Source organism: Prosopis cineraria, unplaced genomic scaffold, assembly GCF_029017545.1.
Source record: "Prosopis cineraria cultivar Desert tree isolate PC_DT_omini unplaced genomic scaffold, ASM2901754v1 PC2, whole genome shotgun sequence".
Lineage (NCBI taxonomy): Eukaryota > Viridiplantae > Streptophyta > Magnoliopsida > Fabales > Fabaceae > Prosopis > Prosopis cineraria.
Window position 1 is genome coordinate 17074726 of NW_026555333.1, and position 72089 is coordinate 17146814.

Genomic DNA, 72089 nt, shown 5'->3' on the forward strand with positions numbered 1-72089 from the left:
TAGCTAGATGGATAATACCATCCAAGGTCTAATACTGGTAAATCTAGATTGGACATCTGATGTAGTGTTTAAGCTTGTAAGGTATCAGGCTATAGTTTGCTCCTCCTTCTCTTGAATGTCACACTTCATCATGAGTTTTTCAAACTCTTTGGTATACTCTTTTATAAACAAGGACCTTTGTCAAAGATTTTACAATTGGAGAAAGTTATCCTAGTGGTAATGGTTTGGTAGAAATTTTCTGATGAGTTGGCCTCTCATTTTTTCTTAGGTCTCAATCTTACGCTTCCCTTCTTGTTCTCACTTTTACCTAATGTTTTCCTACCAAATGGAGGCATGCTTCTTGAGTTTGAGGGCAACAATCTTGATTTTTGATGCATCTAAAATCTCCTTATATTCAAATACATGTTTAACAGTTTGAAGCCAGTCTACAAACTGGTCTGGCTGGAATCTTCCCTTAAATTTAGGAATGTCTATCTTGATATCATTAGGATGGAATTGTTGTTGTTAAGGATGGCAGTGATTGTTAGTGGATGACAAACTGCTGCTTCCCAAATCTTCTTTTAAGTTTTCTTTGTTATTGTCTAACAAAACTTGCTGCATATCTATAATAGCTTTCAACTCTTGTATCCTATGTCTCATCTCTCCCATCTCATCCTCATGCACATTCTTATATCTTAGAGGCATTTTGTTAGGTGTCAAGGCTAGGATAGGGAATTTTTTTAAAAAAAGGGTTAAATGGGGATTTTGGTGAATTTGAGGGCAAATGGGAATATTGGAAAGGTTTGGGAGTAAAATAGTTGAAAGGAAATAAGGGCAGAATGAGAATTTCAAAAAGTATAGGGGTGAAATGGGAATTTCAAAAAGTATAGGGCAAAATAGGAATTTCAAAAAGCATAGGGGTCAAAGTGTAATTTTGAAAAAATATGATGTCAAAATGGAATTTATGTAAAGTTACAGAGTTGTAATTTTGGAAAATTATAGGGTTAAAATGAAATTTATGTAAAGTTACAAGGTCAAATTATAATTTATGGCAATATTTGGGGCCAGAATAGAATTATAGAAAGTTATGGTTGATGGGGTAGGATGACGTGGCGAATTAGACATATGGCTGAATATGGTCGGTTTCAGCTATCGTTGACTAGTCAAAATGGTGACATGATAGGTGACACTAGCGTCTTCAACCTCCAGCAGGAGCGTGCGGTGCACGAATTGGTGGCAACGGCGTGTGGGATTCTGGCAATAGCGATTGATGGCACGTGGAGGAGTTTTTGAAACTTCACCCAAGAGGGGGTAAATTGGGCTTTATAAAAATTTTACAAATAATAACTGAAATTAGAAGATGAGTTTAGAGGGATATTACTAAACATTGAGAAGATAAAGGAAGATAAACTTGCATAGATATTTATCTTGCTTTAGCTCCAACCACTTGAGCCTATGTCCAGTCCTCAAGTTCTGTTTGAGATTTCTCCACTAACTTTACCAAGATTAATTCGGGCTCATGGTAGCCACAATATAATCTCAAACTTAAACTAAAGCCTAAAACCTTCTCCTTATAAGGGTAATGATACAACCCTCTTAAACTCCTTAAGTTTAAGTTGCTTTGTTATGAGTTAGACAAACATAGGCTTTAAAGATAAACAACTACTGATAAATACTCTCACTTAGAGTTGATATATGATCAATGAAGCTTATTCGTAATAAATATAAATTCAGAAAGTTGGTAAACAATAAATATGAATGACTTGTATATATTTATGTTCATTCACTTGTTCATCATCTTCATAAATGCTTTTATTTATAGTTGGAGTTTGTAAAAGCTCCATTACACTCATGGATATAAATGTTATAGTCATCATCTTCTTTTCTTTGAGTTATTTAAGCGATCGCTGAACTGAGATAATGGAACAGTGCTTTTTGGTGAATCTTTCTCTGTTATAGCAAATAAGGAAAATAACAGCACTTTTTCATTAAATGTTTTGACAAGGTAGATGAGAGGTTATTTCAGAAGAACGAAGCTATTTAGGAATAAGTAGCTTCTAAATAAACTCGAGCTACGTTCAGAAGAACTCGAAAGTGTGTTTATAAAGACTCTATATAGATTAGATAACACGTATTACTCTCATAAAAAGGAAATAGAATGAATCAATAATGCTTCGATCAACCCCTATTTTACTCACGTGAAATAGAGCGCAACACGTTAGGCTTATTTCAAAATGATGACATTTATTTTGAAATAGAGTAAATGAAAATATGAAAGAAGCATATACATATTTTGAAGTAAGACTCTTATATTGAAATAGAGTTACGTAAGCATTGATTTGAAAATCATTATTTAGGAATAAGGAGTACTATTCCCAAATAGTCTATTCCTGAATAAGAAAATTTAAAAGGATGCAATGCGAATAAGCTTTGAAGAATACTACTCTGAAATAAGAACAACTATTCCCAATTAAGTTGTATTTGAGAAGACATGGGAGTTGATACTTGGGAATAAGAGAGTTCACTTAGGAATATGCTATTCCGAAGTAAAGGAGCTATTCCAAAACAAGGACCATTAAATTGAAAAAATGATAAAGGCACTTAAATTTTGAATTTTTTGTTCTAATTCCACTTGAGACAATTTCAAGCAATACAAGAGGTCTTTAAGAAATTAAGATTAAGTCAAATACTAAATTTTTAAAGAAAAACACAAATGTATAGGTTCAAGAAGAGCTCTCCTATTTCTTGGCTATTTGGGAATAAGACATGTATTTAGGAATACGAAAATATATGGGAATAAGATGTGAGATTTAGAAACTTAATTCAAAGTTGATCAATTTCCTTACAAGACATTATTTCTTGATTATTAAACCTGCCAAACACAAACTTCTCTTATTTTATAATCATCAACATTTCTCCCCTTTTTTGATGATGACAAAACTAGATGTACTTTGTTAGTCCCAAAAAGGTTTTAGCTCCCCCTTAAACAAATAATAAGCAGAGAGGTTAAAATAAACTAAGTCATGAACTGAATAAGCACATGTATTGATACGAAGTATGAGCAATGCAAAGTTATAACTAAGATGACAAAAGGCTACTAAATATAAGTTTAGTTCAAACAAAAGAAGGCTAAGGATTGGTGTTTTTGGATTTTGAGAGGACAAGACCCTTCTTGATCTTTACTGCATCAACTTTGGCCATAAAATCCTTCACCAGTCATTTGTGAGTATATCAATGTGAGGCATTGAGGACAAAGGCTTAGTCATAGGGTCTTCTTCCTTGACAACCTTAGGTCTGAACTTCCTTGTACTTCTCTTCTTTCTAAGCACAGGGAATCCCTTATTCTTATTTGACCCTGAATCCATAACTTCTTTTTATTTTGCACTTTACATACCACAATCTCCAAGACCAAACCTAATTTTCAAACTCTCTGACTTGTCTAACTTGTTCTGCCCTTTTTTGTCAGCATCAAGGGGCTGAGAAGTCAAGGTAATAGGTGTGAAGAATCAAGAGGGTAAAGTGATAGGAGTTATTAAACCAGTTGCCTTGACTTTTTCTTCCAACTCTTCCCAAGTAGGCTGAGGAGAATATTTAGGAGAGTTTGACAATCTCACCAGAGGCCAGTAAGATAGTCAAAGGCTTATGATTTAGAAATACTTGGGAGTTCTACTTCATTAGGTCCTAAAAGAGAACTGTTGTAGGGACACTTAAAGACTCAGTAGGAGATTTTTATGTAACAGTGGGCTAGGGTGTCACTTCTTCTACGTCAGAATCCTCATTTCCATAGGTATGGGCAATGGCAATAACAACATCTAGAGCTTTATCTATTGAGCCCTCTTTCTTCTTAGGTGATTGATCTTCATGAATGTGAGCTTTTGGAATACTAAAGTCTCAATGACCCTCTAGATCTTTAAGGTTCTATTTCTCTATTCCTTGAGAGGATGTGGCAATGGTGTGCACAAAAACATATTTAGGAGTAGGAATCTAAGCATAGGTTCCCTTAAGCATACTCTTTAGCTCTTTAAGTGAATCTCCAAGACTACTAACTTGAGCCTTATATAATTATACATCCAACTTGAGATTTTACAGTTCAAGCTTGTATCCTTCATTATGCCTTTCCAAGCATAGTGTGAACACTTCAGATAAGGTCTTGAATCTCCTATCTAGCCATGTCATAGTGTGCGCATTAATATTAAGCAAAGGCTCATCTTCCTAAATAGGCTATGAAGAACCAAGCAAAGAAGGATCAACTCTTCTCTTCTCGCTAGCAGATAAGTGCATAAATGAGCTAAGTGCAGTTTGAGGAGCAGAAGAAGAAGCTTCACCTTGTCCTTCTTTCTCTGTAAGAAGTTGCATCTTCTTTAGAGTAGTGTGCTCCATAATATCAACATGAATCACTTTCTTGCCATCCTCTAAGTATTTTCTCTTTTGATCATCCAGGATCTTAGAGATAAGAGAACCAAATGGAAGAAATTTCCCAAATCTCTTGTGATATAGAGAGACAAGTAATCTCATTTTCTCCATGATAATTGCAGCTACATTGATTTTCATCCCTTTGATCATAGCAGTTAGATATATAAAATCCTCCTGAGTTGGAGCATTGAACTCAGTTTGTTTTCCCAAAATAACCAGCCCTTCATTCTATGTGTATTGGTCATGGCATAAGGCTAACACCTCTTATAAGCACCTTGCTAGTAAGGTGTGGCATGGCGCGCCGGCATTCTAATCTCAATCCCTCTAATAAAAACCCATCGTGCATAAAACAAGAAAGAAATTTCAAAGTTTCCATTTTCAACCATTCTATTCAACCATTAATTTTGAGTGCCCAAATTCATTTTCATATTAAACATGGAATTAAATAGTTAAGTTGCAATTACATAAATTATTAGTAAAATCAAGATACAATCATTATTAAAATAATTATTATTAAAATTGAATTGAAAAAGATATTAAGATAATTTATAAAGGAATGATAATAAAATTTAAATAAAAAAATTTTTATAAACATTTTACTAAAAATATATTTGGAATGCTACCTACTCACCTGAGTTTTTAAAAATCTTATAGTTAGACTTCCCCAATTTCTTGCTTTCTTCAATGATGTCCCAAATGAATCTAACATGTAAACTAACATATTTTACGTCATTATGATTTTCCTTCTTAATATAAGCAAGCAAAATTAATGCCCAAGCTTCTCAATTATTCATTAAATTTTTTCAATAACCCCTTAAATTCCCACTAAACCCTTCAACAATTTCTATCAAATAGTCAATAACATTGGGAAAAATTCAACCACAACCATTAACACAACTCTTATTCCAAGCTGAACAAAATTTTACTTATTATATAGTCTAATAGTTTCCTTTTATGTGCTACCCAATTTCAATGAGTAATTAAACTTTACAACTTGTGTGTAAAACGTATACTCTTTCAATTAATATTTATAATTCTTCCATACTCTATTATAAAAAATTAACAATCTTATGTCTACCGACATATCTTTTAAGCATATTTTCCAACTTTAAGAGAATATTCACCATCAAAGAATCTATGAGGCAAACATCTAAGCAAAGTTCAACAATTTTTAACATTTAATTTCTTCATTAATTTTTGACTCAGCATTAGTAAAATACCACACAATATTATCTAAACAACATCTAAATTCTCATTCAAACTTTTCTACAAACATGTTGAGGGCTTTCTCTATTGGCTAAGTCACGTGACCACAACTACACTCAAACATCTCCCTCCTAAAACCTTACAGCACCAGCAAGGAAAGGGTAGAAAGGTCGGCCAACCAAAGAAAAAAGTGAACCAACTTTCATACATATGTATGCACTACCAGCAATTGAAGAGGAAGAGAATGTACATGTTGAATACGAGAACACTCATGACTGTCAACCTAGAACAGAGTAGCAACAGGAAACAACAAGCCAAAGAATTTCCAGCAACTCCACGCTCTCACAGTAATAGAAATGCAGCAGCTATTACGTACCTCACAGATTGCATAAGGAAAAGGAAAGGAGTTTTAAACACCGAACAACCTTGTGACAGAAAGAGCAATAGAAATAACAATTTCCTTCTTCCACCATGGCAGATGAACTAGGACAGGAAGGAGGAAGAAGGTGACAGCGAAAATAACAGACTGATAGCAAGAAAATGAGTAGAGCACTGCTCACCTCTTATTGACGCATATAAGCATGATGACAAGGAAAGAAAAATTAGGAACCCAACTTCAACATGGCTGGCAACGTGAACGAGAGGGATACATCAAACAAAGCAATGACAACGAAAGCAATACTTAGTCAATAGTGAGCTAAGAAAGTTGATAAGAGTCAGGGAAATGAACCTAACTAGGATAGTCTAGAGGAGTGTATAATGGTGGTGAAGAACAGAAAAGGAATGCTCTTTTTTCATTTCGCATGAAGAAATAAATTTGATCAAAAAAGAGTTTTTGGAAAAATTACAAAAAAGAGCACAAGAAAATCACAAAAAGAGGCACAATAAAATTACAAGAAGGGGAACTATAATTTCTTATAATTTTAAAACTAAACTTTTGCTCAAAAAAATTTAGACCCTGAAACCTTGAGAAATTTTCTAGCATAAATTCCCATAATTGCTATAAAACTTGTTTAAATAAAATATCTATTGGGAGAAAAAATTTTGCTCAATTTAAAATTTAGGATCATTACATTTCAATTGTAAAACATAATCACGGGGTGAGTCAAGGACTCAATAACTAAATAGTCTAATCAAACTACTCGTGTGTAAGAATAGATAGTGAGTATGTGAAGTGGCACTTAAAACACATAACAAGTTACATATCTACACATATGGTTATAGAAATGATATGCATCATTAACACACTGCCTTATACCTTAATTATATCTTCCGACTGAATCTATGGACTAACAACTCAATAGGACCAAATTCATGTAACCGGATGGGCTTAAGCTCACCATTAGCAGGAGGCAGCTTTGGCTAAGAGCGCCTTCACCTAATATAGATGACAAATTTCGCTTTTTACGAATACTTGGGGTGTTGATGCCCAATCTATATTATATAGTATTGGGACTTCCAAACAAATATAAAACTGTGCATTGGGGCCTCCATAATACTAGTGTACTATATAGATTTTCAAACAATGTCTCTAAAACCATACTAGGGTGAACTCTCACCCTCTCATAATGATCATGCCAAACATATGCTCAATGATTCCACACATAACCATAACATATAATTTTTCACTAAAATGATCATTTCTACTTAAATAATAGAATTTCGCAAGTAATTATACTTGAATTTAGGATTTAGTCTTCAAAATCATAATGTTAAAAACATAATCATTCCACTTTACATAAAGTTTCCAAATTATAATCATTTTATATTAATACTATACTAATACAAAATAAAGGTATTACCTTTAACAACTACTACACAACTATCAAAACACACAAAAGAGAGTTTAGACAATCTGGTTGACCCTTTTATCACTAAAAGTGTTACCATAGTCAAACAATGACCCTACATGTGTCCACTAGTGTAACAATGCTTGATCAATATTTAATTTACAATATTAAACATTTAACAATCAATCCATACACTAATTAACCCCCTTTTAACACAATTTTGGGTACCTATTATATCCAAAACCTTAATTTAACAACATCAGTCTCCTCACACATTCCATTAATCTCATTTAATACCCAAACACACTAATAATCCTAAATCTCTACTCACATTGCTCTTAATATCTCAATTTCTACTTGGGGTTTATCCAAACATTACCCAAAAACTCCATATCACTATAGAATCTATAAACCTAGGTTTATATGCTTAGTTTAATCTCTAAGACTTTAACTAAGGCAATAGGTTTGGTCACAACCCAAGAAAAATCAAATTCAAGCCCCACATTACCCTAAACCTTTAGAAGTTCACATAAAGGAAAAGGGAGAGATGTGGGAAACTTATCCAAGGATGAATCTTACTTTAAATGCTTCTAAGTTACTCCTAATGTCAAGCCCTAGTACCCACGAGTTGCTTACCATCACCTTCTCATGTTTCCTCTTTCCCTTTCTATTTTTCAATCTAGCTCATGAATCTGATAAGTGTAAATTTTTGTACATTCGTCGTGACGGACGACATAGAGATTCTCAAACATGTTATGGGCCTCTCTTCATGCCATGATTCACATGAACTCTGATCTAGTCCTCTTCTAAGGTTGTCCAATAATCCAATAACTACATTAATCCTCCAAAAACATCATTAATTAAAAATTCACTTAAATTTACCAATCTATCCTCTCAAACACTTAAAATTTCAAGATTTGAAATATATAATGTTATAATGAGGCTCAAGGGATGTGTTGTTAAGTACACATCCTGTGCCAGTTCCTCCCATATTTTGAGTTGTGACATTAAGAGTAGGTTTGACATTTTTATTAAATTATTAGGTTATGCTTACATGAGTCACAAGCACAAAAACACATGGATTTGAATTGAAAAAATAAGGGACAAATGACAAAGGACCTTGTAAGAATATTAATGTCAAATTAGGATTTTTTAATACTAACGTTCCTAAATTTTAGTACTCCTTCTACCATATTTTTGTACTAAAGTTTCTAATTTAACATTAATATTCTTACAAGGTCCTTACTTGTCATTCTCCCTTGAAAAAGTAGCACATGGCCATACAATGCATGACTCTTAATTGAAATATAAAGGAATAGAAGAGGCATACGTGCGTGGATTGTGGACTTCTTTATCCTCTTTAATTTTCATTTAGTCTATCATGGCGACGCTGATTTCATTTTTGGTTATTGTGATTTACAAGTCTTAAGCCATAGATAACTAATTTTCTTAGTGTGATCAGTCACAAATTTTGACCCCTTAACTGTAATTAGAATCTTTGATACATAGGAAATATTTTTTTTAGCTTTATTATAATGTTCTCTTCTTCTCTTTATCTCTAAATTTTATGCTTTACTTATTATTGCTAATTAGAATAACTTTATTACATGATTTTTTAGGTTATATATTTTATCTGACATTTTGTCTGCTATAATAGATTGATATAATAACATAAGAACAGTTTGACCTAATTTAGGTGATTCCTCATGCTTTCTTTCTAGTATGGCTAGTATAGAATAGTTGTTAAGTTATAAGTTAAGAGAGATTGCAATTAATCTATAACTTAATTTCATGTTTAATCCTTGAATGATAATTTAGGAAATATATATTAAAACTAGAATAATAAAGTTAAATAAATTCAATTTATTCTATATATGAAGAAGACTAAGTTTAGGTGATTGGATTGTGATTGATTAACTGCCTGTGTTTGGTGATTTTTTCAATTGAACTTGCTTTATTTTATTTAATTTTAATTTATTTTTTAAAATTAATTTTGTAAAAAAAATTTCCCCTAATATTTAGCTATTCATAATTCAAGTAATTAATCTATTGACTCTTAGAGAGACAATCTAGGTTGCATTTTGTTACAAATTTTTAGTTTTTATTAATTTTAGTGCTGTTTGATAGTAGTGTCAAACATCCACATTTAGCAACATCTAGAAAGTACTTCTCCAAAGTTGATTTGGGGTCAACTGTATTACTCAAACAACATCCCACATCTCAAAAGTGGAAATTACTTTTAGGTCATCTTTCAAACTTTTGAACAAACAAGAGCAATCACATTTAATGGGCTCTTTTAATTGTCACTACTCCAGACGCTTTGTTTGCTTTGAACTTGCTCCTAGTTCTATTCGCAATTGGCATTCTATGTTTAGTTTTTCCATCAACCTACTTAGCCATTAGGATTATTATAGTATTCAACTCTAACAAAATTCTCATTAGCTATGGGTTGAGTAAAAATATTACTTACATCAATTATATAGCTAGTATAAGAAGCAACTTTAATAGATGTAGAAAGTATGAAAATGAATAAATACATCCAGTGGAAAAATCTAAGTCACACCATTCATCCTTGTTTTATAAATAGGATAAAATGCTAAATGTAAAAAAAATCATAATATTTTCAATATATAAAGGGTTAAGGGTAAAAAATGTTTCTAAAAGTGTACATGAAAGGTCACAAATGACTCGAAACTCAATTAAGGGTCAATTTTATCCCTTAACTTTAGAGTTTTGATTTCTCCATACCCCTGATGTTAATTATCTATTAATGAGGCCCACCCCATATTTTTTTTATTATTTTTTACTCCTTACCCCTCCCACTCTCATTTACCTCCTTCCTATCTCTAATCCGTTCCCTTCACTAACACCATTCTCAATAATATCAGCTACTTCCTTCATCATGCTCATGCTCTCATTCTCACCATCATCCTTGGCCAAGTTAAACCCAACTAACAGCATCTTCTCATGTGCATTGGAAGAAGCTTGCCCCTACCATGCAACTAAACTTGAGATGTATGAGCTGTCCCTCTCGATTATGGGCTTTTGGGCATGAGAGAGAGAGAGAGAGAGAGAGACATTAAACACATCAAGGTAGGTTAAGGAGGAAATTAGGTGAAGCCTAATTTCATAGAAGTATAGTGCAGTGTCACAGTTGGCGTTGACTAAAGAAATTCAAATGTTGTCTCTTAGACGCACATTGTGGATCGAGTTCACACACTTCTATAAGTCGTTTAGCATCATCAAAAGATCATCACTAGTCATAGTCAAAGATGAAACCTTTAGAGTCGAATGCGTATAAATTGTGAAGAGCCAGGCTACCAACACTAGGCAGTACTTGCTACGGTCAAGATCCTTGTCGCAAGCATGGTTGACACCACTGAATAACTCTTTAGACAGCTTAAGGTGACAATTTTGGCTTATTGTTTGAACCGACACTGCTTGGATAGTGCTGAGGCACTTGTCCTCACAATGGATTGGTTGTAAGAGGAGGCTGGCTAAGGAAAAGCTTAATATGGAGAGGAAGCAAGTAAGGAAGGTGAGAATGAACATAAATGATTGCACCCGCCATATCACCCTTGTTTGAACATTCTCTTTATGGTGCAATCATGTCTCTCATCTCCTCTCATTTGATAATGGAGGTGGTGACTGAGTCAGAGATGGAGAGAGAAAGTAGGGAAGAAAGGGATGGGGAGAGAGTGGAGAAGGAGAGAGGAGTGAGGTGAGGTAACAAATATAATAAAAAAAATATAAAGTAGGTCCCACAATTATATTTTATCATTAAAAATATTTAAAAATTCACATGGATCCTACTAATAGATAATTAATGCTAGGGATATGGAAGAATCAAAATTCTGAAGTTGAATGATAAAATTAACTCTTAGTTGAATTTATGGTCATTTGTGATCTTTCGTGTGCACTTCAGGGATATTTTTGACCCTTAGCCTATTTATAAATAACATAATAGTGTACTTCATGGAAGTCATTGGCATGACATTTGCTTACATATAAGGTAAACTATGGTGTCTTGTACCCTATAGTAAATAGCCCCTAAAATATATTACTCTATTTGATTTTAAACATATGAGCTAGATTATAAATTCACACAAAATAAAGAAATTAGTTGGTTGTTCATAAAAAGTGTATGGCTAACCTAAAATTAAATACCCTTTATTTTGTAGACTTAGGCTGGCACTCAATAGGGGGATGATGTAATGTCCTCCTCCTTCTAATCCTATAATTAAATCTAAGTCCCAAATAATTAGGAAATAGGATTATAATAATCATCAAAATACAAAACTTTCATTGGTTAACAAAATTGAGACTCCAATATAAAACTAAAATCATTTTCAAGTCTTGCAATTAGAAAAATTAAAGTTCATAATTACACGAAAGCAAGGGATTATTGCATAAGTGAGTGCATTTGTTTAAGAATTTGAAACAAAAGAAATTTTGAAAAATTTTAAGGCGTGCACCATGGCTCGTTGAACATGCACTGTGGCGTGTTCACCTTTGTGACACGTGCTACGGCTCGTGAGACCATGCGCCGCAGCGTAATTGCATGAATTTTGATAGTGAATTCTACTGTCAATTTTGACAATATTAGAGCCAACTTCCGACATGCTCCAAATCTCCGTCCGACATCCAAATGATGCAAACTAAGTGTTTACAGAAAGCTCTTTTTGGACACTAACTAATGGCATTGGTCTTAAACTCAAATTCTTCTTAAAACAAAAATTGGACACCCTTTTTAAAACTTACACTTTTACAATATATTTCACAATTTCAAGTGTCCAAACTAAATAACAAGGATCAATAGCCACTAACACCAATATGATCACATACAAATCATTAAGACCAAATCGTACAATGCATCATAACACAAGGAATATTTTCAAATCAAATTTTTACTACTTAACCCCTTAAACTCAGAAACATAAAAAAGGGGAGTTTACTATAATTTTCATCAAGTTCTCCCAAATCATCACATAATATTCTCTATCTTTACTTGCATTAGTATTTTGGACCTATCACTATAACACATAATTATCAACTCTCTCCCTAGGACCCAAAATACAATTTTAATTTACATTTCATATAATGCAAGTTATAAAAGAGAAATCCTAGTTGGTAATTGAAATTGTCAAACACATAAGTTTACCCAAAATAAGGAGGCTTATTACAAATGGATCACGATCTTAAGCCTCTGGGTGTTTTTCTCTATCCACATCTCTTGATCTATTCCTTATAATATTGAAGATAATAGGGTGAGTACAACTACTTAGTAGCCAAGGTCCGACTAACCCATACTAATGCATATCAATTAGTTTAAATGCAAGTTGTAGTCAATATTATTACTTTAACCCATATGAAACAACTGAAATCAGATAGTCACAATTTTGCTTACATAATAGCATTTACTTGAGAAACAATACTTTATAGCACTTTTTAAATAAAGAGAGTTGGTCACATAAATCATTGACAAAATATATTAGCAGAAAAATAATACTTAACTCAAGATATCATCATTATGAACTCAAAATAGACATCAAGTGCCTTTACTCACTATATGTATGATCATACCTCTCTTATATCCTCCTTATTCTTATGACACGAAATTGTAGGCTATAACCCAATAGAATAGTCTACATTCCTTGACTTTCATAGCCTAAATACTTGTGAGGGGATTACCCGACCAAGGCATACCTAACTCACTTATGGATCATGGTTTCCCTTATTTCTCACACCATGGGGTGTTATACACCTTAAACTAGCCTCCTCATTGAACTGGTAAATAGCTAGCTAGATTTGAGTCCCCCGTTGAACAAGTAGGACAATATAGATAGAATTAATTCAGGCAAACCATCACACAGATGGGCCTTACTACATGGATTTTATCATCTACTCCACTTCTTAGGCGAACTCTCACCTCTCAAGACCATGCCATGCATATTCATGCCATAACTCACACATATATAGTTCATAAAACTTCATATATCAATTTTCATTGAATTTCATCATTACACAATCATTGGACTTCTCAATTACATTTTATGGAACTTCAAGCCAAATAAGTCGTTAAACTCCAACTTCACAATTATTGTACTTTACACTTTCAAAATCATTGAACTCCACTATTTTAAAATATCATTGAACTTCTCTTAAACAAAGATTCATGTTACTTCTCAATTTTCAAAATCATTGAACTCCCAATAAACATTAATATGAAAATCCACCACTATTGTTCTCAAGGAAATTTTACATCACAAGGCATAAAACTCACAAATTTGATCTAGTGGATTTCCTAACAAATTAAGCCACAATTGCATTTCTTTTTATTTTACACATTTCAATAATAAATCATAAATCAATAAACTAATAAACACACACAAGCATAAGATAAAATTCTCTTGGTTACCTCAAACCTTTGAGAGGTCAAAAGTTTCAATCCTCAACTACTCACTTTCAAAGCTTCCAAGAAGCTTGAATGGTGCTAATGGTAGTTACACTACAAGCATATACCATGCAAAACATCAATATCCATTTTGAGCTATTTTTCACTAACATTTCATCATTTCTTAATACTCAAGATTTATTCTTGACTCACGTAAAAGTACTCATAAGGCTTCTTAGTTTCTGTTAACTCTCATTAATAATGTTGAGCTCTTAAATGGGGATTGATGAGACCACATTGTTCCTAAACACCAAATTTATGAGAATTTCGGACATTTAATGTCCTCCAAACACCAATCATCATAAAACTATAAATACAAAGTTTACTTAGCTCAATCTACTCCCATTAACTCTATTTAAGTTAATGGATTCAGACCCATAACTTCTATGGACCAAAAATCACCATTAACAATCAAATCCTAACCTTTACTATCAAGAAAATGGAAGAAGAGAGGAAGATTTAAGCAAGAAAGGTTACCTTTGGTGTTTATGAGATATAATTTACTCTTAATAATCAGTTTCTTCAAGCCTTAGCTTAGCTCTTTTGTTGCTCTCTCGGTTCCCTTTGTTTTCTCTTCTCTTCTACTTTAGGTTCGCGACTTAATACTGCAAAATTTTGACCATGTATTGCAGCAGACGCACAATATGCCACAGTGTATGGCACAGAGAGCCTCTTTTAGGTGTGTTGTCATGCATGCGCTGTGACGGACCAACCACAAGCTGTAGCGCGTGGCACAAAATCACTTCCTTTAGAAAGTCCTCCTCTTCCATTCCCGGGTGACTTGATTCTCCTTCGAACCCACATTTAGAACTAAAATCAAGACCAAACACACCTGTTAGGCCTCTCTAGTCACACACCTCACAAATCTACTTAATTATTCTATCTAAACTTAATTAATCTTGATCTAAAGTTGAGGATGTTACAAATGAATTGGGTGTTCTTAAAAATTTTCAAAAAAGTTTTCCTAACTAAAAGATGAAGCAAAGTATAGCACAACTTGAACACAAATTTGTAAGTAAGAAATGAGTTTTTGATTGAGAAGAGAAGTGGACATAGATGATTTATCTTGGCTTAGCCTCCCACCAAGCCTATATCTAGTTCTCAAGATCACACTTGAGATTTTTCACTATAAACACAAGCTTCAGTGGGTTCTTGCTATTATAGTACAACCACATAAAGACATAAACTATCTTGATTTTCAACATCACACTTACTTAGACAAGTAAGTTGTTACAGTCCTTTCTAATATTTTCAAAGACAAAGTAAAAACAATTTTTCCTAACTCAAACTTAATTTCAAAGCTTTTGACTTATATTTTTAGAAATATCTTAAGTCGTCGGTAATGATGTGTTTACGGCAAAAATCGTCGATGACCAATAAAGACATTCTTCCTACAATGTTCCAATCGCACTGAACAAGTGTGCTCCTCACATACTGGACATGCATCTCGTCCTTTGATACTGTATCCTGATAAATGTAAATTCAATGAATTCATCCATACCGTCCCAATATTCTCTTGATAGTTGATTAGCTGACATCCACTTATGATCTATATCACTAATATGATTATAAAAATTTAATAAACAAAAGACTTAGATTTCGATAAAAAAAATTCAATAGCATCTACCTTAAAAGAAGAACCTCCCAAATGATCAAACAATCAAATTCCACAACACAATACATTTAAACTAAAAACAATCAATTCATCAAAATAAAAATTAGAAGTATATTTCATAAATAAAATAAAAATATTCAAGTAGTTTCCTCAACTTTAATCTAAATTATCAACTACAAATACTCTATCTAATATAAATAACTTTAATTCATATATTATCTATAATATTGATTATTAAAAAAATATATATGAAATTTATTCTCAAATAGATATCAATATATCAATATATTACATATTAATTATTAAAAAAATACCTTCACAGTGTAGTCTTCACAGCAGAAAATGGCAGTCTTCACGGCAGCAGCAATACATGGCAGCAACAGAGGTCTTCACGACGTCGCTTCCTCCAGTGTACAGCAACGATGCAGATCTGGAATAGCAATGCAGATTTAGAATAGAGATGCAGATTTGGAACAGTGACGACGACAGATGACTTTCTAGAATAGAGAACAGCGGCGACGGCATAGAAACTGTGAACAGTGATGGTGCAAACAGCAAACAGTGGCGGTGGTACAGAAACATGGAACAGCGACGGCGCGATGAACGAAACAGCGAGGCACGACGGATGAGAACAATGACAGACGAAACAGGAGGCCTCAGCAAATGAGAGAGAGGTTTTGAAAGAAACTCATGAATGAGGAAAAGAAAACTGACGGGGATGGAAAAATAAAAATGTGAGACTATTCTTCCGGAGCACTCTTTAGTGAGCGCTCTGGAAGAAGGCACTCTTCCGGAGTGTTCGTTCTTCCAGAGTGCTCCTTGGGCGAGCGCTCCAAAAGAGCGCCTTCTTCCGAAGTACTTACCTACAAGCGCTCCCACAGGTCTTTTTAAATTTTTGATATTTTATTTATATTAATTAGGAGCGTTATCTTATTGAGAAGCCCTGACATACAGGAGCACTTATTTAGAAAAGTGCTTTGGTAAATTCTGTAATAGCGCATTCAGGGTTCAAATGTGTATAATGTGTATGAAGCGCCAAGCTTCTTTATGAGTTCAAACACGCATGGGTAATTTGAGTACCAAGCTTGAATGAGTATATATATAGAGGCACCTTGCCTCTCTGTGATGTGCATCATGCTTCGACAATCTATAAACCAAGCTTAAATAGCTTGTTTAGCGCTAAGGCTAACTCTAAGTCAGGCTTGAAGATTAACAATTGATTCATTCATTCAAGCATGGATTTGACAAAATCCAAGCATGGATTACTTCTTAGGTATACATCAAGTTAATACTCAGATCAATCAAGTGTGATAAAAATAACATCTAAACTTGAATTAGATCATGGAAGTTTAACCAAGACATTTCTTCACACTGTCTTGCTAACTAAGTGAGGACACAAGGATGTCCAAGTGTGAACTAGCATATAGTGCAATGTCTTCACTGCTAATTCACTAATTCAAGCAAGGTCACATTATAGTTCAAGCTTGACAAAGATTCTTTAAGTTCTATATGCATAAAAAATTATCAATCACAAGTGGGAGACTTACACAGTCTAAGCTGAATGATACAATGTAAAAAATAAGTGCATCTAGATGTGTGTCAAACATGTGTGGACATTTCTTGTCCTTGCGTGGATAATACTTTTTAACCTTAAAAACTTATGAGCTTATGACTTTGTACACGATGCATTCTTACTTGAATTCATGTTTATGTTCTCAATTAGTTTTTCATAAGTTTGTCTAGAAAAGTAAAATAAATACAACTTATGAAAGTTTCTTTTTTTTTCTCCCTCGATTCTTTATTCTCTAGCATGCATATGATGATTCTTCATTCTTCTTTTTCTTCATGCTCGCTTATCTTTGAGTGCAGCATATTTATGATGATTCCTTTTATGACTTCTTCATGCTCATTCTTCCTTCTTGATGTTTTGTTACCTGATTCATGATATTTATTTTGCAAAAGTAAAGAATACATTTCTCTTGGTTTTGTTATCATCAAAACACTTAGTTCAACATATTTTAATAGTTTATATTTGATAAGCTAAAAGTATACTTAAATTATATATAAAGTTTTTAACTTTCAAATTTATTGATTATGGCATAAAATGAGTTATTTTATGTAAATTAAATTTCAAAGAAAGGATGCCAAAAAGAATAAAAATAGGCCAAATATTATTGGGCATGGATTCTTTCTTGGTGAGAGTGTCCCAGTCCCAGTCCCTATCTTGCCCTCACAAGGGCAAGCCCAGGACTCTCACTAGGAGAGAGTGCATGTTTGATATTGTAAATTAAATTTATCTTTATGTACATGCTTCACTTCTGCAACTGGATACACACAACCCTCAGCATTCACTTGTTGGTGGATGAAGAAATGGACAAGAGAGCCTTCGACGTTCATCGTGCATGTATGTAGACATCTGTCCGCAAACGTGTATTAGATTCATGTGTCTTATGTGGATTTGTATTTAAATTTATATTTTAAATGATTTTAAAAGATAGAGACGTAAGAAGAGTAGATTTGGGAAATTATGTGTGAGAAAACCTATAAAAGAAGCCTTAGGAGTCATTCAAAGGCATCTAATCTCATTCTCCAGAGCTAAAAGGCACAACACTAAGTCCAGAGCATCTTATTTGATCTAGGAGTTGATTCATCTCTCTCCCTTTCTCTCTCTTTTTTTTCTTATATATGTTCTTATCCAAAAATTGATAGAGTTGTTATTTATATTTTTTTAAGTTCCCAATTAAGGTAGAAAATAGTTTGGTTGTGATGAACTTGCTTTTGCTTTATTTTCTTTAAAATTCCTATTGAACACTATTGTGATCTTTGTAAGTGCATGGGTTGTGACAAGTAATATAATGTGAGTAAAAATAATGATCAAATAAAAGATTAAATAAATTCGATTAAGTTGAGCAAAACACAATCAGGTAAAGTTAATTTTGTGAATTAAATTAAAAGTTAAAAATAAGGAAAAACAAATTATTCACAAGTTTCAAGCACAAATTAATACCTAGGATTATTTATCCCCATTGCACTCATAACATTAAAATTACCTTCTCTTATAAATGCTTTTAATGAAGATAAGTGTTAACATAAGGTTTTAAAAATAATTGAACAAACTCTCTTAATTCATGAACAAATGTTTAACTAAATTAGTTGCCCAATCTCTTATTACAATTAATAAAATCTAATTTTAAGCATAACCCTAATGTGGCTATGCAAGGTTAGCTAGTAAGTATATGTCTATTTCATTAGCAAAACCATCCATTAATCTTGTAAAGTTTAAGTTCTTGCACTGTTTTACCCAAAATTTTACACTTAATCTAATCCTTTCAAGCATTAATCAAATGAGCCTAACAACTAAATGGTAGCCAAATACTTAGAAACATTAAGATAAGAGTATTAAAATAAACACAGACACATATATATCATTAATCACAAAAAAGAGGAGAAAATTAGTGTTAATCCATATAAGGGTTTTGAATAATCCTAAAGTAAAGTGTTTAACTACTCATAATCATCCACAAACTATAAATACACAAAAAATTCAAACTCATTTCAGATTATAAGGGAGGAAAGGAAAGAGGAATAGAAAAACAAAAGAAAATGAGCTCCAAATATCTTCAAAGCGTTAATCTCTTAATCCTAACTCTTTCAATGCCTAAACCTTATCACAACCAAGCTCCAAATGTGTCTTAAGGTGTGAATCATTTGTTCTGGGTCGAGCAAATAGCATATATGTATCCTACCCAAATATTTTAGATAAATAAAATGGTATGTTTTGCTGACAGAGGTGAAAGTCACAAATAAAGTCGAGACTTTGGTTACGACTTAAGCTAGTTTTTCACACTTCTTCCAATTAATGAAATTTATCATCTTTGCACTTGATTTCTTCACTTAAAAGCCTCTCAAAAGTATCATTGAAGGTCCAAAATTGCTTCCATTCTAACTTTACACCAAAATAACACTACTTTAGCTCAAAGGTGACAAAGTAAAGCTAAATGTACAAACTCTATATAAGATGCCCATTTTCCTAATTTAGACAAGCAAAATATATAAATAGAGCCAAAATATATCAAAATCTAAGGAAAATGTGCTCAAATGATATGAAATCCTAGGGGTTAACAAACACATACTTTTATAATTTATGGTGAAGAAGTAACTATTCATCAACACGAATAATTCACAATTATGCACTCATCACTCTCTTCATTTTATGACTCGTTTGATTCAATATCCCATTGCAGCTCTACTAGCATAATTAATGATAATCTATATCTCATAACTATAAAAGCATGTGTTTGGTTGATATTCGACACCGGGAATGATAATGATGATTATCAAATAATGGTAACAAGGATTCACAGGTGCAGGGCTATGAATAGTTGTTACCATGCAATACCACCCGTTTTATCCTTAAAAAAATCCTCATGCTTCCCGTTGTCCAGTTCCTTCTTCCTTATCTGAATCGACCCTTTGTTGGTGACACCATTGAACAATCTAGGCAGTAGCATTGGACGTAGAAGCATTATAAGTAGAAGTGTATTATATTCCCCAATACCTTTAATTAGTTTCAATCAAGATAGGCATAGTGGGCTTCATATTCTCTAAAAAGTCCTCATATTGGAGCAAAGTAACTACTTCAGACATCATTAGTCTTCCTTCAGTAGATGCTTGAGTGCAAAGCAAACCAATCTCTATGATTTTCATCACTTCTTCTGTGTCATACTCATTAGGGTCCAAGGTATTATCCACCAACTCTAGGTGCATGCCTCTCTCGTATAATTTCCAAGCCTAACAATTTGACAATTAAAGAGAAATGGAATGAGAAGGCTTATATATAATAGGCAGAGCAAAACCTAGGATAATGTTTTCTTAAATATTTATTTTTGGATTCTCTAATAAAGTACTAGCGGGATTTACTAAAAGAGTTAAATTAAGTTGTCAAAGAAGTCTTGAATCTAAATTATATAAAAATGGCCCTTTCAAAAATCCTTGAGAATTTTCTCACTTTTTGGAGGAGAAATTCACCCTTAGCATCATTGACGGTTAATTCTTTGCTTTGTTGACCACTGATGATTTCTAAGACAATAACACCATAACTATAAATATCAGCTTTCTCTAATAATTGACCATAAATTACATACTCAGGTGCTGTATATCCCCTGACAAATGCAAAATATTATTTTAATTGTAATTATTAGAGCAATTGTCTCAATCATAATCACATAAATATTAAGAAACAAATCCATCATTATTTATTTGAGCGATTTTTTTTCAATATTATTAAACCACAAAAGTATGAAATAGGGGTAAGCAACAAAAAGGATTGCATCATGTTCCAGATCAATACAAGTTCCTTCGAGGTATTCACAGTAACATAAAGGCTGAACGGGATAAAATGGCAAAACTAATTAGAGGTGTAATGGGAGTGTTCCATTGATTTATACATAGATTTTATCAATATCTTCAATAATATAATTCATGCACCATATATGAGAAGTTCAGAAAATAAAACAAATACATCATACTTATAATGTTTCTGCAAATTTTGTGCTAAGATGAGATTTGTCCTCAGGCAAAAGCCTTGCCAACCCAAAATCAGTAATTTTAGGTTGTAGATCACCATCTAAGAGGATGTTATGAGTCTTTATATCTCTATGTATGATACAAACATGAAGCTCCTCATGTAAATAAGCCAAACCTCTTGCCATTCCTAAAATTATAGCATATCATTGTCTCCAATTAAGAGAACCTTTCTTTTCACCTACTTGCCAAGTTTACACAATTTCAAGGATATGATTAACATGTAGGGACGTACATGAAAGTCATACTCAAAGTGTTGCATTTATAGAAAATTGATAAAGAAGTTTACTGCAAATTCTTAAATAAGATTATGACGTGAATATATATATATATATATATATATATTTTGGTTGAGGCGTCAATCGCATGTGGTCAAGTTAAAAAAAAAAAAAACAGGAAAAATCACAATCAAGAACCTACTTCTGTTCTGAAAAGATAAAAATACCCTTCATGTGTATATTATATACTTTTTTAACAACTCCTCATTCAAAAAAAAAAAAGTCCCATTTACATTTTAATAACAATTAAATCCCTTATTAAGAACTCTAAAAAATTAACTTGGTGGTGACGAGGAATAAATATTGTGATTTGGTGAACAAATCTGCATTCAAGAAAAAATAGGTTTCATATTCATTCTAACAATAACCAATTACATTATTAACACCTTCAAAAAATTAACTTGGTAATGGAGCAGAACAAGCTTTGTGATTCGATAAATAAGTCCCTATTCGAGAAAAACCAGCTCCCATTGTTATTCTAACAACAATTACTTCCTTCATTAACAACTACAAATATTAATTTGGTTGATGAATTGTTATGATCTGGTGACCAAGTCTCCATTTCAGAAAAAAAAAAATCTCATTTCCATTTTAACAACACTTAATTCCCCTGTCACAACAAAAAAATATCAGGGATAGCTTTGTCTTTTCACAACAAATTTTAATTATATTTAGGTACTTTGGTTTTGCAGAGTAATATCATAATTCTTTGGTCCTGCAGGGTAATTAATTGTCTCTAGGAGTCCTTGATTATGATTTCCGAAAAAAAATAAAATATCTACGCCATGATGTTATGAATATTATAATAACTACTACTTAATGACCGAGATAGAGACATTGTCTGAAGATAGAAGCTTACCAAATAAGAATTTGTCAAGACTGTTGTTTTTCATGTATTCATAAACAAGTAGTTTGTTCTGCCCTTCATTGCAACATCCTAAAAGTCGAACAAGATTTAGATGATGAACATTACTTATCAGCTTCACTTCACTTTCAAAATCTTCCTCCATCTTTGTGAATTGTTGAAAAGTTAATTTGTTGATTGCAACTACTTTCCCATTTTTAAGAGCACCCTATTCATGATTATTAAGAATTTCAATTATGAAAGTATTTTTTGAATATATAAATATGCTGAAAATAGAAATAAATTTTATTACCTTGTATACAACACCAAAGCCTCCTTGTCCAAGTTTATTTTTTTCACTAAAATTATTGGTTGCAAACTTTAAATCCCTATAACTGTAAGTAACTAGGCCGCCTAACTTGCTTGCTCCATATATCTCTTCTGTTCAGCATGACATTAATTAGTCAACACACGCACACACACACACCCCCTTCATTTTATAATGTAGGACATATTCTACAAGCTATTATTGGTCTAAAGTGTAGGACATTTTGTAATTTTAATAAATATCTTTCATTCTTATCCTTGCGTTGATTAATATGTGCTTGGAGTAATTATGTGTGAGAAATTATGGATGTTAGTTGTGAATAAGTGCAACATTGAAAAAATAATTATGTTTTTCATGAGATTAAAAAATAAATTTCTTTAATATGTGTGACACATGTTGGAAGTGTCCTAATTTATATTCTGAACTAGAAGGAGTGTTTGTAATTAAAAAAAATAATAGGAATTGATCGCTAAGTGGAGATGAAATTCTATATATTTTTTCCATGCAAAAAGTGAAAAACCAATGTATCTCCTTAATTATATAATTAAATGTGTATAATAGTTGAAAACTATCCAAGTAATTTACCTCTGGAAAATTTCTTAGGAGTGTTTGGTCGTCTAATCCTCCAGGCAAATAATACAAAGAGGACTAAAAAACAAGCTACACTTCCAACTACTCCACCAATAATGTCCACTTTCTTGCTTGAACCTTGAAGGAAGGAAATAGGGAACTGATCATTTTCAAATCAGTCATAGCTCTTGTTGATTAAATATAACTTTAAAATTTATATCAGGTTATACATATGCAAATTCATATTTAGTGTCTATGTTAAATTTAAACCTTTGAAAAAAATGTACCTTTTTGTTTCAAGGGAGTGATATTGATGGTCTGATTATCAGAAAAAATGAAGTGATGGATTATCTCATGATGCACCCATTATCGATCATAATGTGTAGAAGAATATCGGATGAGTAAAAAATGTTGTGTGGAGCCCTAATAGAATGTGTTGAAAGAAGTTGAAAAATAAAACAATTACGCAAACCCATATAAGAATTGTAATATTCATAACTTATAAATAGCATGGTTAATTCCCTATAGATTTTCACTTCTACATTAATTACACAGACCCTTATTTTCACTTCTATTAAGTTAATCATGTGTTCTGTTTAATCCAAAAAAAAAAAATTCATGTGGTACGTTGTTGAATAGTTAAAAACTTTTGTGTGTCTCTGTGTGTGTATTGATTTATTTTCACAAAATCTAGTAAACAAATAAATAGAAAACACCTAAACTATCCCACACCATTCAAGAAAACATATTTCCTTGCATGTCTAGTCATGCACTCACAAATTAAGGAATATGTAACATGAGTTTTAAAATTACACATGACGAGAAAAAATCAAATTGTGATGGCTAAATATTGAAAGCAAAGGACACCATATTTTAACTTAAAACCTGAATTCAAGCAAACTCATGAACAAATAGGCAAATAGCAGCTAAATAACACCACATTTTAATTCAAAACCTCAAAAAATTGAATTTAATTATGCATCTTTTTTTATTATATATTAATTATTAAATCCAGTTTTATCCGATATGTGATCTCTTACATCAGCTTAAGTCTACCCATAATTGGACAATCTAATAGTGATATTGGAATATTTGTGTTATATTTAAATCTTTGAATTAACCGTACCTTGTTTGTCTATTAAGGGAGTAACATCAACGCCCCGGAAATTATCAGGAAAGAAGGAAGTGAAAGATTATCTCATGAAGCATCCAGCAGCAAAAGCCTTACCATCAGAATTGGGAAAACAAGTGAGAATATTGTTGTACCCAGTGTTCAAGCAATTGAGGCACCCATTTTGTGTGATAGTTTCAGTACATTGAGCAAACGCATAAATAGTTGAACCATTCTCAGGCAATTGTGCTTTTGTGGCTGCAAAAAGCCCACGTCTTTTGGGTGGTGTTGTTTGCAGATTCATTAGAACTTGTTGCACAAGTGAGGTAAATTCTGTGGATTCTCTTGTAGTTTGATTACCACACGACACGGCATTGAAATTCTTAGTTGTCTGGTCAAAGAAAGCACTGGTCTCATACCTCTACACAAAGTATACCACTTATCATTTCTAATTCCAAGTTCAATACACAAGTTTTGCTCTGCACTGATCAAAATAGAAGCTGTCTTACCTCTATATGTACGGAACTATATTCGGTGCTCATCACCCCATGGGATGACCTAGGCCCTTCATTTCTCTCAAATGATCTCTGCTGTTGATTTAAAATTATTTTTTTAAAATATTTTTATATTATATTTATCAAAATAAAAATATATAAAATTATAAAAAATAATATTAAATATGGACTGTTTTTTTATACTTGTTAGAGGATAAATATCATAGTATTCATCATCCCTAAGAATATTTGAACAATCCAAATTTAAGTTTTTTTATTTTTATTTTATATTTATTAAAATAAAAATATGTAAAAAATATAGAAATCTTTAATAAATTTGTTTATCACCAATTCAGCCAGTAAAGATATAGTATAAACGATCCAATTTAATATTAATTTCTTAATATTTTTATAAATTAACTATTCAGACATACTCTAGATAGTATAAATATAGTCTAGAAGATCCAATTTAATACTAAAAGTTTTATAATTTAAATGATCCATCATTTAGATATATTTTGCATCACCCATATTTAATATTATAATTTTTTATAATCATTATTTCAATAAATATAATATAAATATATTAAATATAATTTTAAATCACCAGTAGAGATTATTTGGGAGGAAATGAAGGGCTTAGATCACCTCATAGGGTGGTGAGCACCAAATGCATTCCCTATATGTACCTATTGGCCGGTTAGCACAAAAAATAGAAGTACAGCTTCAATAAAATAAAAATTTGCAAATATATGATTATCAATTTTGTTTTTATATTATTTTATATATTAATTATAGTACCATACATCTATAAAAATAAACCAAATTTTATTTAGTTTCTGGATTGTTCCTACCTTTTACCCCCGGACCCCACTCACCAGTAAGCAAGATTAGGTGGCTTTGTTTTTTGTTTTTGTTTTTGTTTGCGCACTTCTGCTACAGTTTAATCAAAGGCGTAAACCACAAAAGCTACTACATAATAAAGCAATAAAATATTCAGGAAAGAAGAGGGCAGACTTCAACTTTCCTGGCGGCTGGGAAAAATGAAAAAAAGAAAAGGAGGAAAATGAACTGGTGGACTAGTTGTACCTGAGGAAGCAGCCGTCGTAGACGGCACGGCCACCTTGTGCTCCGGCAGGGCAGTTCCGGATCTGTTTGGCGGCGGCGTCGAAGCAGGCAACACAGTCATGAATGGAGAGGTAATTCTGCATTGAAAAAGACTGAAAACTGGGTTTTCTGCGTTGCCTTGCGGCGCCGTCGCGAAGTGCTTTTTTTGATTATTGACGAGCTTCTTTCTGATCTCGCCAAACGTTTTGTTGACGTTGTCGCTGAAGATGGAGAAGTTGGACAGGACGAAAAAGGCGTTCGAAGGGGTGCACCCTTGGCTTAGAAGATTGATCTGGGGGTCCGAAACGACGCCGTTAAGCATCCAGCATGACCAGAATATGAAGGTGATTAAAGGAAGGGATAAATTAGGTGGAAGCATCTTTTGATGAGATCTATTTGATGGGATTATATCTTTGTTTCAGTTTATTTGCATGTCAAGTGGGTGAAGTTTTATTAAGAAGGAAAGAGAGGTCAAGTCGTTCATGTTGACGGAGTAATTTGGAGTATAGCCATTGACCAAACGATAGTAGTTGATTGGTGTTTGAAAAACGACGTCGAAGGAGGAACGAGAATTTCATCAAAAAATAAGGAGGCCGGAAGAAACCGGTAAATACTACGTGGGATCTGATTGGATTCAGGTTCTCTAATGTACGTCTCATCTAAAATGCCTCTTATAATACTTCGTCCTCAAATTAACACTTAGGTTAAAGCTTTATATGTTACTTGATCTAGTGAAAGGAATTATACCCTCTCAACATGACAAACCAATATTTAAATCATCATTTTAAAAAGTGTTCATATCCGCTATTAATTTAATACCTAACTTTGTCTTGAACATATACATATATGCACATGAAAAAAAAAATTATAAGTGACATTAGATAGTGCGGCGTTAAATTTAGTGGTATCAAGCCGTAGATGGAATTGCTTCTCATTTCCTCAGTTTTCAAATTGTTGAAGGATTCAACGGCAATATGTTAAAAGGAATGATACGGCACAAGGCTGTTTGGTGGAAGACTTGGAAATCTCCAAACAGTGATCCTCCCCAGTAAGAAAAAAGACACCATGTTGAATTCAGCAGCCCATAGATAAGCATCAAGAATAAAAAAATAATTATGTACTCTTAGAGTCATGTATCTTCTCTTTTCTATTTATTTTAATATAATTAATAAAAAGACATTAATGTATTTAATTCATACTATTCTTTTAAATATAACATAAATGACATAAGATTCCGTGTGTCTTTTAAAAATTTTCTTTTTGTAAGTATTACCAGTAGGCACCGCTGGTCAAAATACATATTTCATAATCTCTTGGTCTCACTGACCTTGAGAAAGAAATTTAAAAAATATTGACCAAGAGATAAATAAGCTTTTAGTAAACGAGAGAAGCTTCATATCGAGAAGCGGAAATTCCTCAGCCAGGATCGGAAGACTTCAAAAAGGAGGACAACGTGTTAGATGCGGCCACAAACACCAAATATGAGTCACGGACGAGACTGAGTCTGAAGCAAGAAGAAGCCGTGAGAGATGAGAGGTCTCGGCTTCAGAGATGAATGACGTCGGACACGCTGCTGAAGGAGGAGCTTTCGAATTCTGCCGTAAATACTTATTTAATATTTAAATATTTATTTATAATTAAAACTCTTAAATTTGCAATTATTTAGATCAATATTTTTAACTTTTTTTTAAAAAAATTTAACTATCATTGTCCCTTTATCTTTTCCAAACTTGATCATAATTTTAATAATTGAGATTTAATTATTATAAAATAATTATTATAATATTAAAAAGTTAAAATTTGATTTGAACCGCTCAAAGTTGTAATAAAAATATTTTTAATAATTTTTACTACAGATCTAAATTTTTCATAATATTATAATAATCTTATAATATATTAAATATCAATCATTGAAGTATTGAAGTTAAGATCCAAAAAGTAGGGAAGATAGGAGTATGGAAGCCAACGGATCCGGTGCTCATCGCGTCGAAGGGAAAATCAATTTATGAAAAAATTTAACCTATAAAAACATCAATTTATACTGATAGATTAAAGCTATATTAAATTTAACCTATTCAAAGTATATATGGATAATCAATTTATAAAATTATAAAAAAATTACTATTAAATTGAACTGTCCAGATTATATTTGTAATATTCATGATATATCTAGATAATCAATTTATAAAATATGTAAAAAATTAATATTAAATTGAATTGTACAGATTAAATCTATACTGACCAAGTTGGTGGTGAACATATTTATTAAATTTATTATAGTTTTTATAAATTTTTATTTTGATAAATATAAAATAAAAATGAATTATTTTAAATATCAACTGTCCTAATCTTATCAGGGATAAACCATAGCAAGCACAAAAGACAGTCCAGATTTAATTTTATAAATTTTTATTTTAATATATATAATTTTAAAAATATCTAAAAAAATCAATTTATAAGATGAACAGAAAGGATCATTTCAAAATCTAATTCAAAGGCCAAGATGAACATTTGCCCTGATGAGCAACGCAGTGCTCATCAATGAGGATCCGAAGCCAACTCCAAGAGAAGCCAGATGGATGAAGAGTTCTGAGTTTACAAAGGAGGGAAAGAGAAGGAAGGGAAAATATAAAATTTAAGATAGTAAAAAAAAAAAAACATAATGTTTTGGGTATGAAGGGATTAATCTAAAGATGATTCAAATTTCTAAAAGCATGCCATCACTTGGTCCGACTTTGAAGGAAGTACCCATGGAGATTGCATCTTCCGAATTTTTGAACGTCCAAGAGCAATTGCATTTAATGGGCTCTTTTAGTCGTCAATAATTCCTCGGACCCTTTGTTTTCTTTGAATCTGGGCTCTGTCTTTGCATTGTGAAAATTGTGGGTTTCATGTTTGGGAGTTACTGACTCAGTATAATTACCAGCAATGGGCGTTCTATGTTCAGTCCTTCCACCAACGTTCTTGGTCATCTATGTAATTATTGTGCCATTCAACTCTAACAAAATTTTCTCATAAGTAGGTCAGCATGGATTCAGTAAAAATGTTCTCGAACCGATTATATAACTAGTGTAAAAAGCAACTTTAACAGGTGTAGAAAGCAAGAAAATGAATAAATCTGGGGGGAAATCTAAGTCAAAAACATTCATCCTTGTTTCATTAATAGGTTAAAATGCTAAAAGTAAAATCATATTCTTTATATAAATGACATGATAGTGTAATTCATGAAATTAATTGGCATGATATTCAAAGGCCTTGGTACTCCACATGCAGATACATCAATCAAAGAAGGGTCTTTTTCTCAAGCAATTAATTCTCCTGGGGGCAACTAGGTGGATGTTTTCGTGGTTGATGTTTCCGCTGTTGTCGTTTTTCTGGTTGAGTTTTGTTGTTTTTTGTTTCTTCAATTTGGACCAATTTTTGTTTGTAATTTTTTTGACTTAGCTCCAAATATGTCTCAAAGTGTGAAGAATACATTCTGAGTTGAACAAGTAGCATATATGTTTCCTACCTACTCATTTTCAATTAAGCAAAACACAATGGTTCTATTGACAATGGTAAAAGTTACGACTTTTTGTGATAACTATGAAAGTTTTGCAATATTCTTCCAATTTGCGTGGTAGCTTATTTTTGCATTTGATTTCATCAGCTAAAAGCTTTCCAAAAATACCAACAATGTCTAGAAGTACATCTAACAAAATTTTAAACCAAAATAATACAAAATTAACTCACAAGTATTAAATTATAGACCAAGTGTGCAAACCCAAAGTGCACGTTTATTTTTTAATTTGGACAATCAAAATATACACAATTGAGCCAAAATATATTAAAATATAAGGAAAATAATGTACTCAAATGACATGAATTCTAGATTTTAGCAATAATAAATTGACATAGACTAAGAAAATTAGTACTTGTAAAAAAAATTAAGTTTTTTAATACCTTTATTTTAATAATTTACATTGAAAACTACTATTAATGGCACATGTTAATGTGTTCAATCAATATTTGAGAAAATAATAATAAATATATATAAGACATAGCAGATTGTGGTGTTACATCTAGGATGAATACAAATCCCTTAACTATCTACATTTGTATATGTCAGACAATCTACGTAACGTGTGGTTCAAAAGTGTGGGCATGTATGTATTTTGGTTTCCTTTTCGTAGTATAAAGTGTTCGCAACAACTTTTTCTATGAAGTTTTTTTTAACCCTCGTAATGACATGCATGTAATTGTGTTGTTTTTAAATTCGTTCTTATGTAATTGTGTTGTTTTATTCTCAATATGTTCGAAAGGGAAAAATAATTAATTTCATTTAAAAATTCATGCTTTGTAAAAACTAACTTGACTATAAATAATTAGAAAACAAAACTGGATATTGTATTCTTAATGTTACTTTGAATATAAAATAAATAAAAATAATAATTTACTTAAATTTTAAACGATATTAGTATATTTCCTCAAAATTGCAACTCGTGAGAATCAATTCAAATAATATTTTCCAGCCTTGATGTGTAATCACACTCAAAGATTGAAGAATGAAATGAAGGATAATCATTTTTGGGTTCCAAACTCGAAAGTCACTCATATGTGCCCATTCCTGTAAAATACATCATCTGGCTGGTTTAGTATATATATGAAGAGGTAAAGATGAATATTAGCCCCTAATTAGTTACAATTAAGACAGGCATAGTGGGAATCATATGCTCTAGCAAGCCCTTGCTTTGGAGCAAACCAATTATTTCAGACATTGTTGGCCTTAAGTCAGCAAATCCTTGGGTGCAAAGCAAAGCAATCTCTATGATTTTCTTCACTTCTTCTGCATCATAGTCATTTGGGTCTAAGGTTTTGTCCACCAAATCCAAGTGCATGCCTCTCTCATATAGTTTCCAAGCCTGGGATTAAAGTGAAATGGAATAAGAGGGGTAGAAAAGACAAAGCAAAACTTATGTTAATTTTTATAAATATGTATTAATTATTAGATTCTCTGATTGAAAGACAAAATTGAGATTTTTATAAAAAGACTTAAGTTGAGTTCTTAAGAAAGTCCAATATATGTGAATTTTATCAAATTAATGTATTTTGAATAAGCACAGGAATTTCTCACATTTAGAGGGAGGAACTCGTTTTCATTGTCGCCATCATCCTCTAATGCTTTGGTTTTTTGGCCACTAATAATTTCAAGGACTACAATACCATAGCTATAGACATCGGCCTTCTCTGATAATTGACCATGGATTATATACTCTGGTGCTGTGTATCCCCTAACAAATGCATAAAAATTATATGATACAATTAACTGTATTGATTGCTAGCTCAAATAAAAGGAAATAATTATTATCCAACTAAATTTGATACAGAGATGTGAAAACTGAAGTATTAGATCAGATCATGTTTGACAGAGCTATGAATTCTTTCTTCAAGCATTCATGGTATATACAGACAAAATTGGAAAGGTATAGAACTTTTTTGCAAGTGTGATAGGAGTGTTCTTACGTATGCATAGATTCAGATTCTATTGATATGTTAGATAATCCATGTACCATAACACAAGTTAAGATAAATCAAAGAAACTTCAATATCTGGACTTACAATGTTCTTGCAAATTTTGTACTAAGATGAGATTTGTCTTCAGGTAAAAGTCTTGCCAATCCAAAATCAGCAATTCTAGATTGTAGATCATCATCTAAGAGAATGTTATTAGTTTTTATATCTCTATGTATAATACGAAGATGAGATTCCTCGTGGAGATAAGTCAAACCTCTTGCTATTCCCAAAATTATATCATATCGTTGCTTCCAGTCGAGATAACCTTTCCTTTCACCTAGTTGCCAAGTTCACAAACATTGAAACATTCAAAGAAAAGAAGAGTGAAACAAAAATTGTTCTCTTAATGTTACTGCAAGTAATTCGTGTGTGTATGTGTGAATTAAGTCCTTCATTAAAATATGGCATAAAGATTTTGTTTAGTGAGTCAATGATATTACTAAGTTGAAATCAAAACTTTAAGAAACATAACAAACTAAAGCTTAAAAAACTATACAAGTTCTTTCAGTTGACGTAAGATACCAAATAAAAATCTGTCCAGACTGTTGTTTTTCATGTATTCATATACAAGGATTCTGACATGGCCTTCACAACACCATCCCAAAAGTTGAACGAGATTCGGATGGTGAACGTCGCTTAGAAGCATCACTTCACTGAAAAAATCTTCCTCCGTCTTTCTGGAATGTTGTAAAGTTAACTTCTTGACTGCAACTACTTTCCCATCTCCTAGAGTGCCCTATTCATGTTGATTTAGAGCATCAACCAGAACTTATTGTTAGAAGTTTTGCCTCTACCTCATTGCAAATCTAACTTTACATTATATAAATCTCACTTGAAAACATCATTATTTCATAACATGGTTTATATTAAACTATGTGAAAAGAAAATAAATTTACCTTGTATACGGCACCAAATCCTCCTTCTCCTAGTTTAGTTTCTTCACTAAAATTCTGAGTTGCAAACTTCAAATCCTTATAACAGTAAGAAACTAGGCCTTTCAGCATAGTTGCTGTAATTACGTCCCCTATTAAGGAAAACATTTGTCAAAGTCTCTTCATAAACTTAAAGAATCAATTAGGGATTCATAGATCTTTTCATAGAGATGAAAATATGCTTACCTCTGTGAATTCTCTTAGAGCTTTTTGATCGTCTAATAAAACAGGTAATAATAAAAGGAGGATCAAAATAAGAGTAACCCCTCCAACAACTCCACCGATAACAGCCCCTTTTTTCCTTGAACCTACAAGACAAGGCTAGAGTAAGAGAACTCATTTTCAAATAACATTTTTACGCACACGCACACCAGTAGATTACATGAAGAATACATTCTAAAATTCGTCATGTTTTATAACACATATCGATATCGTTGTATTTAAAAAAAAAACATATATATCAAAATCAATATTGATATTTATATCATTTTCTATGAAGAAGACAGTTTAAAGGATAAATTTAGATAAATTTTATAACTAGCTAGATATCTTCGCGATGCACATATATAATAGATATTAACTATAAAATTTTCAATAATTGTACTAATTTTTTCCAATATTTATACCCTGCCATAAATGTGCAGAGAACATTGGATGAATTAAAAAAAAATCACAGGGAACCTAATACAATATACAAGGGATAAGATTGAAGGAGTAAAAAAAAAAAAAAGCCCGAACCCATTTAGAATTCCAATGATCATAACTTATGAATAGTGAAATTCTCTGTAAAATTTTATATTCCATATTGGTTATTTGTAATAAAATCTTTCTGATCGATACATATAACTGAAGTTTTAATAAGCATAAGAAAATCAAATAGTCATGTCGCAATATTTGAGTTATATTAAAATCTTTGAACAAAACATACCTTGTTTGCCTGCAGACGAATTAGTGATGATTTCAATCATCTGGTAATTATCAGGAAAGAAGGAAGAGTTGGAGTATCTGATGAAGCAGCCATCAGCATAAGCCCTGCCATCCGAATTGGGAAGACAAGTTGGCATATTGTAATAGCCAGTCTTCAAGCATTCGAAGCATCCATTCTGAGTGATAGTTTCAATGCATTGAGCAAAGGCGTAAATAGTTGTACCATTATTAGGCAATTCTATCTTTGTGGCTGCAAAAAACCCTTGTTTTTTGGGTGTTGTTGTCTGCAGATTCATTAGCACTTGTAGCACAGCTGAGTTAAATGTTGCGGATTCTCCAACAGCTTGATTACCACAAGAGACGGCATTGAAATCCTCCGTCGTATGGTCAAAGAATGAACTACTGGTCTCGTACCTCAATATACAAAGTATACCACATCATTTTCCCAAGTTCAGTGATAAGGGTTTAACTTATTTACATATCAATCTTATTGGATGATATATATTGTGTAAATAGATTAGGGTTCTAAAAGGTAAACTCTTCATAAATTTATTGAAGGATGAGAATCAACTCACAATTTTATCATATGTTCACGAAGAGACCTAAAATCATAATTCATGTCAATTAAGCTAGTTATCCTGTTTATAATAGCTAAGGTTCAGGCCTGGTTAAGAGACTCATAATTTAGTTGCATGAATGACCATCATGTGCTAGAGAAGGTAGACTAATTGAAGCTGGCTACGTCTTTCTAATATTTGTGTGGACTATGGATTTTCAAACAATGTAAGGAACCTTTTTTTTTTTTAAGTCCTTTAGTGGATTATTTTGACTAACCTCCCCGGCTGGAACCTGATGTAATGTAGAATTTTATCCATCAAAAGGTAGTGGTAAACTTATCATAATAAAGTTGTAAGTTCTAATCTGATAATTGTAAAATAGAATTGTTCACTTGATAGATATATTTTTTTCCTTTGCATTAAAAAAAAGCTAAAATAATTTTCTTATACAAGAAAATTCTCATTAGAATAAACATATAACTTCATAAAATAAAATTTGCCAATCAATTTATTATCAATTGTACCTTTACATCAATACATCAATATATATATATATATATATAGTGTGTGTGTGTGTGTGTAAGACTCAATTTCTAGAGTTGTGGTGACATTGATAATAAGTGTCTATGGCCCATTACTACCCAAAAAAAAAAAAGAGTACAAGACCCATTGCAAAGTTGTAGGAGTAATTAATTTTTTTGTTCCTGAAATGGCCCTTGCAAATAATGACATTTATGATTGAGAGCAAAATTAGAAAGTGCAAAAAAATTGTTACACATCAATTGAATCTCAATATTTTCTCTCTATCTGCGTGTATATAATTTGGATAAAATAATTAGGAACAGAGGGAGGACTATGTAATGATATCAAAATAAATATCTCATCCATATCCCCTAAAATATCTATCCCTACTATCTTCTATTCAAAAGAGAAATGTCAAACTCTAGCTTTGAGGAGTTGTACCTGAGGAAGCAACCGTCATAGACAACAGCGGCACCTTGTGCCGCCGTAGGGCAGTCGCGGATTTGTTTGGCAGCAACGTCGAAGCAGGCAACACAGTCAGGAATGGACATGTAGTTTCTACACTGAAAAAGTGTGGAAACGGCGGGGTTTCCCGCGTTGGCCTCTCGCACCCTCGCGAAGTGGTTTTTTTGAGCCAAGATCTGATCTCTGATGTCTTGAAACGTTGCGTTTACAGTGTCATAGACGACGGATAAGTTGGACGAGACGACTGGGTTGGATGACGGGGTGCACCGTTTGGTTACAGGATTGGTCTGTGGATCCGAAACGACGCCGTTAAGTTTCCACCATGACCAGAACATGAAGATGATGGTGAAAGAAAGGAAATTAGGTTGAAAAAGCATCTTTTTATGCGGAGGGAATGAAGATGAAGAAGGGAAAGAGAAGCCATGACGTATCTACATATATATGCGTGTCGAGGATTATTAAAGATTATTGGCGAGTCAAAAGGAGAATTTATATCAGAAAATTCTTCCTTTCATACCATACAGAGTATCTTCCAGCAGCACCGCTTGTGTTACAAGATAGAGTATTAAGTAATTTTTATAATTATTTTAAGCTGTACTTTCATTTATTTTTTTTAAAAAATGATATATTGAAATTTCAATTATCATGATTAAAACACATGTATAAATTATTTAACAAGCGTGTGTAACCGAAAAGATGTATGATTTTAAAGAGATTAGAGTTTTATCTAATTTTTTTAATAATCCTAAAACAGTTATCAATGTCTGCCAATAGTTCCTTGATTCAATGATACTCCATATCCCCTTGAAAGAAGGAGGTTGTGAGTTCTATAACTCATGTGGTTAACATGTACGTGAGCGTGGTGAAAATGTGTTACTCTTCCCTTCGAGGAAAGGATCACCTTCTTTATGAGAATAAGGGTAAGTATGTAGATGTGTGTAGAGGGTATTTGTTGTATTTGATCCATTTAAAAAAAAAAAAAACTAGTTATCAGTGCCATATAGAAGAAACATACACTATACACACAAAGGAATCCACACTACTAGAAAACACAAAAACAAAAACTATTTTGTAACACTTATTTTTGGCCTACGGAAGTGCTTTCATAGCTAGCATATGAGAACATTTATCTTAAAAGCGCTCCTGTTGGTTGTAATTTTCAAAGCATTTTTTTATAAAAGCCCTTCAAATTAATGTTCCACATCATTTTTTTCAGGGCACTTTTTATTGAAACGCTTTAAAATTGGTGCTCCTATAAACATATTTTGTAGTAGTATGGCCAAGACAGCCATGTGGCGTGGCATCTCAGCTGTTTTCCTTATGTTCAAACTTGTCATGGGCATGACGATATTGCCGTTTTTGAAAGTTCTGTGAGCCAAACGATTTTCAAATTGCGTGGGGCAATTCCCCTGCTTCTTGGGTCAAGTGGGGCCTTCTAGAGACTAGAACACAAAAGACAACATTGAGGTCATCGAAACATTATCTATGTTGCTAATTTCACCAAAGTTATTAAATATGTTTTGACTTTTTTGTTCTTTATGCATCAACGAATTAATCCCAACCTCAACTTATCACTCATTGTTAATAAATTTTTATTCCATATAATATAAATTAGGGAGAATGACAAATAAATTCCTTTAAAATAAAAAAATAATAATTTGGTTAATCCTGCAAAATATGACAATATAATGATAGTGAGGTCGTAAGAAACTTTTTTGAGATTAAATTTATGTGTGAAATTATTTTAATATCTCTATGTGATTTAGAAAATGATGATTTTCTAAATCTTTTTATTAGTTATTGGTGGAATCAAACTTGTAAATATTTATACCAAATTTGTGAACCATATAAAATTAGTTGCAAAGGGATATTAAAGTAATTTCACACATAAATTTAACTTGAAAGAAGCCCCTCGGGATCTTATTGTTATTATCACATTTTTCGAGATTGAATTGTTATTTTCAGATTTCAGCATCCACCTTATAAATTATAATAATGTAAGATCTTGTGAGTATTTACTAATATTTTTGGTGGTAAATTAAAGATGATCACCTTCAGTATGCACGACCAGACACTGGTCATAATGGGCAAATAGGAGGAAAACAAAAGTTTCAATATTCATTATATCTTTTCACTTGCTTGTGTTTTACCCTGCAGTCTTCCAATAAATTGTGAAATCTCAAGTAAATAATTGAGAAATTAAAGGCTTGTTTAGTTTTTATTCTCATTTTTTATTTTTAAAAACTGTTTTGTGATACAGTTTTTAAAATTATTTTTCAAAACAAAATAAAATGAAAATCTATTTGCTTATGTCAATTAAAAAATAGTTTTACAAATAAAAAATGAAACTAATGATGATGGTTATAGGTAGTTAATAGTGGTGATTAATAGTAAAAATTGATCAAGTTAACTATAATTTTTAATATCTTCATCGACAGATACTAGATATTATTAATAAAAAGTGAGTAAGGAGACACCTAGAAATATAAGTGAATTCCTAGAAAGCTCTACTTCCCTTGAACCAGTTTGTCTCTCTTCAGCCCTTTGTTTTTTTTTTTGACAACCTTGCTTCATTTATAAAATGAACCCTTTCTAAAAGATAGAAAACCTTGTAGAATTCTCCTCTATACTAGAAGATGCCTATGTCCTAGCTACAGAACTTCCTTTCTCAATCCCTACAAACTCTATCATAAAGGAAACTCTTTCACACATGAAATCAAATCTTTGATCTACACTTATCGTCCCCATCCAAAAGACGTTATCCAAACTTCTAATCTAAACTAGTCTGGTATTCTTGCTTCAACTGCTAAATAATACATCTCCTTAGAGATTACACAACCCTTGACCGATACATGGATTAATCAAGGTTATACTCACGGCCTTCATGTCGGAGGCATCTGTTTTGTCTTGACCCTTCATAAAAGAGGTATTCCAGTAACTGTTAGAGTTGCTCTACTAGATTCTACCTATAAGTCATATCAGAATGCTTTGATTAGAGTCATATTGACTACTCTCAATAACGAAAGTGTGGTTTTTACCATAGCCCCTAACTTCAATATAAAGCTTACTAATCCAACTCTTTCTTCATGACTAAAAGTTCAAATCCAGATCCATGGAGTAGAATAACAATCAAATGCTATTTGAAACTCTCCACTATAAAATGATCTTTCAGCTTCAAGATCATTCTTTTGATCTTAACTTTCCAATGCAACCAAAGATGCTTTCTACGTGGTTGCAAATAATCTCATAGACCTCATCCATCCTTCAAATACCAAGACATTTGCCTACTGAGCAACTTGCCAATATGATGCCCTTAGAATGGATTAACAACTATGAAAGGAAATTCCATGGTTTCTAGAAGGATGTTCATACTATAGAACCTCCTGAATGCTATCAACTTTAGGATGTATTATTAAATTTGTTTTCAAGAGACCTGGAACACAAGATCCAAATCAAATCTTTGGAACAATAATGTCTATTTCTTTAGCTTTTGTTGTGTTGGAGATAAATGGGATCCTCCTATTGAGTGGTTTATTATAAAACCCAAGCCTGTCTATGTCTCACACATCAATGGTCACTTCATCTGGGATTGCACCCCAGAAATGTGTGATCCAAGTTGTGACTTTTACCTCTAGAATGATTCTAATGATGAAGATTACAGTTGCAAAAGAACAAGAACCAAGAAGCCCAAGCATCCTAGATCTTAATGTAGACATAAGCATCCTCCTAAAGATGATGGCAATGACCATGGCCCTAAACACAGAAAGGACTACTCTCTTTGAACTCCTTAAAAACTTGGCCATAAAGAACTTCTCCTTCTGGAGACAACAAAACTAGTTATTCCACAACGATTGAAACCTGTCATTCCAATAATCTCACCTGTACCAATACAAGCTTTACCTTGTATTGCAATGATGAGACCTTATGAGGAAGAACTTCCTCCTTTTGAACAAAAAATAGACGACAAGATAAAGGTGACTAATAGACCTTTTGTCCTATAAATAAAGTAACTCCTCAAGGTACTCTCAAGCTTGTTACACCAGCTAAAGAAGTTCTCAACTAGCAATCTTAAAGTGCTGTCAGCCAACATAGAGTCCTTTACAGGATAGATTCCAAGCTTGATCATTTGACGACCACAACAGAAAATCTATCTTCATAGGTTAATTAAATTGATGACCAAGTAAAGAACCTGTACCAAAGACTTTATAACCAAGAACAAAAATTAGATGTAGAACTCTAAAGGTTTATTGACCAAGGATATAGTGGACCAGAATACTTTAGAAAAAAAATGAAATTTTTGAAGTAAAGAGACAATTAGAGAAAATAGAAGTAGACCTAATTTAAGACTAGTGTAGGACTATTTAAGAGTCCTATCCAACCTTCCCCATTATGACTAGACAATTCCCAACCTATACCTCCATACATCCAACTTATCTAACTAAGACTGATTATAGTAAGGTGTTTAAGATGTCGTACCTAGTTCATAGGAAATCCTAGAAACAACACTTTAAAAACCAAAAACACCTGTGTCTTATAGCCCACCTTCTTACCAAAAACCTCAAGATTACTAAGCCTCACTATCATTTACTAAAATCCCAAAAAAACCCTTGACCATAAAGATACCACCTCCTCTACATTAAACCAAGCTACCATCTACATTTGACAAACTTAAAGGGATTGAAGATCCCTCAAATGCCTTCAAAAACATGACTTCTATGTGAAATATTGTTTTTAATTAGGTTTTCTCTGAACAAGAAGATACAGACTTTGTAGCTTTAACTGAAGTCTCTATAGAGCACACAGCCTCTGAAACATATCAATACTTAGTTGATTTATCAAAAAGTCACAATGGTCTAGCCCCAAACTCATCAACAACAACCTTAAGATAAAACTAGGATAGAAATAGTCTTAGAAGATCATCTTAATGAATAATCTAGAATTATGGAAGAAATTCCTATTGAACCAATTCATCATGCTTCTAGCTCCAGACTTACTTTTAAACCCTAGTTTATATTTGATGATTTGCCTCCTTATAGATGGAGAGAAAGACTCCAAGAATTTAATGCTTGGATTAACTTACAAATGACTAGACCTTATGTTACTATAGAGAAGTACTTTTAAAATTTCTCTTAAGAATGACTAGAAACTTGAGAGAATAGTTCCAAAGTCTTAGTGAATTGATAAGATCCGAGCTACTTACGTTAATGCTTCCCAACTCCTTAGAGTAATTCATAAAGAATTTCTTGTAGATTTCAATGCCATTGACAAAAGAAGTGGCTAAGAATTCTTTAAAATGAAGTGCTGTTCACTCAATCAAAAAGATCTTTAGAAGCATTTGTAACGAATGTCTAAGAAGTAAATGGTGCCAATTATGTTAATCTCAAGCATACATTTATTGCTTCTTTACTAGAAGTACTTCAACTAGAGCTGCGTAGAACAATCAACGCATTAAGGAGAGATATTTCACAAATCTCTCTTGAAAAAAATCTATCAACTAGCCTTGTCCACTCTGGATAAGTTTTGTGAACAACTATAGTTTCTAAAATCCATGTTAAAAGGAAAGCCAATATTACAATCAACTTGTAAGAAGCCTTATTTGAAAATTAAATGCAAAGAACCTAACCTTTGCTCTTACAAAAAGAAGATTAATTTCCACAAATATAAGCATAAATCATTCAGACTAAAAGGTATCATTTTATGAGATTCTTAAAAAAAAGAACTTCAAAGATTAAGAAATCATATTGATGTTTCATTTGTGGTCAGAAAGGGCACTTTGTAAAAAAATTGCCCCGACAAGTCCAAAAAGGGCATGAAGCTGTTATAGTCTCTTGAGACTATCACTCCTCTCGATGATGATCAAGATGTTGAATTTGTTCTTAAAGAACAATTAGAAAAAGATGAAGATGCTTGTTATGTTCTTCCAATTTTTGATGAAAGTTCATATGATGAACAATATCCTTATCAATATCTACCTCTTTATGCTATTAAGCCTAGCCCAATTCAAAACCTTAATCCATCTCCTTTAAACCTAACCCCCACATACCTTATAAATCTCAACCAACCACCTTATCTACCTTAAGTACCACAGCCCAATGTAAAAATCTAGATCCTACCTTCCAAATATGATGTCCATGTCTTTGTCATTGCCTTTATGGATACTGAATTTTGTAAAATTGTCATGAAACCCTACATCCTCCCTTGAGAAGAATGGGTCCCTTACAATGAGTATTTTGTTACAGGTGATGATAAACTCTTTACGATAGATCTTATTACTAAAAGAAAACTTGGTATAAGATTTTTCCCTAGATGTATATACTGGATAAAATTTCTTGGAAGCCATCTTCCTGCTAAAGACATACTTGTTAGTTTTGACGTGTATCGAGAAACTAAAGATTTGCATCTACTCCTTAGGGGTATTCAGTTTAAATAGTTTTCAAGGACTACACTGATATCTCAAGTAATATGGAGATTTAAAAGGTTACTTCAAGATATGAACACATAAGGGATTAATTTCTTAAGTTTTGCTGTGAAAGTCATTATCAATTTCAGTATCTATCTCCTTTATGGAAAAATAAGGAGTTTTTCATTAAACTCTCTTTTAAGAAAAATAAAGATGTCAACCTAACAAAAGCATCCCATCTTGGGATGAATCTAAAAGACCTTGCCTTGGCTAGAGAAGAATGTGTAGCTTTGCTCAAACAAGGTCTTATTGAGCTCACAAAGTAAGATTAGGCTTGTCAAGCCTTTTATGTAGAGAAAATGAAAAGCAAAGAGAAAAAAAGAGGTTGGTAATTAATTATAAACCTCTTAATGCCTTTCTTCAAGATGACAAGTTTCCTTTACCCAATCAACACCCAAATAGTACTTCTAAAGCGGGCTAAGATATTTTGAAAGTTTGATCTCAAGGCAAGATTTTGTAGACAAATAAAAGATAGCCTTTTACATTCTAAATGCTCAGTGCTAATGGACAATCATTTCCTTTGGACTAAAGATGGCCCTATCATTATTTCAAAAGGTTATGATTAGAATCTTTAAGACCATTATCCACAATGCTCTTATTTATATTGATGACATCTTGCTATTCTCTGAAACTGAACAGGAGCATAAGGACATTTTGGCTCAATTTTACAAGATCATCTAACAATACAGGATTCTACTCTTATCTCAAAAAGGATATATATTGGAACAGCCCAAATAGAATTTTTATGTATGATAATTCAAGATGGATAATACTAGCTCAATTTACACATTGCTGAGGAATTACTAAATTTCCTAGATGAAAACTTATCTAAAACTCAAGTATAATAGTTTTTAGGAATAGTCAATTATATAAGAGACTTTATTCCTTAAGTGTCTTATCATAGCAATCAACTGTCCAGACTTTTAAGAAAAAATCCACCTCCTTAGGATTTCAACCAGACAAAAGCTATCTAATACTTAAAGTAAATTTGTCAGCATCTTCCTCCACTCAAAATCCCTGGCAAAGCACAGCACATCTTACAGACTGATGTTAGTGATGAATTTTGGGGAGCTTTACTTGAAAAAGTATATGGGAAAAGACATTATTGTGGTCATACCAGCGGATAATTTAACCTCTGAAAAACATTACCATATAGCTTATAAAGAAGTCTTAGCTGTGAAAAATGACATTGAAAAATTTAGCTTTTATCTCAGCCCTTATCACTTTGTGATAGAAATGGACAATACGTCATTCTCAGATATCTTAGATTAAAATAAGAAGATGCTTCCTGAAGCCCAACTCCTTTGATGGGAAGATTGGTTTGCTTATTATAAATTCACAGTCTGACATATCAAGGGAAACCATAATACCATTACATACTACTTCACCAGACCTTAAAAGAAAATCAATCTTATTACCCTTCTAAAAAAAGTCACCCCTCTTCATCCTAAACATCATTCCCAACAACTTAGTTTTTCCACCAAGCCATAATCAAACTATTGTCCCAGAAGTCTAAAAGTTAGCTTGAAGTTTGTTTTACTAGCTCTACATCCTCTTTCAAAAAAACTCAAATCTAACCCCAACTTGAATATTTTGAATTCAAACACCTTACCTTGTTATCCCTTTTATTAGAGGCCATATTCCAAATAAACTCATGTGGTACATTCGGTCTTTATCCTCTATTTATATCTGTTATAGTTGTTCCTCCCCCAGAGATTTTTCATTATCTATATAATTCAACTCATGAAGATTCAAATTTATGGAAACTCCTTGAATGGTTCATACCTATTTTCAGATGGCGTAAGAAACTCTCTCGAATAGTTGGAAAAGAGTTGCTATGAAAAATCCTTCTATAAGAACAAAGGGCCTACTCCTTCTTTATGGTTCATCATCCTTATCATCTTGACAATAAAGGAAATCTTTATGTGGCTACCCAAGCATGCCTATGGAAAACCTCCACTAACTAGATAACATATGAAAATTCTACTTTAATTGAATTAAAAGAATTTTTATGTGAAATGAATAATTATTCAATTCCAAATCCTAATATTAAGTGCATATCTCTCAAACCAATACCTTATCTACCCATTCTTCCAAGTGACCCATTTCCATCCATCCAATATGAATTTCCTAAATGGCTCAAAAATCTTGTTGTACAAATAGGATACTCCACCTAAATGGAATCCTATGATGGAACATTATCATCCATAACTCCATCATTTCCACCATACAATCAAGACCTATACTAGATAGAGACCCAGACTTATCAGTTATTCTTATAACTAAAGAACACACCTACCTTAGGACCCACTAAGAACATGGATCAATATTTTGATGATGAACAACTAGAATAACTCATGCATGATAGCCTTATAGTTAGAGGACACTGAAAGGAAGAAAAATATTGGCTCAACCTATCATATGATCAGGAGTGCATCTACAAAAGCATATGCTAATTATAAAAGGAATCTGCTTTTAGTTATATATTCTTTTAAGTGTTTGCCTTGTAGTTATTTTGTCAAAAGTCACTTTTGACTTTTAGACAAAGCAATTTTCTTTTGGTCATGTCAACTTGTTTTTACTTTTACTTTTACTTTATGTCACTTTATTTTATCTAAAGTAACCAGGTATGTGAAAAGAGTTTGTCTACTTGTAATCATGCATTGTTTGTCCTTATCCTCCACACTTTGTCTATATAAGGAGGTTTCAATTTTCTTGTAAGGCAGAACTCATTTGGCAATAAAACTTGTGTGTTCTTTAAGTATGTTTCTCTAAAGTTTTTCCTCTCCTAAAAGCTTGATTCTTTAATAACTTGTGTGAAAAAAGTTTGTCTACTTATAATCATGCATTGTTTGTCCTAATCCTCCAAACTTTGTCTATATAAGGAGGTTTCAATTTTTTTGTAAGGCAAAACTCATTTGGTAATAAAACTTGTATGTTCTTCAAGTATGTTTCTCTAAAGTTTTCTCTCTCCTGAAAGCCTGATTCTTTAATATCTTGTATTTATCATATAAAGATTCAAGTATGTTCTACCTTTGCCTTTCTAAAGAACCTGTGCATCAGAAAAAATTTGACCAACGATCCATAAGTGTAAGCCCAAATCACTATACTTAAAGATCTGAAGGTTGAAGTGCTAAGGAGTGGAGGATCCTAAAGTGGCTTGAGTTTCCTTAGGAGAGGAGTTGAGGGGTTTTACTTGGATCAATACACACTGTAGCACTAAGACACAAGGAACTTTAGGACTAGGTGCATATGAGTCCCACCCCCGTGGTAACAAAAACAACTTGAAATTGTTTTTTTCTTAAAATGAAAAATGAAAACAATTTGGAAACAATTAAATGAGAAACACTTGTCCAAACAAGTTTTTAAATTTTTCATTTTCAAAACAAAAAATAGTTTTTAAAAGTAAAAAAACAAACAGGCCCTAAGTCGTCATGTGATATGGGGAGTCACTTTTGGGCCAAGTAGGATAGTGATTAATGGTTAGAACACTATTCAAATATATGATGAAATATAAAAATATTTTTAAAATAAATTAGGTAAAAAACTGAGTAACATAGATTTGATATTTGATTAATAAATTCCTAATTTTAGGAATGATTATGTCATTTTCCAAGTTAACAATAGAAATTATCTCTTTTGAGATATTAGAAGCAAATGGGTAGATATTTCTCAACTAAATTGTTAAATACACAACAATTCTCAAATGTTGTGGAAGAAAAAGTCATTTTATAAGCATTACTTTTTATGTTGCCTTTTGAAAAGTGAAATTCAACAACTTTTGTTGCCTATTTCTTAAAGTACTGATGAATCACAACACTTAGAAAATGTTGCTTATTTTATACATTAGGCAACACTTTTAGAACTTTTTGGAAAATGAAGTGTTTCTAGAAGCAAAAAATATTGTAGTGCCTTTTCACTCATGCCAATATTAGTTGGTATGGAACCATCCATTTTAACTTGGTCCATTTTTAATTATTTAGGTTAGTTATCTCGTTTATTTTGTCACAGGGGATATATCATTAAAAATAGATGGATATGGATGTAGAAAATGACTAAAGGCAAGAAGTAAAATAAAATTCTAAGTACTTGTCATGATCCCTTCCATGATGTGTTGGTGCTATAGAGCCACATAAAAACAGCAATATATCACAACTTGTGTTTAGAAAGAGGAGAACCTACATGGTTGAGGAGTTGATAGAGAATTCTAAGAAAATATAGATAATTCCAAGAGAGTTCAGGATGTTCAAGAAGATTTTAATATGTTTCGTAATGTTCCAAAAGCATCTGAAATAGTCTAGAAATATCTACAATAATTTAGAATGATCAAGTTGTATCTAGAAGGTTTTGGATACTTATAAAGAAATGTAGAGATGTCTAGAATATTATAGGATATTCTAAGATGTTCTAGAATGTTTCACACATGTATTAAAGAAAAACTCTAGAAGGGTCCTTGTAAATATCTAGAATAGTTACTTATATATTACCATAGAATGTTATAGAGAAGCATTATAGATTGTTAGATTGGATTGATCACCACAATCCATTAAGGAGGTGGGAAAGTTTCCAAAACAAAAGGGAAAGTCTATAAATACCTCGACACCTCTCATTTGTAACCGAAAGCAAAGCAATAAAGCTCTCAAGTTCTCTACTCTCTCATGTGTTCTAAGTTTTCTAGCCTCTTTGCATACATTTTGAGAGTTCAGTTGACTTAATCAAGATGTTGATCAAGCTAAGGCTGACACAGTTTAAGGAAAGGGGAGTTCCACATATATCTTGAAAAAGACATTAGAAGGGTTCTTGTAAATATATAGAATAGTTACTTAAATATTACCATGAAATATTCTAGAAAAGCATTGTAGATTATTAGATTGAATTGATCATCACCGTCTATTAAGGAGGTGAGAAAGTTCTGGAATAAAGGGGGAAGTCTATATATACCCCCATACCCCTTATTTGTAAGTAGGAAGCAAAGCAATAAAGCTCTTAAGTTCTCTACTCCCTCACGCGTGTTCTAAGCTTTCTAGATTTTTTTGCATATATTCTAAGAGTTCAATTGAATTAGTCAAGATCAAGAGGTTAATCAAGGAAAGGGAAGTTCTAAAGTTGTGACAAAGTAGTATTAGAACTTGATCTGGGTTTGCCCCAATCGTGGGCTCTTTTTGTCGAGCCACCCATGATGGGGGCATCATGAATTAGCTAGAGGAGCTATTACGTCCCACATTAGAGGTACTTGGATAAGGTTCTGGCCATATAAGCGCGTACGCTACATACCTCACTAAACTAGCTTTTTGGAGAGAAAGTAATGGCCTTGGGATAAAGTGATATGACCTTATGACAAAAGGGGAGTTGTTACATCCCACATTAGAGGGACTTAGAGAGGGTCTCGTATTGGGGGAATTGTTGTACACCCCACTAAACTAGCTTTTTGGAGAGAAAGTAATGTCCTCATGACAAGTAGGACCCATCATTGTAAGGGACATGATAGGTGTCAAGATGAAAAACACAGTCTCATTTTTAATGTGTAATTTTGAAAGGTTTTTCATATATAAGTTAAGGGTTTATTCTTTTTCTCCCCTCATTCTGAACCTTGAGGTTGGCTTGAGAGATGGCAAATAACCAAGCATCACTAACAAATAGAATGGAATGACTAAAAGCCTTATACCATTATGTGGGAATTTTTTTCAAAAAAAGAGTGAAATGGCTTGGGAAGTCATTTCAAGTCATCCGTTGTCATCCTAAACATACTTTTCTTAACTCCTTAATTTTTGGGGAATAGGGATGGAATGATATGATATAAATAATATTATTACAAAATTACTCTCATTATTACAACATGATTAAAACTGTAAAATATAATTATATAGAATTCAAATCTATTAATTATTCTTAAATAATGATTCAATAAAATCATTTATTTCTTTAATAATTTTTCAAACAATAGAATGTTTCATTTCATTTCACCCCATCTCACTCTATCCTATTCTTTTCTATTAATGCCCTTTCTTTTCTGTTCCATTATATACTCTCAAATGTACCCTAAAATAATTCTCATGGAGGGAGTGATGACTATTATGTCGAGGAGGGGTAGGGTAATACATGGGATAGTGAGATGATTATAGCAAGAATAAGAAATAAACTTCACCAACAGTGGAGAATTTAGATATTAAAATTGAAGTTAATCTCCGCAAATGGATGATAATTTAAGGACATCTTAGTAGGCTTGCGCAAAGACTGAGTCAGACCAGGTTGATGACCAACCCGCGATGCCCAATTTCTATATAATTTAGAGACATGACTTCCCTTCGTCCAAAAAAAAAAAAAAAACAGAGACATGACTTCGCAGCTTCATGCTGGGTCTCACCCAGGTCAAAGCCTAGCATTAGTGTGGAATGGGCTTAGTACATTGGGCTCGAGACTAATCCACTAGGATGAATCCCGATTTTAAAAAACAAATACAAGACTCTGATATTTAAAAGAAACATAAGAATTATAGTTAAGTGACAAATCAATATTCGAATTTATTGGAAGAGGTACACATATTTAATGCCCAATCAGGCTTCAAACAAGATTTTCTCAAACAAGAAAAAACCTGTAAGTAATAAAAAAAAAAAACAAGCAAAAGAAAAGCAAAGAACCCATAATTACCTAATGCCAGATCTTCACAAGGAATTAAGGGTAGGGAAGCCTGAACTCAACAAAGAAGATGGAAGGAACAAGGAGATCGAAGAAGAAGGCATACGATCAATGACAACGATGGAAGGAACAAAGACATCATCAAAGGAGAAGATGTGATCTGTGACAGTGATGAATTGTTAGAGAGAGGATCGTCTGAGCGAGAACGATAAATGGAGAAAGTGGGAGGGATCGGAGGAAGTGGACGAACACGTCAATGCATCTAAAGAACGACGTCCTCCTATCGGGAAAACTCCTAGAATCTGTACTATTTGATCTTCTGTAATGTTATGAGTTATCATCATTATTATGTTACTAACTTGTTAACAATATATTTGTTGGCATTATCATGTAACAAAATCGCAGATTAACAATCAGCACCTTAAGATAAGATGACAAGCATGAAGTGTGCTTCCCATATTTCTACAATGTGTTCAAAAAGGAAAGGTCAAGCATGAACTTAGTGTAGGAGTTGTACCTGAGGAAGCAGCCGTCATAGACGACACGACCACCAGCGGCGGGGCAGTTGCGGATTTTGACGGCAGCGACGTCAAAGCAGGAAACACAATCATGAACGGAGAGGTAGTTTCTGCACTGAAAAAGAGTGGAAACTGCAGGGTTTTCTCCATAGCCTTGCTGTGCCTTGGCGAAGTACTTGTTCTGAGTAATGATCTGCTCTCTAATGTCTCTAAACGTTGCGTTTACGCTGTCCTCAATGATGGAGAAGTTGACTGAGGTTTGTAATTTGGATGGGGTGCAACCTTGGCTTACAAGATGGGTCTGTGGCTCGGAAAGAACGAGGTTAAGCGTCAAACATGATAAGAATATGAAGTTGACGATTAAAGAAACGAAATTAGGTTGAATCATCTTCTATTTTGCTGTGTAGGGTACTAGGGTTGGGTTCTTGTAAAGAGGTTGAAGATGAAGAAGGAGAGGTCCTGTGGAGTCTAACAATAATGGAGTAAGTAGAGGGTAATTAACCAAAGGAGGGTATTGGTGTTTGAAAATGACGGGTCTGCTGATAATCAGAAAATAAGGAAGAAGAAATTATTGGTGACAGAACCATGTGGCTTGGGTTCAGTGGGATCGAGCTGTTCTTCAAATTTTCTCATTTCCAAGTTCTTGATGGATACGCAATAGCAATTTGTTAAATTGATGAAAATGAAATTTATGAAAGCTTTGCGACCCAGCCGCTTTTGAAATGCATGCATGGCCTATTAATTTTCCTTCTTTTCTTCTTGGGTCGAGCTGATCTTGTTGAATTGCAGAAGATCATGGATTTGGAAGACTAATTAATTAGCTAGTGGATAACTTGGAAGATTTATTCGTGGAATATAACTTCGAAATTTTGAAAACAAAATGACCCAATGAGAAAAGAGACCAACATTGATCAATTCAGCAGCCAATTGATAAGCGTCAAGTGCTCACAAAACTGATAAAATAATATTGCGTTATCTTAAAGGATAATGTTGTTTTCCAACAGCCATTAATTCTATTAAAAATGCTATAATTATTCAAACACGAGACTTTGGATTTCAGTTCATGTGGATGAAAAAATTATTGTTGGTAGAGTTATCCTTGTCAATAGGACCTGACAATATTTGAATGACTCAATCAAATAGTCATATAAATTTTAAAAACATATAATATTATTTATAGTTATTTTAATATTATTAATAAAAATAAACATATATGTGTTGAGCAAAATTTTAAAAATATTAATTTATTTAAATTAAATTATGTTATTAAATAAAATATAAATATCGAAAGATTTAGTGAGTATTTCATATTTTATTTTATTTTGTAATAAAGGACGATCACTGATCAGCGGGCATCACTGCTCGCATTAATGGCGTCGCTAGGGGGCAAATGTTGACCATTTCAAAGTAAAAGTGAACGGGAAGAAAACAAAAGCTTCGTTGCTTTCACTAACCTGCGTGGACCAATGACTAGCACTTCGGTCTTCCAGTGACTTGTATAAGACCTAACCCAAGTTTAATTCGAAAATTAAAGAGGACCTACTGACCTGGTCCAAGATTTGCATTTTATTTTTTTGCACTTGCTTTTTATCTTGAGAGAATGGCATACAGCGCTTAAGAGAATTAATTAATTTAAATTAAATTATAAATACCAAACTTAGATTGTGTTTGGTTTGAAGCAAGCGAAGGAAAGGAAAGGGAGGAGAGAGATTTAAATAGAGAGGAGGGGAGATGAAGGGGAAGAGAGAGGAGGAAAGGAAAGAGATTTTAATGAACCTTTATTTGATTTAAGAGGGAAGGAAGAGGAATAAAAAATTAGTTAACAATTTTATTTCTATCAAATTTAACTTGATTTTTATTTTTTCCTTTGAAAAAAAAACTATTACATTATAATTTATTAAGTTTTTATTTTAAGAATATGAACTTATATTAATAAAAAAATCTTAAGAACAAATATTATATTTTATTAGTGAATTTAATGAAAAATATTAACATTTTATACATTAAAAAATTATAAATTAATAAATTTTGTTATAAGAAAGAGAGAAAAAAAGATAATACATAATTTTTTAACATTAAAAATAATTTAATTTTTTTTAAAATAAATGTTTAAATTATTGTTAATCATTTTCTCTATCCTCTCCCCTCCAAAAACACTCCAAATTTTTTTTGGAGGGGAAGGCTAGGAGAGGAGGGGAAGGGCCCCTCCTCTAATTTTTAAACCAAATAAAGAGCTCCCTTCCTCTCCCTTTATTAGGTGTTAACTAAATAAAGGAAAGAAAGCAAGTCTTATTCTCTCTCTTCCAAAAAAACTTTTAACCAGACACATCTTGAAAAATTTGTAAGTTTATTTTTTAATTTTACAATTTTATTATATTTTTTTAAATTTTAACATAATTAAAAATAATATTTTTTAAATTTAAACATAATTAAAAAATAAATAAATTTATTTTTTATTAAAATTTAAAACATAAATTATAAATTTATTATAATAAAATTATAAAATTAAAAGTCAAACTTGTAAATTAATAAAATTTAACATTTGAAGACATAATTTAATGGGAGACATCCATGTCATTTTCTGTTTTATCTTCTCTAATTTTGTACTTTCCATTCCATATGTAAGTTCTTCGATTCAAGTCCTTTTTTATAAATAAATTTGTGAAATGTGAATGGGTCCTGATCCAAATTTTTCATTGGACGACGACATTGGGTCTAAACATCATCCGAGGCAGAATCAAGTAAAAGTAGGAAGGACTTTGGGTCCCTCGGACCAGGTCTTGCATATCTCCTGCGTACAATGTACTCTCTGTCCTATTCATACGGCTGAGGAAAAAAAAATTATCTCTTTTATAAATTGTCCCATTAATTTTTTTAACACAAATTTTTTTACCTTTATTAAATATTAAAGAGAAAAAATATATTAATATATATATATATATATATTTAATAGAAATAAAATTAAAATTTTATTAAATTTAAATTTTAATACAAAGTTAATAAATTTTAAGATTTTTATTAATTTTAGTGAAACATGTTGAAAATAATGTATAAATAAGATTAAAAAAGTATGAAAAACAAAAAAAATTATGTATGCAAATACAGTAAAATTTAAATAAATCACATATATACAAATCTTAGAAACTACAAGTGAAACCATATATATAATATTTAGGCAAGCGGGAAATAAAAAAAAAACCTTGCACATATCTAATAATATCTTAATTTTATATAAAATTATAAGAAATTTTTATTTTTAATATCTTTTTATATCTCTTCAATAATTTGAAAAAATAAAATAATATATGTATATTAAAAAATTTTAAATAAAAAATCAATATAAGATAAGTTTTTAAAAAAAAATTGCAAGTTTGAGTTTGACATAATTAAACAATTTTTTATCATTATTATACACAAAAAAATAATATATATATATATATATATGTATATGTATATATATATTTATATAGCTGCTCAATTTTTATAATATTTAAAATATTCTTCCAAACAATTTACTTCAAACAAAGACAACCTTATATAATATAAATATTAAAGGGTTAATGGAAATTTTTGTCCCTAAAGTATACATGAAAGTGCACAAATGATTTTAAACTCAACTTAAGATCATTTTTATCTCTCAACTTAAAATATTCAATTTTTTAGGACCCCAACATTAATGCAGCTAACAGTTTCGTTATGTGAGCCCCACATATTATTTTTTAATATTTTTATTATACAATAATACTTGTGGGTCCCATATTATTTGTAAATATTTTTATCAAAAATGTCCTCTACTCTCTCTCTCTCCCCTCACACCTCATTAATCCAAATGGTATATTGTATAGATTTTTTATTTACACAAAAGAGGCTAAATCCTTCGCACGCATTAACAACTTCACAACTTTGTAGGAGATTATTTAAAAACAATCTGCTATCTTTTGTTAGGGTCAAACCAAAATAAAATTATTATCTAATGCAGCTAAAGTTCAAACAGTATTGGAGACTCTTGTTGCAACAGCATTTTTATTTATTTGATGCCAAATAGTAAGGAAGCCATTAACATCGTTTAATAAAAGCTGCACTTTCTCTCTCTTTAATTAGAAATGAAAGTCTCTCTTTATTTCTGTCTTGTGAGAGAAGGAATAGAGTAAGGCTTTCTAGAGACTGCTAGGCGATTTGAGATTACTTAAACCTTAAAAGAAAGCCTTTTTTTGATAAAAGTCTATTAGGCACGAGAGGCGCTCTAGATTCATAGAGATGAAATCCAGAGATTTAAAAATTTCCTTATTTTCTTGATGGCGCATGGCTAGGCTTTTATGCCCTGGTCTTTAAGTGCAAGCTATAAAACTAACTCTCTTCACACCTCATCAACTCTTGGTTCAAGCTTTGAGTGCTCATGAATTCCAACTATGCCTCATCATCCTCTTTCTTCATATTCTTCTTGTCATTGACTCTTGGTTTAAGCTTTGAGCACTCATCAACCTGTTGTCAACTCACTGGCGCAAATTATGAACAGCAACATAATGACGTGCAGGGCATAACTCTCTCTCTTTCTTATTCCCTCTCTCCCCTTGGCATATACTTCTCTCCCCCCACACACACACACACACTCTCTCTCTCTCACATGTACCTTCTCCTTATGATCATTCATGCATGCATGTAGGTGGGTTCTCAAGAGCATGCCTAGCAAAACATCAAAGTAGTCACAAAATTTGGTGATGTCAGGAAGCACCATCTTTATTTCTAACATAAAAAATGAAAGTCGATAAAGAACAACGGATCAATAACTAATGCCATCCCACATTATAATGACAATGCCCTTTTCCACGACTTCATGCCATCCCATTTAAGCTGGTTAGAGTCACACAGTTGGTAGAAGGGAAGATAGGAATGCCGACTTAAGTGCAAGTGTAACATTCAATGAAGTTATTGTCCATAGCATCCTAAAAGGTGTTGATTGATGAAATGTTAAACTAACAATCATAAATATCCACAGCATGGCTAATGAGTGTGTGAGAGGAGATAGAAGATGGAGAGAGAAAGTAGGGAGGAGGAAGAGAGAAAAGGGAAGCAGAAGTCAGGGGAGAGAGAGAGGGAATGAAGGAGAGAGAGAGAGGGAATGAAGGAGAGGAATAGGGATATTTTTTATATTATAACAAAATGGTGGGATCTACTAAAAATATTAAAAACTTAAATGTGGGACCCACATAATGGTAAAATTGAGAGAGTTAACATCAGGGGTACGGTAGCAACATATTTGTAAGTTGAGGGATAAAATTGACTCTAAGTCAAGTTTAGGGGCTCTATTGACTTTTTGCTTACACTTTAAGGAAAAAAATGAGCCTTAACCCAATATTAAATATTACTACTTTTTATTAAGAAAAAATATAACTTTGAGTCCTTACACTTTGTTTGGGTTTTGCAGTAGATTTTTGCACTTTTTTAATTTTTTAGGCCCCTACACTTTTGTTTTTTATTTAGGGACCTAGAACACTAAAAAACAAAAGTGTAAGGTCTTAGAACACACAAAAAAAGTACAGGGACCTATAGCAAAACGTGAGCAAAGTGCAGGGATTCAAAGTTATGTTTTTTCTTTTATTAATGAAAAGTGAATGTTAAATCCTAATATTAAATAATATTTTATTTATCTATTTTATTAATTCAACTAAATAACTAGTAACCACCTTCACAAGATGAGTTGATAAAAAGAATGACTCTAGTACTCAAACTCCTCTTGTGTTAATTTTAGTGAGCAAGGTATAAGTTATTTAATTTGAACAAAGCTAAAGTCACCAAGTATATTCAAGGTTATTATTACTCAGTGATACATGGTATCTCTATAGTAAAGCAGGTACTTCAGGTTTGGTCCAACATGCTAGCTTGTTTAGACTTGTGAACTTTTAGGGTTGATATGGATTTGGAACGAGCACCCTTAGTGAGTTGTATTATTTCTATAGCATCATTTTGTAAAAAGTCACCAATGATTTTATAATTTATAAATCTGATAAAAAAGTAATTAATTAAGTTGATATTAAACTCCGACAAGAGATTGTTGTTTCACTCTTAACGTGACTATCATTTAATTTCAAATGGTCATATACTCATGTTATGTATAACAATTTAACTTCATTAATTATAAATGAAATCAAACTTTTTGTGTAAACTAAAAGAACAATGAAAGATTAGTACATAATTTACTAAAAAATGTATAATGTTATTTAAGTATGTTTCCAAGGATTGATATTAATGCATTCTCCTCCTGTCCACAATGCACATAGGAAAAAAATAGTAATTGTGTTCATGGTGAACAACAAATACCGAGCATGCCAGAGATGCTGAGTCTCAATTGATAACAAAAAAGTCTTGAGCTCCCTTATCACAGTTTACTTAGATGTAAAAAGATACAAGGCTTTGGTAGAACAAGTGTTTGATTTTATTGAAGTATGAGAAATTACAAGTCTAAACTAGAAATTAACTGATTAACTAAAAAGTGTAAAATATGAGTCTTTGGTTGAGTATTGATTGTTTCCTTCTATGTCTTCCTCTTCTATTTATAGTGTCAGAGTAGTGGTAGCTTCCCCTTATAAGACCTAGCACATTTTGTTGAATAATCAGGGATCTCGTGAAACTCATGGCACGTCTTTATTCCATGCTCTTCATTTTGGTAATCAACCCATTTCACTGAGATACTTGGGCGTGAAGTCTGTAGATTTTGACATTACTTGAGACCATGTCCTTTTATGCCAACAATCTAATGTTTACAACTGATGAGATTTTGATATATTTATTTCATCATGGCCTCTTATTAAGCCTCAGGCCTGGCCCTTTTGTTTATATTAGGCCTAACATTTTAGTTACTCAGCCCAACTAACCCTGTGACCTATCTAAGCAACGTTTTATATTTTAGCCCAAACAATGCCCCCCGCGTGCCAGTGGCTGATAATGTAAGCCACGTGGCACGTTTGAAAAAACTGAAGCGTCGCTTCATCTCTGAGCTCCCTTTATTAATATAAACTCATTTCTTTTTTGGTCATTTCTCTTTCCCTTTCTACATTTCTTAACCTTCAAGCATTTGCACTCTTGCTTCCATCTTACCTTTGCTCTCAAATGGCTTCCTTCACTTTTGCTACTGCCTCTATTGTTGCTCCATCTACCACATCCACCGAAAGTTTGCCTGATTCTTTGGCAACTATTCAAAATCCTGTTACCCCACTCAGTGAATTCGTAATGGTACATTTTTTATTATTGAAACCCTTATTTCTCTTGTATTGGTTCCACATTCTGATATTTCTTTATTTTCTTCATAAGAAAACTCTTTGTTCCATGATTCCATCACCTTTTGGTAAGCTTTTTACTTTTCCTGTTCAACCCTTCTATTTTATTAGAGAAAATATACTAACTATTCTTTATTTTTCTCCAATACTTCTCCTTGGAGTTTCTAGATCTCCAACAAAAGCAATGCCGAATATCTAACCATCTCTCCTGACCTATTTGAAGTCACAGGCCCAACTCAACCAAATCCATGGCCACGGACTTCTGTATGCAACTTGGTCTTAGCCCGGATGACCTTGCCTTTCCTAGAGTCATCCTATTAAAAGCTTAGGAACTGGCCCTAATTTTCTCGCACTTGGGTCAATTAGGTGAGGTGCTTGAAGCATATATATGCACCTAAGTGGAAGGAGATTAGTCTTCATGACCTAATTCAACTATTCTTGACTGATATTGACATCCTAGTCGAGCTTCTGATAGCCCTCTTAAGTTTTTGGGCTCCAGGCTATAATGCCTTTATATTTGAACTCAGCCCCATGTCCATCATGCTATGAGATATTTTCATGTTCCTGGGGCTACCTATTACTAGGGAGGAGAACTTTTATGCAATCCCTAAGGAGTATGACTCCTACATCGCTTTCCAAGCTAATCTGGAGAGCAAGATTAGGAGCATGGGCTCCTACACAAAAATCATAGAACTATTCTCCAAGAAGCCAGTCAATAAGCCTGTCACCCTCATGGAGTACCTAGACTTCATTTAGATCCTGCTGAGCCAATGGATCCTGGCCTAAAGGAAGGGAAGGCCATGCAACTGCACTTGAGGATTTCCCAATCCCTACTCTGTAGCCCTAGGGATGATGTTTCTATGCCACCTCTATGATGGCATAAGGGAGTCGCTGATGAAGAAACCCTTTAGCAACTTCCATAGGCTTGTTTAATTTTTAAAGCTATGGACAATAGCTTACTTTTCCCTTCTCTAGCTGGAGCCCTTTCCTTACAATTCCCGCACCAACCACCCCTTCACATACCTTCTGGGTAGTCATCTACTGACCAACTCAAAGAACTTCTTCGAGTTCTTTAGTTAGCAGAGCTGGTCCTTAGGGAGGACCCTAAAGGCTTTCAATATTTTGGACCGTTGCCTTCCTACCTGGTATAAATATATGGTGGACTGAAAGAATAAGATTATTAAATTACTAAGGGGTGAAGTTTTCTTCTCAGCCACTACTCCTAAAAAGATATGGCTGTTGTATGCTGGCTCCTCTTTCAAGTCTCTGAAGGTCTACTTCTTTAGTTTGGATTGAGCCAGTACATCCTTTAGGGGCTATCCTTAAAAATCAGTATAGAGTTGTTAGATCAGGAGGCTATCGACCATATAGCTGTCCCACACACTGCCCAACAACAGTGCAAGGTGGAGCTTGTAGATAGAGAAGCTTGCCTTCGCTTCAATAAATAGTAGCCCTAGCACTTTAGGTGCATAATAAAGAGCTATACCAGTAAGTATTATCTCCTGTGTTTAATTTATCTTTCCTTCTTTTTCCTTATGCCAAAGTCTAATCTTGTTTTTACTTTTTGTAGGTCATGACTAGACACAATCTCACATGGTGATGACATTTTTTAGGGGAAACATTAATGCCCCTACTACTTTTGAGACCCAGACAAACCCCTTACCGAGGATCATGGTCCAAAGGATAGATCAGGACGACGCATTCTCTCAAGTCTCAGTCTCAAAGAAACTTAGGGCTAAGAAGATCCCCTCCTCAAGTCAACTAGATAAAGGAGATGGTCATGACAAGAGCAAGTGAGCTCTATCTCCTTTACTTGATACTAAAAGGAGGAAAAAGATAATGCCTTCTCCCTTCAATCAACCTTCTTTCACTCCTCTTTCAGCCAGTCCTACTCCCTAGAAGGGAAAGTGTATACATAAGCACCAATGGATGATGATCTTGTCAATAAAATCTGACAACAGTAGGGTGAGTCCCTTTCAACATGGAGGGATAGAGACCAGCTCTCAGACTCTTGAGTGGTCACTTCCTCTACCTCTGCCATCCTTGAGCCAATCCCCATAAATCTAACTACAGTTGCTCAAGATGTGGCTTGAGAGGTGATGGAACATGTTGAGGAGGATCCAAGGGCCACCATGTCGGTCACAGCCCTAGGTAGTACTGATAGTCCAAAAGTCCTCGGGGCTAATGTTAGCTAGGGAGAAATTTTAACTATAGCCCTGAGTGGTGAGTTGGAGCTTGGGGCCAATGAAGTTCAAGCTCTTGCTTCTACTGAGGCCCTAAGGATGGTTCCTCCTATCAGTTCAATCCTGCCCACTAGTTCAACGAGTGCCCTAGAGGTCGGGGGCTCTAAGAGGTCCTTGAAGAGACTTTATGTGGCGAGTATGGGCAATACGATAGTCACCCTGGCTTCCACTTAAGGCATCTTGGTGTAAGATCAAACTGATACCTCCAAACTTGCCAGCCATGTAAAGAAGGCCCTACGATCAGCTGTGTGGTCTACATGTACTCTTCCACCTTCCAAAAGTAAAGACAAAGCACTTGTGGACCTGATTCAGGTATTAGCTTATTCTACTCTTTCACTTTAGTCTTTTTATTCCATTTCTTTCTCTTTCATTACTAACCTTATTTCTTTTTCTTCAGCTTGTATCGTTGGAGGTGGTTCCTACTGACACCCTTTTAGCCCACATCCATGTCCTTAAAACAGATGTGGTATTAGATGTTTCGATGGTCATACAGTTTCAACACAGCTGAGAGCCACTCCTTATTCTTAAGTAAAATTATGAAAAGATGATTTACTTTTGAGGCTGTAGAGAAGACAGTCTTCATGCCTGAGCTGGCACTCCTTCAAGATCAACTCCTAGCATGCTATAGCATTATTAGTCGGTGCCATAAAGAACTCCCCTTTCTTTTTGACTATTTGAAAAATAATTAGTCTGTGAGGAATGAGTATCTTGCTATCAAGACCCGAATGACTATTGCCACTAATTGAGTTTAGGAGATTGCCCCTTGTGTGGATTACCTCCAAGTGCTATAGCCTAAGGTGGCAGACTTGAGGCACCAGCTAGCAACAGTTAAAGAGGAACTAGCATGGGCTTAAGCTGAAGACGATCTAGCTGAGTCTAAACTAGAGATTGCGACTAAAGCTTTGAATAATGCACGGGCCACTTCGAATGAAAAGCTTTATTCCATGCTTGAATTTAAGATGGCCCTTAGTTGCCATCAGACCTTATCTAAAGAGCTGGACTTGGCTTTAGCTATGTGGGAAACCATGTGTATTATTTGTAAATAATGGACATATGTACCTTATTCTTCATTCTTTATCCTTTAATCTATACTATAGGCCCCTTGTAACACAATTCATATGTAATAAAGATTAAATTTATTTTTTATTATTATGTGCCCTTCGTATGCCTTAAGGCCATTCTAGGCCTCAGGTCCTTTATTTCTTTAGACTTTACTATAACGATAGCCAATATTTCTTTAAATATTTTCTATTTATAGCCTGTCTGTATGGAGTCCCATCAATACTAGCTAATACATACATGTTTCTTTTAAGTATTTCATTTATTTTGAACGATCCTTCTCAGTTAGGTAAAAATTTACCAAGTGTCTAGTCTTTAGAACTAGGTGTTAACATAAGTTTCTACATGAACTCATCCACTTAAAAGTGTTTCCTCTTTATTTATTTATTATATATCTTTAAAACCTCTTTCTTTTGGGATTATATGATCCAGTACTTGTAAACGAATTTCATCTAATTGTATTAACTCATTTATCATAGCCTCATTGTAGTCCTCAGATGGTCTTTCTAGACTATTCGCAACGCGTAAAGAAAGGATTGTTATTTTCATAAGCAAAATGGCTTCATGCCCATATGTCAACACATACGAGCTCATGCTTGTAGCCTCTCTCTTTAACGCTCGATATGCCTATAGTGTCTCAAGAAATTGTATGTGCTATTCTCTAGGGTTCTCTTCAATTATCTTTAGAATTTTGAGGATTATCTTATTGGAAGCTTTAGCTTGTCCATTTGCCTGAGGGTAATATGGTGAGGATGTCAATAATTTAATCTCACTTTCCTCGACGAAGGCTTTGAAGTCACTTCCAGTGAACATTGTTCCTTGGTCCATTGTAATCATTTAAGGAATCTTAAATTGAAACACAATCTGCTCATGTACAAAGTTAACAATGTCATCTTGTTCTACTTTCTTCATAAGGACAGCCTCTACCCACTTCATGAAATAATCTGTGGCCACTAAAATGAATGAGGACCTTTGAATGAGACCAGATAGATCTTCCCTATTACATCCATAGCCCATTCTCGAAAAGGCTATGGTTTAATAATTGGATATATGTTTGATACTGACACCTATTGTGTTGGCTTGTGGGTTTGGCACTTTTTGCATTTTCTAGCATATTCAATAAAATCTTTAGTCATTAATGGCCAATAATATCTATGCTTATGCACTAACCATTGCATCTTTAGCCCCACATACTCTCTCATACACCTATCTTAAGACCTCTATATAGTCAGTGAAGGCCAAACACTTAAGTAATAACTCATCAGGGCCTTTCCTGTATAGTTCATCTCCAATTAGAATGAAGTATTAAGCGCGTATCCTCATTCTATAAGGGTATTGTTGATTGGGGTTTTGTAGATAACTCTTGAAATCATCTTGCCAATCTCAGGCTAACTCTTACGAGACCATGCCGCATTGTATTGTCAAACCACACTGAGCAACTGAGGGATGCTCTTTTCATTCTACCACAATTATCTTTCTAGTGAGTTCGGGTGATAGCCTTAGCCTTGATGCTATTTGAGCTAGTTCATTAGCCTCCCAATTCTGAGCTTGGGGAATATGAGTTAATGTGACTGTTTCAAACTCTTCTAAAATTTAAGAAGGCCCATCATAATACATTACTAGAGGCGGGCTTGTACACTTATACTCGCCAGTTAATTGTTTAATGACTAACTAAGAATTCCCTTCTATGACTACATCACGAGCTTTCATTTCTTAAAGAATTTCAAGCCTTGTGAGTAGTGCTTTGTACTCCACTTGATTGTTAGTACATTCAAAATTTAATTGAAGAGATAATATTATTTTTACCCAAGCAGGAGAGGTTATTACTATCCTGAACCCAGATGCTTGTTCAGTACTAGACCCATCAAACTTAAGCACCCATGGCCTTGAATTTAATGAGAACACAAGTAGTTCTTGCTCCTTTTTAGGGAGTCTAGCTGAAGGGTGATTAGTTAGAAAATTTGCTAATGCTTGGCTCTTTATTGATTTTTGAGACAATAATATTAATGAGAATTCTACTAAGGTCAAGCTCCATTTTCCTATACAGCCCGTTATGATTAGCCAATTAAGCATGTGTTTAATTAAATCAGAATGAGAAACCATATAGATAACTTTATTTTATTATATAATACCTTAATTTAGTACAAGCATAATATAGCGCCAAACACGCTATTTCCACAGCTGAGTTTTTGGTCTTTGTGGGAGTTAAACACCTACTTAAATAATAGACCACCTGCTCACATCCTCCATTAACATTTTGAGCTAACATACAACCTATGGACATGACAATGGAAGCTAAATACAATAAAACTGGGGTGTTCTCCCTCGAGGCTGCTAAGACCAAAGACTTTATTAAGTGTTCTTTAATTTTATCAAAAGCCGCCTAATAATGTATGGTCTAGGTGAATTCTTCAGTGTCTTTAAGTTTCAAGAGCTTAAAGAACTCTTTTATCTTCCCTACTAAATTCGGGATGAAACGCTTGAGATAATTGACCTATCTTAAGAACTTTTGAAGCTCTTTCTTATTGCTTGGCTCCTTTACCTTTAAGATGGCCCTTGATTTGTTTCAATCTACTTCAATCCCCCTTCTATGGACCAGGAATCTAAGGAAATTACTTGCAACTACACCAAAAGCATACTTAAGTAGATTTAATTTAAAGCCTACTTCCCTCATTCGGAGAAAACTCGTCCTTAAATACTTAATATGATAGTTTGCCTTCTTAGATTTAATCATTATATCATCTATGTATACTTAGCTTCCAGATATTTTCCTACCATATCATGGAAGATGGCATACATAGCCTGCTGGTAGGTGGCCTTAGCGTTTTTCAGATTGAATGACATAACTACCCATTTAAATGTCCCAATAGAGCCCGGGCACCTGAAAGCGGTTTTGTAAATGTCTTCATTTGCAATAAATATTTGATTATATCTAAAGAACCAATCCATAAATGATAAAAAAGCATTTTCGGCCCTAGTATCTATTAGCCTGTCTGCAATAGGCATTGTATACACATCTTTTGGTGTGGTCGTGTTTACGTTTCAGAAATCTATGCAAACTCATAGCTTTTCATTTTTCTTGATTACTAGAACTATATTTGAGAGCCATTGAGCATACCTATAAGGTTGTATAAATCTGGCCCGTAGGAGGCATTTGATCTCCTCATTTACTCATAGCTTTACCTTAACTAACATTCTCCTAGTGAGCTATTGGTGCAGTCTATAATTTAACTTTATAGGAAGCTTGTGTTTAACCAGCTGTCTCGCCAACCCTAACATTTCATCATAGTCCTATGTGAAGTAATCCTTGAATTCTTGTAACACTTGCTTGATGGCATTCTTTTTCTCTTTATTTAGTAGCGAGCTAATGAAAGTTATCCTTAGTTTTTCTAGAAATTTGAGGTTTTTTTCTTCTAGTAGATCCTAGACCTCCGGGGTTATGTCTTCAAATTTTAGAGGTACAGGATCTAGCTCGTGCAGTTGTGTTACCTTTTGAGTTTTATCTTCATATACGACTTTAGCCCTAAAGGTCTTAGGTCTGTAGTCTTCTAGTCTCTCTCGTATGTTGTGCAAACTTAACCTTTAAATGGTTACAACTGTTATGACCTTTCTTTTGTCAGATTCGATCATCAACCAGTTTATGATGGGCTCGTGCCTCTGTAGTGTTAGAGGCACTATAGCATTTATTATTGTTCTATATAAAAGGATTCCCTATGCCTTTTGAAACATAAACGAGCCCACGTTAGCATCATAATACCTCATATCCATAAAGTTAATGACTACTATGAATGGCTTATTTTTGGCCCATACCACTTCTACCTCTTTCCATTTCCACATGAGAAGCATTTGATGTAGTAAGGAAGGTATGTACTCGTTAGCACGAATCTAATCCTGACCTGAGAAGGCCTGATATTGTGCTATGGTGCTGATCATGAAAAAGGTTATCAATGAAGATTTGGTCCCAACATTAACCTGCAATGTTAGTATGCCGAGGACTTTAGAGGTGGTCCTAATGAATCCTATAATGGATACCTTAGTTGGCATCAAGTCATGCTTTTCTCACCCCATCTTGAGCATCATATGGGCTGGTAGTATGTTCACCGTCGAGTCATTGTCCATGAGGACCTTGGTCATTGCCCTCCCATCAAAATATGCCTTAATGTACAAAGGCTTCAGGTGCTGGATCATCTTAACACTTGGTTTTTCCAGGATGGCTTGCTTCGGCTTTCCTTCTATAGCTTATAAGGGGACTTAGCAGATGGGCTCTACAGCCTTCTTTTTTTATGTTTGCTTCCCTATTGGTTCATACTCCTCTTCCTCCCTTAGCTCCATTGGGCAATATTGATACGGGCTTGTATATATCAGCACCGAGGAGTTTTGTTCATGTTGGTTTAAGTCTTATTGGTGCTAGATCAAAACTAAGAAGGGAGCGTTAATGAAACCATGCAACAAAGGTTAAGAGGTATTTTCCCAATATGAATAGTCCCATCATGCTGATTTTCATTCTCACTCCATTCGTCCTAATCCTCAATGGACTTTTTTTTGAACTTGTTAGCTTCCTGCTGAATGTTGAGGCTTTCCTATACCTCAATTTTCTACAACTTAAGATATCTCTGTGCAGCCTGCTTTCATTGAAGACATCATTTTTGATTCCTAGTCAGGACAGCTGGAAACTTCTTGTGTCTCATGACTCTCTATTTTAGAGGTAGCAAGTTGTTATGTGACATAACAAACCTGCCTGAGCCCTTAGCAACTTTTAGTTTTGAAGGAAGCTCTGTGATGCTTTTGATGGTGTTAATAATGGTAAAGTTAGGTCGTCGGGGCCCACATCCCAGCCCGTTGGTGTCCCTGTGAATGGTTCACATGCTTTAGGAGGCGTTGAGTACTTCATGAAGAAGTTAAATTTGCCAGATGGCTCCCCCAGGCGATTCCAGACCACCTTAGATCCATTTGGCTCTGTCATTATCAATCCTCCTGAGCCAACATCCCATCTCGAGGGTTATTTCCTATTTTTCTTTACATTATGTTAGTTGTCTATGTTCTAGGTTTCTCCCAGGCGGTCTCAAACTACCTTGGAATTGTCCAGGCTCTTGATGTTCTGCCCTTCTGGGCCAACATCCTATCAAAAGGACCTGTTTTTGTTGGACCGACCCGTAAGTTTTTCCAGGCAGTCTCACATTGTCCTTGAGTTTTCTTGACTCATTTCCTCCCCATTCTAGATGTTTCAGGGCCTCCCATCTCTTTGCTTACCATCAGTTTTCCTAGGTCATTGTTTGCCAGAGTTTATCTCCACTATATTGACCATGGTAAATAGTAGGAATGAGTCCTCGTCTATGACTATGGATTCTTCTTTAGGGAACTTCAGAACCACCTTATTGATCTGGTCTTAGATGACATTTTTAAAACCCCAACACACCTTGGTGTTGTGACTCCATGAGTAATGGTATTTATAGTATTTCTTCCATCTCTATTCTTCCTTCAAAGGATTTTGTGATTAACGTGCAGAGAGATGAAGTTTTTCTTAAGGAGAAAATCAAATATTTCCTCTGTTTTGATAGTATCAAAGGTGTACTGAATTGTATTCAGCCTTTTAAGAATCTCTCCAGCCTTCCTGATCAGAGCTGGGCATGTGTAGTTACTAATATTTTTTAGTTCTGCCATTGTCATGTCAAGGTCCCTAAAATAGATTCCTATCATAGTTCGTTAATAATGGTCCTCTTCCTTGAGCAATTCCTTATAGCCCCATACTTTGGCTTCGTGTTTGTAGAAATCTTAAAATTTCATCCCTTATAATTTCTTTCAGAGCCCTATATCCAGTTCTGCTTGTGCTAACTTGACAAATTCAGTTTTTAGAAACAGCATATGGCACTTATTCCTTAGTCGTTTAAACCTTACCAAGTATTGGTCTGTCATCTTCCCAGCCCATTGGGTGAGCTTGCAGAGTTTTGCTATACTGACCTCCGACTCTGCCTTATAGAACTAGATATGGAACTTTTATTCCATTTTGATCTAGCTGATGATTGAGTTGTGGGGCAGGAAGTGTACCATGTGAACGCCTGGCCCATGAGAGTGTTCAAGAACAATCTTAGCTTTAAGTTGGCAAAGTTCTCATAGTTAACAATCTCGTCACATTAGATTGTGAACCTCATTCAATCATCGATTGCATTCTATCCTTTGAGACCAACATGAAGTCAAGGATCCTATATCCTTGAGGGTACAAGTTGTCCTTGTCGATATACTCCAGATATGACTTTGAGAAGGTGGGGAGGCCAATTGGCCTCAGCTTTATCTGTATATATCTTAGATAGCGTTCCTCAAGGCCTCCATGTTTACCAGTTAGTTTTGAGGCTCGTTCTAACGCTCTAAGATCATTGCTGTGCCCTTCGAGCTACTCGTGCTAGGATTAGTATAAGCAAATATTTAAGGGTTAGGGATATCCTTTACAAGTGGGTGGCCCTGAGGGCCAGCACCTATATTGATTCCTGCTTGCTGCCCTTCAAGTGGCCCTAAACTTGAGCTTGCTTTTAGAGGAGTGTTTCTCAATGATGCGGCGATGTTCTTCATGCCATCATGTAGAGCCTACATCATGATCTACTATCATTCCTTCTCCCTACGTTCTGATATTTCCAGGGATAATATAAAAAACTTTTAATTCTCTTTTAATTGCTTATCCATCTGGTATTTAATTTCCTGTAGCATTTCTACCACAGGTCCATTGGGTATGATCAGTAGGTTAGCTTGTCCACTTCTTAGCTTTGAGCTAAGGCTTGTGCTGCTGCTATCTATTTGCATTAGCACTATGTGCTCACGATGTTCAGCCACTTCAACATCAAGCGTCAAGTGTTTTGACCCTACGTGTACAGAGGTCCCTTCTAGTTCGTGAGAACCAGTACTTGTTTCATTAGTCTTTTTGTCTTTTTATGTCCTTTCCATCTTTATTACACAGGTCTCACTAGACATGCCAAAAATTGTTCATGATGAATAACAAATACTGGGTGTGTTAGAGATATTGAGTCTTAATTAATAATAAAAAGGGTCCCGAGCTCTCTTATCATAGTTCACTCAAATGTAAAAAGATACAAGGCTTTGGTAGAACAAGTGTTTGATTTTATTGAAGTACAAGAAATTACAAGTCTAAACTAAAAATTAACTGATAAACTAAAAAGTGTAAAATACGAGTATTTGGTTGAGTGTTATTGTTTTCTTCTATGTATTCGTCTTTTATTTATAGTGTCAGAGTGGCGGTAGCTTTCCCCTATGAGACCTAGCACATTTTTCCACATAATCAGGGATCTCATGAAACTCTTAGCACGATCTTTATTCCATACGCTTCATTTTGATAATCAGCCCGTTTCATCAAGATACTTGGGCGTGAAGTCTGTAGATTTTAGCATTACTTGAGATCATGTCCTTTTATGCTAATGGTCCAATGTTTGTAACTGACAGAATTTTGGCATGTTTATTTCATTGTGGCCTCTTATTGAGCTTTAGGGCTGGCCCCTTTTATTTATATTAGGTTTGATGTTTCAGTTACTTGGCCCAACAAGTCCCTGTGACCTATCTGAGTGATGTTTCAAATACTCCTTCCATTTTATTTGTAGAATAAAGAAGAGAGTATTTGTTTGGTCTTGCATATTTACAAGGTACTTTTATGAATTTTGTGTCTATTTATACTCTTTTGTCTCTATTAAATGTTAGAATATTTTATTTTAAAGTATATTTAATAGAGGTAAAGTTAAAAATTTATTAAATTTTTAAACAAAATTAATAAGATTTAAAATTTTGTTTGGTTCTAATGAAATATGCTGGAGGTGACTTATAGGAGTATACCTCTATCAAAAGTTAATATTATATTAATTATAATGAATTTCTTACTTATTAAAATTTAATTGTACTAAAGGGTGTTAATCTCTAGAATTTCAAGTTATTTCTGCATTAATTTTTTTTTTGGGTTTTTTAATATATTTTGGCATGATTTTACATATTTTGTATCTTCAAGTTAGAAAAATGTGTATGTTGCTTTAGAAATTCAAATCATGGTTCTATTTTTGCTATTTTCAAGCAAATTTATGTTGTTATTGTTTAAAGTTTGATTGGAAGCATTTCTGAACCTATGTTCATGTTTTTAGAAGGTCTTAGGATGAAGAAATTAGGTGCAAAGGTAATTAGTTTTGCTAAATGGGAGAAGTACACAAAACAAAGCAAAGTTGTGACTGAAGTCATGATTTTATACATGACTTGGGAGGTATTCTTTAGATTTTGAGACACCATTTAGAGCTTTTGTGTTCTCGTGTTCGTGCATGAAAAAGTTGGGATCAAGAAGCTTGAATTTTAAAGATATTTAGAGCTCATTTTTTTTTAGTTTTTTTGTTCTTCTTCCCTTTCCCCTCTTATAATCTGATATGGGTTTGAATATTTCATATACTTGCATTGTAGATAATTATGAGTAGTTAAACACTTTGCTCTAGGATTATTTGAAACCCTTCTATAGATTAACACTAGTTTTCTCCTCTTTTTTTGTAATTAATGATATATATAAGTGTTTATTTGGAACCCTTGCATGGATTCATGCCTTTGTTAAGAGATTAGGGGCATGTTCAGCTCTGGATGCAGAATTATAGGGTGCATTGTGGGCCATAAAGATGGGAAAGGAGCTAGGAGTGAGCAAACTATTATTGAAGGGGATTCTTCTCCAGTTATCAGCATGTTGAAGGAAGTGAGGGAAAGGGGTAATGCTTGTAAAACGCTGGTATTAATGATACAAAAGGAATTGATGTGCGATTTGCAAATTCGATTTTTGCATGTCTATAGAGAAGGGAATCAGGCCACTGATTGGCTTGCTAACCATAGCTTTAAATTTGATTTTGAGGTTGTTTATTTGAGGAGCCTCCTTGTGATTTACAAAATTTGATGTGCAGTGACAATATGAGTGTTACTTACTCAAGGAAAGTTTGTTGATTGAATAATACAGGCAATTGCCCAATTTTTACTAAAAAATGTTTTCAAGTGTATGGCCACCACTTAGTTGATCTGTTTATTTTGGTGATACTCGAGAAGACGAACTTGAATATATAATATAACAACCCAAAATATAACACATTTTTCATAAACATTTTAACAAAATCATTTAGTTTGTGGAAATAAGATCTCAAAATCATACATTGGACCTAGGGCATTTGAAGCCCCACAACAAGAACCAACAAGCCCAATAACATATCCAAGTACAATCTGGATATCATAGTCAATAAAAACAGGGCTTAGCCTAAAATTTACCAAATCTGTTGTCTGATTTCTCGCAGCATTGAGTTTAGGTTTTCATTGAAGATGGTGTAGTTGGATACCACGAACTGGTTCTTTGGCCTGCACCCTCTCTTTAGAAGATTGGTCTGAGGGTCCGAAACGATGCTATTAAGAATCCAGCATGATCAGAATATGAAGATAAATAAGGCAAGGATATTGGCACACTGAATCATCACTTTGCGGAGTTTGGTTGGAAATATTGTATCTGATGGGTGGGCTCTATGGGAAAGAGAGTGAAGATGAAGCATGAAAGAGAGGCCGTGTGGTGTGGTGTCTAGCTATATCAATGAACTATATGATGTATACTCAAAGGAAGGACATTGGGATCTTTAGTTTGAACTTTATAAAGTTGCCTCTGCTAGTTTTTATGTGGTTTGCTTTGTTGATCTGGGGGTTCTTTTTTGGGGCTTTTAGAATGGTTTGTTCTCTCTTTTGATAAGAGCGCTTTTCATGGCTGCTTATGGTAATGCAAGTCTTTGGACAATTATCCCTCTCTGGCCACTATCTAGATGCTCTGGTGCACAAGGAATTGGTCATTGAAGTGTTGATACGTAGAGCGTGGAGATGTGTTTTCCTCCTATTTTATTGTTTGGTTGGGTTCACGTTGGGTGTTTATCACTGTACTGACATCTAGACCGTCCAAAATTCATTTGGACAGCATTTAAAGCTTTTAGTTTGTGACTTTTCAAAATGTGATAGTTAGAAAATTTTTATTATTTTAGATTCAATCTACATGGTCAATATTTGCTATGAACACTACCCTTTGATTAGCATGCATGAAATGCATTCCCTGTTTCGTGGACTTTACTTTGTTTTAATTTATTGTTTTTGATTTTGGTTCCTGGGTGTTGCATTGGGGTTGTTTGGCGTTTTACCCTTTGGACTCTGGTTTGGATTTTCTATGTTCAATTAATAAAATGTTAGTTTCCAAAGAAAGCGAGTCCAAATAATGCACCATTTGCCTGGTCACTGTGAAGACGTGTTCTTTGAAGTTTCCATCAATCATGTGGCGCATTATTATCCTTCCGATCAATTGTGGTCCGTATCGAAGAAAAGGGTATATGGAATGGGAAAGAAAAGATGAATAATATTGTTACCTATAGTTTTTTTTTATATTTTAAAAATAGTCTTCCAAGCTTTATTCAACTATTTTATTAAAAAAATATGAACAATAACACTTTATATATAAATTATTTTTGGAATCATTTAATTTGAACTATATTTTTACTGTGCACAAAAAGTTATTGAAGTTAAAAAATAATGTATTATGATACTTCTTCATTTTAATAGTACATTGATGTTTATGTGTGGGGTACATGTGCCAATATGGGCAATGAACTAAGTTGTGTATTCTGCTCAAGGGAAGGAATGATGTCTGAAGACAGGAAGGCAATTAACTTGGTGTCTACTAATGGAGTGTAATGATAGAGAATTGGATCGTTAGTTTGAGCTTTATAACAGTGCCCTGAGTACCAAAGAGTTCAAGAGCGGTTAAAAAAAGTTAAGCTAGCGTTTCATAGATAGATTTGGATTTAAATTTTAAATTTATATATTCTCATATTTAAAATCCAAGAGGTTGAAGTTATTTGTATGGGTAGTATAAAAATTTCACATCAATAAAAATGAATTGTCCTACTTGCGTGATTTGTCCACATGTTGGGGTAATGTTGCAAGGGGATAGTTGAAATTTGAAATAATTTATGTATTAGATATTCCAAATGGTTTACATTAATCGATGCTAGCAATGATGTCAGAGAGAAATAAAATGAGGAATATACAATTTTTTAAGGTTAACATATAATTTTGCCTCTAAACTATTTTCAAAGGAACAATATTGCTCCTAAACTATTCATCGTAATAATATTATCCCTAAATTAATTAAATCGGAGCAATGTTGCCGCCGCCATTTCAACGTTTATTGCTGTAGTTAATGGAAACTACTCTTCATGAGTTAAGGTATAATTTTGCCCCTAAACTATTCTCAAAGGATCAATATCGCCCTTACCATTTAAAAATTATAAAATTAAATAAAAATAAAATTATAATAATATTAAATAAAATAATATTAAATGTGTATATAAATATAAAATTATAATAATATTAAATAAAAATAATATTAAGTTTATATATAAAATAAATATAAGAAAAAATATAAATTATAATTTCATAACTTGTTAAATATAAGTAGATCTTAGTTAAATTAAATATAAATAGATTTAACAATCAATTCAATATTTAATAACTCATCCTAAGTCATAAATTCAACACCTCATTCATTCCACTCTTCCAAAACATCTCAAACATCAACCTCAAAATCCCAAATCCACAAAATAATCATTCTAAACAAAATTATTATGATTCATGCTCAAGAATATCATAGACCAATATTTTTAAGTCCTAAACATATGATGTAATTGGTGAAAAATTTCCAAATCTCAATATAATTTATATTTAATCATTTCAACACTAATGTCTATTTTTCTTCAACCCAAATTACTCAATGAATCCCAAATTATTCACTTTAACAAACCTTCCCAAAATTCTCAGACCTAGAGTCTCATATAAAATTGTAACTTCAAATTTAACTAGAGCATTAAAACTTCAATAATACCCTAAACAAACCCAAATCAATCATCAATATCTAATTTAATCACTATAAGGATCATATCTATCACAAATCAAAGACTTTTTTTAATTAAAGTCCTAATTTATTTTTAAACCCTCAAATAATCAATAGAGAAAATCTAAACCAATAGAATTTAAGTTTTAATTTATCTCTACTATTTTATAGTTTCTGTTTGTTAAAATTTAATACTTACTCTAAGCCCTAACTCTAAAATTTACTCTACCGTTTAAAATATTACTACCATTAAAAAGTCCTCAATGAGTGGAAAAATATTTATGAAAGGAGTTTTAGGAATGAGGGATTTTGCATAAGAAATCTTACCCCAAATTTTTTCTCGTCCCGATTCACGGACGCGGAACGCTGTTCCTCTTCGCTTTTCCTATCTCTCGCATTCCTCTGACGCGGACGAGAAATAAGGGACTTGGGAGTCGGGGTATATTGTTTTGGGGTATATGTGGGAGTGGGGCACGTGACTTCTCCCATTCAATCTTCAATCTTTTTATTTTTTAAACAGTGCATTCCATTCACACCATTTTCTTCCTCTTCTCTTTTTTTAATTATATCTTTTTTAAATTTCATTCTATTATTATTATTATTATTATTATTATTATTATTATTATTATTATTATTATTATTATTTTCTAAAAATATTAAACGGAATGTATACCTTGAGTTAAGCCCAATAATCATCTCCCTAATTAATGTAATTACCTTCATATATTCTTTTTAATTTCTATTAACTCTGACTCTTAAATTTTATATTGGGATATTACATAGCACTTAAAGTTTGCATGTTAAATGGATAATTTTATTAGTAAAATAGAGATATACTTGCTAATCTTGTATAGCCACATCAAGATTAGAGCTTAAAATTGTAACAAGGAAGAGCAATTAATTAAATTAAACATTTATTTGTGGCTTAAGAGAGCTTGTTCAAGTACTTTTTTAGAATCTCAGGTTAACAGTTATTTTCATTAAAAATATTCATGAGAGGAGATAATTTTAATAATATGAAATGTAAGAGGAATGCATAATTGTAGGCCCAATTTGTACTTGAATTTTAAGAATCATTTGCTTTTCTTTATTTTCTAGTTTTAATATAATTTTCAAAATACGTTTTATCCAATCAATTATGTTTTGCTCAACTTGATTGAAACTGCAAAGTCTTTGGCTTAACTATATTTTTGATACAAATATATGTGGAAACGATACTTTACTTTATATTACTTGCTATGACCCATCACT

At 33.2% G+C, this 72089-nt stretch overlaps 3 protein-coding genes and 1 pseudogene across 3 annotated transcripts in view; all 4 read right to left on the reverse strand.

Annotated features, from left to right (window-relative positions):
* Positions 1-19187: 19187 nt before the first annotated feature.
* Positions 19188-26176, reverse strand: LOC129302157 (cysteine-rich receptor-like protein kinase 5). Its single transcript, XM_054940837.1, has 6 exons — positions 25755-26176; positions 23076-23198; positions 22476-22603; positions 22178-22391; positions 20466-20536; positions 19188-20248 (listed from the first exon to the last, which is right to left on the reverse strand). Exons 1-6 carry the CDS (start codon positions 26149-26151, stop codon positions 20018-20020), a joined length of 1164 nt encoding a protein of 387 aa, XP_054796812.1. The 5' UTR covers positions 26152-26176; the 3' UTR covers positions 19188-20017.
* Positions 26177-30361: 4185 nt separating this feature from the next.
* On the reverse strand, positions 30362-35378 carry LOC129302156 (cysteine-rich receptor-like protein kinase 2; annotated as a pseudogene).
* A 645-nt stretch (positions 35379-36023) lies between these two features.
* Positions 36024-48737, reverse strand: LOC129302158 (uncharacterized). The gene is made up of 2 exons (XM_054940838.1): positions 48342-48737; positions 36024-36170 (listed from the first exon to the last, which is right to left on the reverse strand). The coding sequence occupies exons 1-2, from the start codon at positions 48728-48730 to the stop codon at positions 36164-36166; spliced, it is 396 nt and encodes a 131-aa protein (XP_054796813.1). The 5' UTR covers positions 48731-48737; the 3' UTR covers positions 36024-36163.
* Positions 48738-72056: 23319 nt separating this feature from the next.
* The window catches only part of LOC129302081 (cysteine-rich receptor-like protein kinase 2), a 4796-nt gene continuing 4763 nt past the window's right edge, over positions 72057-72089 (reverse strand). Inside the window, exon 7 of the mRNA XM_054940758.1 lies at positions 72057-72089. This exon is cut by the window's right edge and continues 429 nt beyond it. The gene's annotated coding sequence lies outside the window, so the exon portion shown is untranslated.

What these genes read in the sequence shown, in the direction of transcription:
- LOC129302157 (XM_054940837.1), bottom strand. Translation starts at nt 26,151, where the DNA reads ATGCTTCCACCTAATTTATCCCTTCCTTTAATCACCTTCATATTCTGG. An exon ending in TACGACGGCTGCTTCCTCAG is followed by an intron (nt 23,199 to 25,754) that starts GTACAACTAGTC and finishes CCTTCCTTCAAG; the next exon opens with GTTCAAGCAAGAAAGTGGAC. An exon ending in GTGAATTTCTCCTCCAAAAA is followed by an intron (nt 20,249 to 20,465) that starts GTGAGAAAATTC and finishes TCAAATTGTTAG; the next exon opens with GCTTGGAAATTATACGAGAG.
- LOC129302158 (XM_054940838.1), bottom strand. Translation starts at nt 48,730, where the DNA reads ATGATTCAACCTAATTTCGTTTCTTTAATCGTCAACTTCATATTCTTA.